Source organism: Miscanthus floridulus, chromosome 7, assembly GCF_019320115.1.
Source record: "Miscanthus floridulus cultivar M001 chromosome 7, ASM1932011v1, whole genome shotgun sequence".
In the NCBI taxonomy this organism is placed as follows: Eukaryota; Viridiplantae; Streptophyta; class Magnoliopsida; order Poales; family Poaceae; genus Miscanthus; species Miscanthus floridulus.
In genome coordinates, this window is record NC_089586.1 from 83,011,377 (window position 1) to 83,082,135 (window position 70,759).

Sequence of the window (70,759 nt, forward strand, 5' to 3'; positions counted from 1 at the left end):
CAAAGCCCCTGACCCAAAGGCTGGGCAAGGCGGAGCCCCCGACCCAGAGGTCGGGTGAAGTGGAGAGGTTGGACGACGGTGGGAGCCTGCGCCAACTCTCCCTCCGTCATAATGATGAAGTCTAGTTTCCCGAAGTGCACATGCACACCCGAGACCCAACTGACGCTGTGACTAGCCATCTAAGACCTGATATGGATGTCAAGACGCGCAAAAAGCCCCTACCTTCTGCGCCAACTATCGATGTTTTGAGTTACAACTAGTAAATTTCTAGTATTACGCGTCTGGCTCGGATGGTGTGCTTAGAGGACACGAGGTTTATACTGGTTCGGGCAGAAAGTCCCTACGTCCAGTTCGTCGCTGCTGGTCGTGTTACTAGTACTAAAAGTTTATAGTAGGGGTTACAAATAAGCGAGAGAGGGACATGTCCTAAGTCTCTGATGTGCGTGTGCTCCTAAGGCGTGTTAGGGCGTGTGTTTTGATGTCTATAGCCATGTAGAGTGGTGAACCACCATCCTCCCTCCTAGGGCATCCTACTTCCCCTTTTATAGACGAAGGAGAAGAGCAGGTTACACAGAGAGAAAGAGGGAGAAGAGCCAAGGAGAGGAAGGCTTCCTGGACCGCCGGGCCTTTCTGCTCCTTTATGCGGGTTCCACCGACACTGTAGATGGTCGCATGGATGGTTCCATGCTGGGCGCTTGTTCATCGCTGATGCCATGCCCTGGCATTGTCAGCAGGTCATGATAGCCCATTTCGTCTCGGTGGGCGACGCGGCGAACCAGCGTGCTGGTCAGTGGCCATACATGGAGTAGGCATCATAGTGACCATGCGTCTATCACAGTTGGTGATGTGAGTTCCCTAGAGTGATATGTCATCGGCATGGGTCATGTTGAGATGTGCCCGCTCCCTACACGATGATAGAAGTTTGACCTTAGGTTGTACTTTCTGGCCTATAATGGTTGGCGGTGGTACATGCTTCCGTCAAGAGCCGCGCCTGAGGGGTCAGGCGAGACAAAGCCCCTAATCGAAAGGCTGGGCAAGGCGGAGCCCCCGACCCAGAGGTCGGGCGAGGCAGAGCCCACCCCCAGAGGTCGGGCGAGGCGGAGCCTGCGCACCTAGGCATCGGTTGGAGCTATAGTCGCACTCTTAACTACTCGGATGAATCAATGTTGATGACCATTAGCTCCTCCTCCTCGGGTACCCTAGTATTGGTCCCCGACACCACTAAGGCTTGCCTATGTTCACATTGTTGAGGTTGCCACAAAGGCTTTGGGTCTCTTTCAATCCTTTCCTCGTTACAAGTCAAGAGAATAAACTCTTGAGATGAGGGGTGATTTCACTAGCTGTTTGGGGTGATTACAAACCTCCCGAGGCTGCCACACAAGTTGGCAAGCTCCACGGGCGACGCTCTAGCTGGCTAGGAGCAAAGCTCCAAGAGTAATAAACACAACCGCCGACCAAAACGTGAACCAAGTGCTCTAGGAGATGAAGAACAGTTGGGGCTGCTCTCTTATGTAGTTTGGAGGCTCAAACTCGCTTAGATTTGGAAGGGAATCAAAGGGAGAACCTTGAGGAGCTCCAATGGTGCGTGAGGGAGAGAGAGAGCTGCTCTAGTCGCACCTGGGAAGGGAATGGTCGGGCTAAAAAATAGGTGACCATTGTGGGAGAGAAGAGAAGGTATAAATACCCCCTGCTCCCAACGGTCAGTTAAGTCGCGGTAGTGCCACGGCTCTAGTGCGGCAGTGCCACACTGCCTCTCTTTAGGTGCGGCAGTGCCGCACCAGGCAAGACAGTAAGGGTAAGAGTGAAGTGTTGGCTATCTTGGCTGAGTAACTAAGGATGTATGTGTAAGTTTGAGCACTTGGTGGCACATGTTAGCTTAAGCATTGTGTCCCTCTTTATAGTATGACTTTTCCTATACTCAAATTCAAAATATCAAAGAATTTAAACACCTTTGAGTTGGTCACCGCATCCTTTTTATAATAGGGGGCTCCACCATCGAATGTATTGTACTCATTCCCATTATGCCTTAAGCATGTGACTTGAACCATTTTAACCACTTGAGTCTTCAATGTCTTCATATGCCATTTCTTCTCAATATCACTTCATAAGGGGTTGCAATCATCTTTATCTCATCTATTCAAGCAAACACACCTTGAGCATGTGACTTGAACCATTTTAACAACTTGAGTTCACCTCAATGGCTTCAAGTCACTTTCACTAATGATTTGATCCTCAACACAATATGACTCCTCATAGCTTGATTAGTTCCTCGACTCAATGCAAGTACTCTCTTCTTCACCTTAGCCATGGTACATCGGTCCTCAAGCCATCGCTTGCCCTTCACCTTCGCTTAGTCCCTTGAAGCCCTTTTCTTGCTATCTTCACCTTATCAAGTCATACTCAAGTCACATCATATTAAGTATCCATTGAAAAACCATTTCTTCAATAGTATGGTCATTTCTTGAATATCTTCTAGATATGAATGTTGAGATCAATCAAGCTTTAGTTTGATTCACATAAAGACATATATGAATCAACATCAATATGGTCAAGCCAATTCACGATTCCTTATATCCTCTTCATTTTGGCTTGACACTCCTAATACTCACTTCAATATCTATCTTCATACTTCTAGCTTGATCAAAGCAATGCAAAGTGATTTTCCAAATCTGTATCCATACAAGCAAACCAACATAGAGACCAACTTATATCCAATATGAGTTGTGTCCTTTGTCATTTAAACCTTTGCTTGGTATTTCTTCACTTATACATTCTTGACTCATTCTTCAATCCTTGATCAAAGCTAATCCACTATCAAACTCTTCTTGTTCATGCAAAGTAATCCATTATTGAGACCAATCCAAAATCATCAACTCATGTCTCTTTTAACATTTGCCAAATATGCTTGCTTTCTCATGATACTATGATATTCCTCAACATAGAAGCCATTTCATTAACTTCATTTGCATTGTTATCTTTCTCTTGAACTATATTGTTTCTGTGATCTTCCAATACAACAATACATAATTTTGGCCTTGATTTGAACATTATGTGGAATATCATCAAGTTTGCCTTCTTGTTGAACCTATATACATTTCTCATTCCACAATCCACAAGTGTATGCAATAAACTCAATTTCCTGTTCAACACTTAGCAAACTTGTTAAACCTTTAATGGTGTTGTCATTCAATTCACCAAAACCCACTAAAAGGCTAGATGCACTTACACCTTGTCACATTGCGTCATGCTCCAGGCAATGACCCAGCGTTGGGAGTGGTCGACACAGCCTCACTGGAGCGAGGAAACAGAACTCCGGTAGGATCTGGCACCCTGATGCTCTATCCATGTGTCACGCTTTGGATACCTAACAGATTTGGGGGTATATTCTAGGTGTCGGCTCGGAGTGAAGCCTAGCTCAAGCAAGGACAAAGCTTATGCTGCAGGGCTTGTTCGGTTGTCGTCCCCGAAGGCCGGGACCGCTTAAATGATCGAGTCTCCCAAGAGTGGGTGACCCAAACAGGGACTTAGCCTCTTTGGTCATTTTTCATGCGCTAAGATCTCACAAAGTGGGCCTTCTGAAGCCCGTGAAGCTATTCGTTAATAGACAAGAGTGTACATGCGAGCGTACACGACAATTGTAGCTCTCGAGCCCCTGGCTAATTAGGATAATCGGTCAGGGGGTTAATCAGACTATCATGCTTCTTTAATTCAGAGAACTAATCTACCCCTATGTTTTGATACTCAATAGAAATCTTATCCCTCTCAATACATGACGTAGCTTCTCGGCCTCTACAGTAATGCAACTTCTTACCATCATTGAAAGATTCACCATTGAAATGAAATCTAATAGCCAAGAAATCCAGTGGATCCCTTACCCTCTATTTGTACCTACCCTACAATGACCCAAGAAGGATGCAAGCTAAGCTATAGAACATGGTTCAATTCAAGACCTAAGTCAATTAACCTAACCACACATCGTATTTGTACTTCAACAAATCGGAGGAGTAGGAACCCTAACTTGGGTTCGATCCGTTCTCAGCGTGTAATGGTTCCTCTCACGCTCCTCTTATAAGCCGCACTCCTTTCTCTCGACATTTGAAGCCTCCTCCGTCGCGACGGCGATGGTGGCGACGTGAATGGTAGAGCAGCTTGGGTTCGTAGGAATGGGAGGGAGGAAGAGACGGTGCATCGATGGCGTGGCGGGGATTTAACACCCTGCCCGTGTGCCGTTCTAACAAATGGGCCCGTGCCATGAGGTGGCCAAGTTTGGTGTATAGGATGAAATCAGGATGGTTTGGAGTTTGGACTCAGGGAAGGGAGTACGCGCGTCCATTTTCAATACCATAATGAGCACGGTTGCCTTATTTTCGAGTCTTTTGCAAAAACCTTGGACTGTGGCGATAGTTTAAAAAGTTTTTTTTTCTTTTCTTTTGGGAAACCGATAGTTCAGAAAGTTATAGTTAAGGGGGAAACGTAGGAATTTTACAGGAATCACACCGAAATTTTACAGAAATCAGTTTAATTTTACGAAAAAAACGTAGGAAGGAGAAAAAAATCCCGCATTCCAAGGAGGCCCTGGAACGGACTTTTCCCCTTCTTTTTCTCCACTGACCTTATCGTCGCCGCTGTGCTGCCTCGTCGCCCGACAACGATGGCCGCCGCGCCTCCGCCCGCTGCGCCGCCGTCCTACATGTCCGCCGCTCTCATCACCTTCCCCTCCTCTCAACCCTATCCTTCCCTCCCCGCGCCGCCCAAGCCCCCAACCCCGAGGCCCCCTCAACTCCTCCTCGTCCCCCGCGTCGCCGCATACCCCGCCGCATCCGCGGCCACCCCGCGCCGCAGCGCCTCCTCCACCTCCGCCACCGAACGCCTCCGCGTTCTCGTACGCCGCGGCGAACTCGACGATGCCCTCCGCCTCGTCGACTCCCTCGCGGGGCTAGACCCGCCCTCGCCGGCCGCGGCGGGGCCCTGCGCCGCGCTCATCAAGAAGCTCTGCGCGTCGGGCCGCACCGCGGACGCGCGCCGCGTGCTGGGCGCGTGCGGGCGCGACGTCGTGGCCTACAACACCATGGTGGCGGGCTACTGCGGGGCTGGGCAGCTCGACGCCGCTCGCAGGCTCGTGGCGGACATGCCCGTGGAGCCCGACGCCTACACCTACAATACGCTCATCCGAGGCCTCTGTGGCCGCGGCCGGACCAGCAACGCCCTCGCGGTGCTCGACGATATGCTCCGCCGCGGCTGCTTGCCCGACGTCGTCACCTACACCATTCTGCTCGAGGCCACCTGCAAGAGGAGTGGGTACAAGCAGGCCATGAAGCTCCTCGACGAGATGCGGGACAAGGAGTGCGCCCCGGACATCATCACCTATAATGTCGTCCTCAATGGTATCTGCCAGGAAGGCCGGGTTGACGACGCAATGGAGTTCTTGGAGAACTTACCGTCCTATGGGTGCGAGCCGAACACGGTTAGTTACAACATTGTGCTGAAGGGCTTGTTCACTGCAGAACGGTGGGAAGATGCCGAGAAGCTCATGGAAGAGATGGCCCACAAGGGTTGCCCTCCAAATGTGGTAACATTTAATATGCTCATTAGTTTTTTGTGTCGTAGAGGATTGGTTGAGCCCGCAATGGAAGTTCTTGAGCAGATCCCCAAGTACGGATGCACGCCTAATTCATTGAGTTATAACCCACTTCTTCATGCCTTCTGCAAACAAAAGAAGATGGATAAAGCAATGGCATTTGTAGAACTAATGGTGTCCAGGGGTTGTTACCCAGACATCGTTTCATACAACACTCTGCTTACTGCACTCTGCCGCAATGGGGAAGTTGATGTTGCTATTGACTTGCTTCATCAACTCAAGGACAAAGGCTGTAGCCCGGTCTTGATTAGTTATAACACGGTCATAGATGGCCTTACTAAGGCTGGCAAAACAAAGGAAGCATTAGAACTGTTGGATGAGATGATCAGCAAAGGGCTCCAACCAGATATCATTACTTATACAACAATAGCTTCTGGTCTTTGTAGAGAAGACAGAATTGAGGAGGCGATTAGAACATTTTCTAAAGTGCAAGATATGGGTATAAGGCCCACTGTGGTGCTGTACAATGCTATTCTTCTTGGGCTCTGCAAAAGGCGTGAAACACATAATGCTATCGACCTGTTTGCTTACATGATATCGAATGGCTGCATGCCGAACGAATCGACTTACACTATGCTTGTTGAAGGCTTGGCTTATGAAGGCTTGGTAAAGGAGGCAAGAGAATTGCTTGGTCAATTGTGCTCTAGAGGAGTTGTGAATAAGAAATTTATGAAGAAAGGAGCCGTTAAGATGCTAGATGGACCTACATAAACTTAGTGTACTTAGCAAAGTTTTGGTTTAAGCTTAAGCAAGACTTGAAGTTATCAGAGTGCGCTCCTTTGGACTATTTCTACTTTGTAATAGGTCCCAACAATTATATGGTGAAAAAGAGCCAATAATCTCTTGGTGAAAAAGAGCGACATAATCTCTTGATTTGATTCAATTTCATTCCTGTAGGCTGTAGCTGTGGCTGTGACTTCTGTTAGATTGATCTCCTAACCAATAAGCCCAACGGCTTATTGGGCCTTGGTCACGCGCCCTGATCGGGGGCGCCCAATCCTACATGGTTGGTGGGCCCCCGTCGCACTGCGCTATATAAAGAGGTGGGGGTCGGCGGCTCAAAGCACGAGGTTCGTCGTGAGCCGCAAACCCACCGACAAAACCCTAGACCGATCTAAGAGGGCGCGTAGCCAGCGACGGGAAGCTCCGCTGACCCTCACCGTCGTCACTGCTATGCCCCGTCTGCACTGCATCGACGTCCGTGCAACCTCTACTCCACCCGTCGCTGCCCGTGTGCTGCCTCCATCACCGAACCAGCGATGGCCAGCACAACCGCGACTTCGTCTGAAGGCTCAGGTTCATCACCAGCACCTCTCTACCCTATCTCCCTCTCGGTGTAGTGTTCTAGGTCTAAATGTGCATGTGCTTCACGGATCTAAGTGTTTCATCCGTCTAGATCTACCCTAGTCGTTCCACGGTTTACAACAATGGTACCAGAGCCTTTTCTAGCGGTAGATTTGGATCGGAGAAAAGAAATTAAAAGTTACCCGAGTAGAAAGTTGATTGGATCCGTGCGGATCTAAGCAGAAAAGGGTCGGCCGACGTTCGGTTGAACCCTAAACTCGATCCGTCGGATCTGAGAAAAGATATGGTTCGGATGAACCCTAACCCTAATGAGGTTAAAGAAGAACCCGAAGGCGATTTGGGAAAAAAGAAAAACGGTGTCGTCCCCAAACCTAACCCTAACCCAGGAAAAGAACCGATTTCAAATCGGAAAAGCAAACCCTAACCCTAATCGGAAAATCGGGCCAAAATCCGAATCAAAGAAACCGAACGGGGAAAGAAGGGGAAGAGGGTGGCTCGGCTCACCTCGCCGTCGAGCACGCCGGCGCGCGCAGGGAAAAGAAAGGCCAGCCGAGGGGGCACGGCTCGCCAGGATCCGGCCACAGGGGCGCCGCGGCCAGGCCGCTCGACAGCGGCGCGCTCACCCGCTGGGGAGCGCGCACGCCGGCGAGGGGGCCGGCGACGGCGTCGGGACCTCGCTGCTTCACCGTGGTCGCTCGGTGACGAACTGAGAAGAGAAGAGGTGAGCAGTGAGGAGAAGAGAGAGAGCGTGCGAGTGAAAATGAAGCTAGGGCTGAGGGAGGCGCGGTCGGCCGGGGTTTTTGATGCCCCGAGCTGCGCGCTCCACCGTCGATCGGAGATCAACGGCCAGGAGGGCTCGGGCTTCTTTTGGCCCAGGCGGGCGCTGCTGCTCGGCCGAAATCCCGGCCCAGGCCCAAGTTGCGGCCTGGGCGCGGGGGAGAGAGCGCCACGTGGCCTGGGCGCGGGGGTGCGCTGGCGCGCGCGGCTGGGCCGCGGGGTGCTAGGCCGGGTGCGCTGACGGGCGCGCGCGTGAACAGGCCATGGGCCGTTTTCGCTGGGCTGCGCAAACTGATTGATGGATCGGGCCGAAATGGCCAAATAAATAGTAAAGTCACAGTTTTTGTTTTTCTTATTTTTCATAAAACAGTTTGATCAATTTGAATTGAATTTTTATGATAATTTTCTGTACAAAATTTATCCAATGATATTTTTTGTTCAGTAAATAGTAAATTTGCTTCTAGAAAATAGGAAAAAGATTATTAAATGTTAAAGTTTCCGCTGCGTATTTAAAGATGTAATTTTCATTATTAAATTCGAACCAACGGGAGAATTTAATTTTGAAAATGGATATGTTTTAAATTGATTATAATATTGTTGTTATTCTGACCAACGTTGATTAATGGTAATATTATAATGGTTTTGTCATACATTAATTTTATTTCTGTCCAACGGTGATGTAGAATTAGTGTAGAAAATAATTGTATGTTTTAATTTTGACCAACGTTAAACTAAGGCATGCAATTATTGTTGTTATTTCTGTTCTCACACTATTTGAATTGTGTTTTCAGGAGGATACAACTTAATGAGTTATATCAAAGAGATCCCCACTCTAAAAAGTGATAACTATATTGAGTGAAAAAAAAAGATAGACCTGGCCTTTATCCTCGTTGAGGTGGACTGGGTTGTCACCACACCGTGTCCCAAAGAACCTGAGGCACCGGTGAGGGAGACAGATGAGACTGATGCTGCATGGCAGAACAGAGAGCAGGATTTTACTCCCGTAAAGATGTCCTATGACCTTGAGCATAGGAAATGGGTCACTGCCAATAAGAAGTGTTTGGCAGTGATAAAGAACACGATTGAGCCTGCTATTGTGGGCTCAATTCCAGACTGTGACACGGTCACAGAGTACCTAGATAGAATAAAGAGTCAGTTCACTGGCTCTTCAAAGACATATGCAACCCAGCTGATCAAGCAGCTGGTTACAGAAAGGTACTCTAGTGGCGGCAGTGGCATTAGACAACACATACTGAGAATGAGCAATCTGGCATCTAAGCTCAAACCAATGGATTTGGCACTCAAGGATGAGTTTCTTATTCATTTGATTTTTGCTTCCTTGCCCAAACAATTTGACACCTTTGTTGTTAATTACAACATACAGCCTGAAAAATGGGATTTGGAAAAGCTCATAGCCATGTGTGTGCAGGAGGAGGAAAGAATAAAAGTTTCACAAGGTGGTTCTGTTAACTACCTAAAAGATAAGAAAAAGAACTATAATAACAGCTCTTCCTCCAAGTCATCTGGAAAAGGTTCCATGCAACAGTCTCAGAACCAGCAATTCCCAGTGGCTAAAGACTAGTGTCTCCACTGCAAGAAGACGGGACATTATAAAAAGAATTGTCCTGATTTCTTAAAGATGATTATGAAGAATAAAGGTGAGAACATTATTACGTTCGTAAATGAATCCTTGTATGTAAAGTTTTCAAAATCTACTTGGTGGATTGATTCAGGTGCAACTATTCATGTTGCTAATTCATTACAGGGATTCCGTTCGATGAGAACTTTGCAAAGAAGCGAAAGTTTCATTAAAGTCATAAATGGAGTACAAGCAGATGTTGAGGCCGTTGGAGATCTTCCTCTAGAGCTTCCAGATGGCTTCATACTTTTTCTTAGAGATGTTCTTTATATACCTTCTTTGCAAAGAAACCTTATTAGTGTATCAAAGTTGGACCATGATGGTTATGATTGCCATTTTGGAAATAACAAATGTCGGATATTGTTTAATAATAAATGTGTTGGTCTTGTCTTCCGACAAGACGAGCTTTATTTGTTATCACTTCGTAAAAATGTGAATTCCGTATGTGATGTGAATGAAAATGTATCCTTATCGAACAATGAAAACAGAAAACGAAAGAGAGCTCACGATACGTTGTCGAAATTATGGCACTGTCGTTTAGGCCATATTTCGAGGGGGAGAATAGAAAGACTAGTTAAGAATGATATTCTTCCTCCATTAGAGCTCTCAGAGTTAGAACAATATAGAGATTGCATAAAAGGAAAGTATGTAAAGAAAATTAAGAAAGATGCCAAACGAAGCGCAGAAATTCTACAGATTATTCACACAGACATATGTGATCCTTTTCCTGTAAAAAGTGTGGATGTTTATGATTCATTCATAACATTCATAGACGATTACTCTCGGTTTGGCTACATTTATCCAATTAAAAAAAGAACAGAAGCATTGGATAAATTTAAAATATTTAAAGTAGAAGTTGAAAATCGGCATGATTTAAAGATTAAGATAGTCAGGTCTGACCGTGGAGGAGAGTACTACGGTCGGCATGCCCCATATGGACAAGTTCCTGGACCTTTTGCAAGGTTCTTACAGGAGAATGGTATAGTCGCCCAGTATTCAACACCGGGCGAACCTCAGCAGAATGGAGTAGCTAAAAGGCGTAACCGTACCCTGATGGATATGGTGCGTAGTATGATAAGTTACTCCACTTTACCCACGAGTCTATGGATGGAGGCGTTAAAAACCGCCATTCATATTCTCAATAGAGTACCAAGTAAGTCGGTGTCCAAAACACTGTATGAGTTGTGGACAGGAAGAGTATCCTCACTTAACCACTTGCGTGTGTGGGGGAGCCCTGCTGAGGCTAAAGTTTTTAACCCAAATATTGGGAAGCTAGATTCCAAAACAGTGAGTTGCCATTTCATTGGCTACCCAGAAAAGTCAAAAGGTTTTCGTTTCTACTGTCCTAACAGACATACAAAGTTTGTAGAAATGAGACACGCTGTCTTCCTAGAGGATGAAATGATTAGGGGGAGCATGGTAGCTCAAGAAATTGACCTTGAAGAGAAGCGGGTGTATGCACCCACTCCGATCATTCATGAGCCATTTTTCTCACTACCTGCTGTTGCTGCACCAACAGTACAAGACACTGTGGTGCCAGCACCTGTTGTTATCCCGCCTATGGCAACAATGAATGATGATGAGAAACCTATGCCTCAGGATCCTATAGAACCTATTGCCACACATGAGGGGGAGCAGCAACAGCCTCAAACAGAAAATGTGCCAATTGAGGAGGCCCCTAGAAGGTCTCAAAGAGTTAGAAAATCAGCTATTCCTGCTGATTATGAAGTGTACAACACTAAAGAATTTCAAATGGAGGATGATCCCACCTCATTTGAAGAAGCCATGAAAAGTGATCATTCGTCAAAGTGGCTTGAGGCCATGGAAGATGAGATGAGATCAATGAATGCAAATAAAGTTTGGGATTTGGAGATAATTCCTAAAGGAGCCAAAACAGTAGGCTGTAAATGGGTCTACAAAACAAAACTTGACTCTCAAGGGAATATAGAGAGATATAAAGCCCGACTTGTGGCAAAAGGCTTTACACAAAGAGAAGGGATTGATTACAATGAGACCTTTTCTCCAGTCTCATGTAAGGATTCCTTCAGAATCATAATGGCATTAGTGGCACATTACGATTTGGAATTACATCAGATGGATGTAAAGACGGCATTTCTCAACGGAGACTTAGAGGAAAATGTTTATATGGCACAACCGAAAGGTTTTGTCATGGAAGGAAAAGAACGTTTGGGATGCCGCCTAAAGAAATCTATTTATGGATTAAAACAAGCTTCAAGACAGTGGTACTTGAAGTTTGATCAGACAATAAAGAATTTTGGGTTTAAAGATAATGTTGAGGACAATTGTGTCTACGCAAAGTTTAAGAATGGGAAGTTTATCTTTCTTGTCCTGTATGTGGATGATATCTTACTTGCTAGTAGTGATGTCAGTCTACTACTGAAGACAAAGAAGTTTTTGTCCTCAAAGTTTGATATGAAAGATCTTGGTGAAGCTTCGTTCATTCTAGGGATCGAGATTCACCGAGATAGAAGTAAAGGGGTATTAGGACTGTCACAAAAGGCATACATAGAAAAAGTCTTAAAGAAATTCAGTATGTACAAATGTAGTCCCTCACCTGCTCCTATAGTCAAGGGCGATAGATATGGGGATTTTCAATGCCCTAGGAACCAATATGAGATTGATCAAATGAAAGTGGTTCCATATGCTTCAGCTGTCGGAAGCTTGCAATATGCTCAAGTGTGTACGCGCCCTGACTTAGCATTTGTTACCGGGTTACTTGGCAGATTCCAGAGCAATCCTGGAATAGAACACTGGAGATTGGTAAAGAAAGTCTTGCGTTATTTGCAAGGAACAAAAGACCTCATGATGACGTATAGAAGATCTGATTCACTCCATATAGTGGGATATTCAGATTCTGATTATGCGGGAGATAATAGAAAATCCACGTCTGGATATGTGTTTACTCTCGCAGGAGGAGCTATTTCATGGAAAAGCTCAAAGCAAACCGTCACTACATCGTCCACAATGTATGCCGAGTTTGTAGCGTGTTATGAGGCAACGGGGCAGGTGAACTGGCTAAAGAAGTTCATACCCAGTTTGAAGGTGGTTGACGACATCAATAGACCACTGAAGTTATACTGTGATAATAATCCAGCAGTACAGTATGCTCACAACAATAGGTCAAGTGGTGCTGCCAAACACATTGACATAAAGTATTATGTTGTGAAGGATAAAGTCCGGGATCAAATGATAAGTCTTGAGCATATAAGTACCGAAAAGATGCTCGTGGATCCGCTTACAAAAGGCTTACCACCCAACGTGTTCAGAGAACATGTAGCCGGCATGGGTTTAAGGGAAAGCCTATGATTCCTGGACTATAAAGGGCCCAAAAGTTAAAGTAACTATTTCAGATCAGAGACGTGCATTGTAGCTGTTAAATCTATTGGCGATTGACCGTGACGATGAGACATGCTCTATGCATCATCTGTGAAGAAATGAGTAAGGATAAAAGGATTGAAGTTTTAAAGTTTAAAGATAAAAGTAATAGTGAGATCAAGGGGGAGAATGTTAGATTGATCTCCTAACCAATAAGCCCAACGGCTTATTGGGCCTTGGTCACGCGCCCTGATCGGGGGCGCCCAACCCTACATGGTTGGTGGGCCCCCGTCGCACTGCGTTATATAAAGAGGTGGGGGCCGGCGGCTCAAAGCACGAGGTTCGCCGTGAGCCGCAAACCCACCGACAAAACCCTAGACCGATCTAAGAGGGCGCGCAGCCAGCGACGGGAAGCTTCGCTGACCCTCACCGTCGTCACTGCTACGTCCCGTCTGCACTGCATCGACGTCCGTGCAACCTCTACTCCACCCGTCGCTGCCCGTGTGCTACCTCCATCACCGAACCAGCGATGGCCAGCACAACCGCGACTTCGTCTGAAGGCTCAGGTTCATCACCAGCACCTCTCTACCCTATCTCCCTCTCGGTGTAGTGTTCTAGGTCTAAATGTGCATGTGCTTCACGGATCTAAGTGTTTCATCCGTCTAGATCTACCCTAGTCATTCCACGGTTTACAAGCTGGAAACTCGCACTCATCTCCATGACCACACTTAGAATCAAGGTGTGTGCCATGCAATGCTTGTCAAGTGTTTTATTTAGGAGGAAAAACAGCTAAAATATCAAGTTGTAAGAGTGACAAAAGGAAATTTACATATATATTATTCGCAACACCAGTCGTTAGAACTTAATTAGCAAGCTTTTGTTCAGTATCACTTTATGTGAATTAAAAAGAATTTGGAGGTTATGTCTACTTTTCTAGCTGGAGACAGCATGTGTACTTTCTAAAACTGCACATGTGTTATATCACAAGACAAACAAACAAAAAAGCACACGAATTCAGAGTACCGGATTAACATTTTACAAAATTCCCCTATATGTGTCCTGCAGTACCAGCAGATTAGTGGTTTTTTACAAAAGCATAGGCGCTGGATCGATGGAGCAAGGATGCGTGGTTCCTTAAACATACATCTACGATCAGAAACAGAGGGAAACCGTGTTCAGGAGTCAGAGATGCGCAGGCTAATTCTGTCTGTCATCTGGTTGATCAGGATTGTGGCGCTGCTGCTGGAGCGGCTGGTTTTGGCGCGTTTAGAAGAGGCGTGATCGCCTTCACCACGATGGTCATGTTTGGTCGGAAGTCGGATTCATACTGAACGCACAACGCTGCAACTGCTGCCAACTGAAAATTCAGAAAATGCCAGTAAGTCCCTGTAGCATATCCGGCAAACAGCTGAAAAGTTCTTGGAAACATATATATGACCCAAGCGCTAGAACTTTTTCTTGTTTTGTTTACCTTTGCAACAGCCTTTGGAGGGTAGTCACTGTTGAGCTTGGGATCAACACACTGCTTCACTTTATCTTCACTCAACCTTGGAGCGGCCTACTCACACGATTGTATAGACATTGACAGTCAGGAGACTATTGGCATTTGCATACTATGATGAGTTTCAGAAAGGAAACAAATTAAACAAACCACATTATAATTACCCAAGTAACAAGACTTTGTTGGCCTTTCGGCATGGTGTGATCGACCGGCTTCCTTCCGGTCAGCAACTCTAGAAGAATCACGCCGAAGCTGTAGACATCGCTCTTTTGGTTGATCTGGCCTGTCATAGCGTATCTGAGAAAATGATCCAAATACCAACCTGGGTAAGAACGACCAATAACTAAGAAGGCTACTGCTACAAAAGAAAAACTTGCACAATTTGCCATGCCAGATCTATCGTCGTTCTTCATGGATCTTACTCTGGGGCATGGTATCCAAAAGTCCCTAGCACGCGAGTGGAGTGCAACCGCGCGGCGGTGTCGGTCCCCTGGTTGGTCAGGTTGAAATCAGCGATCTTGGAGCTGAAATCGTCGAATATGAGGACGTTGCTGGACCGGATGTCTCGATGAACGATCGACGGCTGCACCTTCTCATGCAGGTACTCTAGCCCTCTCGCGGCTCCGTAAGCTATCTTCACTCGCTGAGCCCAGTTGAGGACGGGGCCGGGCTCCGCACCCTGAACTCCTTTCTTCCCTGCACAAACAAAACAATGCCAGAATCAATGGATCGTTCCCTGAACAATGTCAGATCACCGTCGGCCGAAGAAGAGATGCATGGATCGTCAGAGCTACGAACCGTGTAGTGTGTTATGCAAAGAACCCATGGTGGCAAACTGATAGGCTAGCATGCGGTTGCCGTCCTCCAAGCAGTACCCCAGGAGCTCCAGGAAATACTCGTTCTTGAGCTTGGAGACCATCGCTATCTGTACGATGGAGATGGAGATGGAGACGAGGGCGCCCGGCAATGCACGGAAACGTCACGATCAACGTTAAGAAAGGAGGAAATGGAAGATGACGAAAGGCAGGCAGGCATGCACCGCGCGTCCGCACCTGCGCGGCGAAGTCGGTGTCGGAGTCCTGCGAGGCGCTGGTGTCGAGCTTCTTGATGACGGCGGAGCGGCCGTCGCTGAGCGTGGCGTTGTAGACGCGGCCATAGGAGCCCTCGCCGATGAGGGCGCGGTCGCTGAAGTTGTTGGTGATCTTCTTGAGCTCGTCGAAGGGGATGGCGGGCACGTCGATGCTGACGGGCTTGGCGGGGCCGCCGACCCTGGGCGCGCCCGGTCCTCTCGGCCCGCCTCTATTGCCTGCATGCGCCATGCATGGATTGAGATGAGAAGGCGGTGGTGGTCAGACGACATCGACGGTGATGATGCCCTGAAGCTGTACCGGGGGCGTTGGCATTGGGTGGCGGAACCGCCTGGTTGGCCGGCGGGCCGTAGCTGTCCTCCTCGGCGCCACCGCAGCAAGACATCTTTAATTTGTCGGTTCCTCTCCTCCTTCTCCTCCTCCTCGCCGGACTGGATGGCGGCGGCGACGGTCGATGCGCGGCCGGGTTGATTTGGGGTCGGTCAGCAGATCATGCCGCACGACCTGGAGTATTCCGCATTAAGCATCACAGAATGGATGGTCACATTCTCTTCATATTAGAGGCACGACGGAGCTAGAGAGAAGAGACAATGCAAGAAATCGATCGGCGACAATAAGGAACCAGAAATGCGGACAATGCATGATGATGTGTGGGAAGAAATTAAAGCTTAGCTCGATCGTTACCTACCTCCCCAAAAGCAAGCTCCGACGGCACCTACGACTACGAGAGAAGAGGCGGAGAGCGCGCGAGAACAGCAGCAACGGCGTGGTGGCCGGCCGCGGGGAGGGAGGGAGGAGGACGATAGATTAGCGGTGGGAGCTCCTTTTTCCGAGGGAAAGGGGGCGTCCCACCCGTTTTAACTGCTCGGCCCCACCTGGCAGGCGCGCGATTCAACTCGTTTTGTTGTGCGCCACGCCCCTACCCGCGCGAGTCTATTCTTAGCGAGGGAAAGAGAGTGCACGCTTCTTCCGATCCGCGTGCACTTTGATCTTTGTGATGGAATCTCTCTACCGAACACTCGAGTGTTTGGAGCTCTTTCTACACTTAAATTTCTTTTTGAGTTAAATACACCAGAGATCCATTAACTTGTGAGGAGATTTCAGTTAGGCACATCAACTTTCAAAGTGGTTTTTTGGGTCCATAAACTTTTAAAATAGTTCACTGCAAGTCCATACTTATTTATTTAACCTTAAATTCAAAGCACATTTATAGAAAACCCCCTACCTTTCTTTATCTTCTATGCGCTCACCCATCAGTCATCGTACGTAAGAACTTGATTTGCAGTAGTTAGTTGCGGCAGGCTGAAATCTGAATCTCGGTGTGGGAACTCTTTCTGATCTCGATGGCATGCAGGGCATGATCATCCTGATGCTGACGGCCGGCATGCTGTCGTTCGCGTCCCGCGAGATCAACAGCTTGTTCATCGTGGTGGGCGCGGGCGGGATCAACGGCAGCAGTGCACGGGCACGATGGGGGGACAGTTCGCGGTGCTGGCGCTGTCGTTCTTGTTCATCGTGGTGGGTGCGGGCGGCATCCGGCCGTGCAGCCTGCCGTTCGGCGCCGACCAGTTCGACCCGCGCACGGAGTCCGGCCGCCGCGGGATCAACAGCTTCTTCAACCGGTACTACATCACCCTGACCATCGTCCTCCGCATCATGCTGGTGTGGGCCACCTGCATCGTCTACTACGTGGCGTTCGCGCAGACCAACACCTACGTCTGCTTTGAGGTGCCGCCGGCGTCGTTCACCATCTTCCCCATGCTGGCGCTCGCCGTGTGGATCCCGCTCTACGACCGCCTTGTGGTGTCATGGCTGCGCAAGCTCATCGGCGTCGAGGGCGGCGTCACGCTGCTCCAGCGCATGGGCATGGGCATGGTGCTCTCCGTCGTGGCCATGCGGTGCCAATGCCTACAGCCTCACCGACGGCCCCCGCGTTCGCCGAACCACTGTCGAAGTTGCCCTCGCCGGTACGCCTGTGACCATGGCCCGTTCCTTCCACCGTTACCTTCACACAAGACTTGAACATCCTGGTGCTCCATCTTCTCCGTTTTCGTCAGGGACCCGTAGCCGCCATCCTTCGTCGCCCTATTCTTCGTGGACGTGAGCTCGACCCGGACTGCCACGGCCGCTCCTCGACACAGCGGCGACCCCTACACAGCCTCGACCCTGCCTGCACCGTGTGGTCGTCCGCCAGCTAGCCGCCAGTGAGCACCCAGCCTCAAAGCCCCACCTTTTGTGTGTTGCCTGTCCTGGTCATCGACACCGGCTGCTCTTGGGTGCTCGTGTCGGTCACATGCCCCGCCTTGGCACCTGTGCGCCCGTAGTCGCGCAGCACGCTGCCACACACGCATGCATCGCGGACTCGCCGCCCGTCTCCTTCGAGCTTTCGGCCGCCCAGCTCCTTCGAGCTTTCGGACTCGCCACACGCGCATGCACGCTGCCGTGGCCTTCGCTAACCTGTCCGGCCCGCTGCCGCTGGAGCTCGGCGAGCTCGCGCGGCTCGAGAAGCTGTTCCTATTGAAGAACCGGCTCGCCGGTGCCATACCGCCGCGGTGGTCCCGCCTCCACGCGCTGCAGGCTCTAGACCTGTCAGCGCACCACGACAATGTGGACTTCCGCTGTGGTGGTGGCCTTCGCGGGGATGGCGGTGCTCACCGTCACCGCACGCTGGCTGCAGCGGCGGTAGCGCAGGTGGCGCACGTGCACGCCCCAATGTCATTGTCGGGCCGGTGTACCGCACGAAGATGCCGAGCGGCGAGGTGATCACGGTGAAGAAGCTGTGGCGCCAGCCATCAGCGCACAAGGAGTGAGGAGGAGGAACTCCGGCGGCGGAGCCACCACTGGCGGAAGGAGCCATCAGCTGACGCGGATGGCAACAGCAATGGAAACAGGAGCATGCTCGCCGAGGTGGAGGTGCTGGGCCACCTCCGGCACCGCAACATCATCTGGCTGCTGGGGTGGTGCATCGACGGCGAGCACCTCCATGGCGTCGAGGCAGGTCGGTGCGGGGAGACGCGCGAGCCGGGTGTGGAGCGACCGCGGCCGGACCTCCACAGCGCGGGCACCGCGGCCGCGCACTGGCGCGTCACGGCGAGGAGGAAGAGTGGCGGCTGGAGGAGGGCGCTGGGAAGCGAGCTACCAGTTGGGCCCGCATGGCCATAGCAGCGGCTCGCCAGCGCGCCCGCAGCAGCGATGACGGGCGCCACAGAGCCGTCCGCGTACGTGACGTGGTGCGGGAAGGGGTTTTCTACAAATGTACTTTGAATTTAAGGTTAAATAAATAGGTATGGACCTGCAGTGAACCATTTTAAAAGTTTATGAACCCAAAAAGCTACTTTGAAAGTTGATGGACCCAACTAAAACCTCCTTACAAGTTAATGGGTCTCTGGAGCATTTAACTCTTTCTTTTTTTACTACAGCCCGACATGCCGCCCGCTCACTAACACCGTTATAATTTTTTTTGTGAGTATACACCGTTATAATTTATAGTGAAGAAAGTTCATAGCCGGTCTTTAAACTTGTGCATTGTTGTAAGGTCGAGATGGCGGACTAAAGGGGGGTGAATAGTCCTTTCTAAAATTAATGGCGTCGACTAACCGAAATAAGTGCGGAATTAAAATTATCGGTCTAGCCAAAACTACACCCATCTATCTATGTTCTCTAGCACCTTTCAAAGATACTAATTAAGCAACAAAGGGGCCGAGCTAGCTAGATCTCACCTAACCAATTCTAGAAGCAAGGTCACACAAACCTATGCCACTAGTACTTTAAGCAATAAGGGAGCTCCTACACAAGCTAGTAAGCAAAAGCACAAAGCCACCTAAGCTCACTAGCAATACTCAATAACAAGGCAACCAATGCTAAATTAGAGAGCGCAAATACTTAGCTACACAAACTAAGCAATGTGACTAACAAAGTTACACAAACCAAATTAACCATGCAAGGGAGCCACTTCTATGCTACACAAGCAAGAAGGTAACTACTGAGCTACACAAGCTTAACTAAATACAAGAGCAACTACACAAGCACAATGTATATAAAAGTAATTACAAGCTTGTGTAACGAGGATGCAAACCAACGGGAAGAACAAGGTTGACACGGTGATTTTTCTCCCGAGGTTCACGTGTTTGCCAACACGCTAGTCCCCGTTGTGTCGACCGCTCACTTAGTGGTTCAGCAGCTAATTGGCATCACCCGTCAAGCCCGCACGTCGGACACCGCAAGAACCTACCCCAAAAGTGATGGTAGCTCAATGACACGCTTTACTAAAGTTGCTTTTCACAGCTCCCACGGGGCGAGCACAATGCCCCTCATAAAGCTCTTCTCCGGAGCACCGCACAAGCTTCTTATGGGCTTCGACGGAGACCACCACCAAGCCATCTAGGAGGTGGCAACCTCTAAGAGTAACAAGCACCATCGGCTTGCAACTCGATCACCTAGTGCCACTCGATGCAACCTCACGATGCAATTGCAATAGAATCGCTCTCTCACACAATCGGATGATCACTATCAAGCATATGTGAGATGGAGGACTCCCAAGCACTCTCAAGCATGGACACAAAGTCTCCTAAGGTGCTCAGCACCAGCCATGGCCGAGACCACCTTCTATTTATAGCCCCACATGCTAAACTAGCCATTACCCTTTCACTGGGTAAAACTCGGGATGACCGGACGCTCCGATCGTATCGACTGGACGCAGGACCTCAGCGTCCGGTCAACGGATGCTCGCCACATGTTGCCTCCATTCAACCTCAATCACTTGATCTCAATGGTCAAGTGATGACCGGACGCAGCAACCCCAGCGTCCGGTCGTTTCCAGTAAGGTACTAGTCACGACCGGACGTGTCTGGTCGGTCACGATCGGACGTAGCGTTAGCGTCTGGTCCTTCTCCAACTTTTCTGTGTCACCTACGTCACCGTACGTCAGCCTGATTGGACGCACCTTGCCAGCGTCCGATCACTTCTAGCGCCAGCGTCCGGTCGAAGACCGACACCTACACGCTCTCTGCCGCCACTGACTGGACGTAGGACCCCAGCGTCCGGTCACCACGTGACCAACATCCGGTGCACTCTATGAGACCCTATCTTTTCTGTATAGGGCACCGGTGGCACCGTCGGACTGTCCCACTCTACGGACGGACACTCCGCCGGTGGAGTTCGAACCCATGCCTTCGTTCCTTCGCCAAGTTGATCCACATCAACTCCAACTTCATCTCTTTTGTAAATGTGCCAACACCACCAAGTGTACACCACCATGTGTATGTGTGTTAGCATTTTCACAAACCTTTTCCAAAGGATTAGCTACTCAACTTGCCACGCCACTCAATCCTAGCAACGATGCAAAGTTAAATCACTCGAGTGGCACTTAGATGACCGATATGTAAACAAGTTTGCTCCTCTTGATAGTATGGCCATCTATCCTAAACCCAGTCATCAACTTCTCTACACACCTATGACCGGTGGAATAAAATGCCCTAGGTTATACCTTTGCCTTGCGCATTCCATTCCATCTCCTCCAATGTCGATGCAACACATGCACCAACATGATCAACAATGATATGATCCACTTCATATCATCACGTGATCATATTGGTTCATCGATCTTGACTTCACTTACTTTTCACCGTTGCCTTCGTCCATCGACGCCAAGTCTTGCTCAAATTTCACCGCCAAGCGGTCCATCGCTCTAAAGCCTCCGACTTGCCCTTCACGCTTGCAACCGGTCCATCAAGCCAAGTCTTGTCTCGATCTTCTCCACCTTGATCACATGACTCAATGTCATGTGTCATGTGCAATGAGCTCCTTCATCATCACATGTGTGAGCTTTGCAACATCTTCAAGTCATTTTCACCTTCATGGTATATGTTGCTCACACATATGTACCTGTAGACTAATCACCTGTGTATCTCACATAAACACAATTAGTCCACCTAGGTTGTCACTCTATTACCAAAACCACACAAAGACCTTTCAATCTCCCCCTTTTTGGTAATTGATGACAACTCTACAAAGATATGGAAATTAAGCTCTTTTAGATTCATGTTGCTTGCCCAAGCAATTTTACCATGTGAAAATGATTTTGGACAAGTACCACAAACCGAGATGGTAGTATTAGCTCCCCCTACATATGTACTAGAGTGTTTGATTTGAAGCTCGTACATATGCATAGATTAAAATTGTAGGAGAGTAATTACTACTAAATGATGCTAAGGTGTATAGAATAAACTTTTAAAGCGTGTACCAATCGGAGTTGTACCTTTAAGTTCATCCTTAGCACCATGGTTAGCTAGATATCACTTGGAAATAAAAGCACTAGATACCTTGTGAAATCAACATTAAAAGCAAGGTACTAGCATTACTTGAAAATCATACTAAGTGTCTGGCTATCATCCTATGCATGCTAGTTATCAAATCATCATTCAAGTTCGACAACTAGCATACACCACACAAGCATGCATATTGAATTTGAAAGCTTATGCAATGCAAGCAAGCACATGAATATACACATATCAAATGCAATCAATCAAAGTTCATGAGCTTGCTCCCCCTACTTGTGTGATTCTCTTGTTCAAGAATTTTGATCCATCTCTTTTCTTTAATGTTGCTCTCTCTTTGTCCATGTCCATGTCCAACATCTACTTCTTTAAGCTTTTAAGTCTTATCTCTCCTCCTTGTACAATCTCAATCTCAAAGCTTTCATATCTTTGTACAATCTCTCCCCCTTTGTCATCAATTTCCATAAAAGGTGTGCTTCTTATCGATGCAAATGTATGCATTTGGGGTAGATGGTTGAGGCTTGAATCTTGCATTTTTTATGGATATCACTTGATTGTTGGAATGGCACCATTTGTAAATACCACTTGTATCTTGTGTAGGGCTTCTTGAGATACCACACATAAGATTTTTTGATCTTGTATCATGTGTATCTCACATAAACACACTTAGTCTACCTAGGTTGTCACTCAATTACCAAAACCACACAAGGACCTTTTAATTGTGTATTATGCTGATCCTTGTATTCACAAATTGCATTATTTTGGTGCTTAATCTCTGTTTTGGTCTCACTGGTCACCAAAACGGGTCTAAGCCTACATGATAGCTCCATCTATCCTCTTTCACCTCTCTCTCATGGCCATGGCTAGCCCACGCATCGCCCTTGCCACTGTCACCGTCTTCGGTATTCACGCTAGCGATTGTTAAGGTTCCGCGCGTGCCGCTCGATTGTCGCCCCGCACCCAGTGCCGTCACACAAGTTTGGGTTCAAAGCAATTAAAATTCATTTTGAATCCTAGCTAGTACGGAGTACTTACTTAGTTTCAGCTCTCTTTATGCTAATTCAATTTGGTTTGTAGAAATCTTCAAATAATTAAATATTTTCAGTGAAATTTGTATTTGCCCTTGCATTAGCTAGCGCTTGTTATATAGGAGTATATATGTTGTATGTACCCAGCCTCAGTTTCCCTTTGTTCTGGTATATATACACTTTGACGAGGAGCGACGTCAGCAGCGACGCCACTGATCTCCTCAGCAAGCCACGGAGCCGCCGGCTGCCGGCTTTTGACCGCCCAAATGAGATGGTGCCCAGTGCCCAAATCACCTCCGATCCGTCGTGCTCAGCTTTGCAGCGGACTCTTATATAAACGCGCGCTCGGTGTGGAGTCACGAAGCAGCACACTGCACACAGCAAGAACTGACGGAGGAAGAACGCAGACGACAAGCTTGTGCGATCGATGATCAATGGCGGTGACAAAGATCTACGTCGTGTGCGTGGACAACCTAATCATAAGCACATTGCAATGCTGTACTAAATATACGTACGATTGTACGAGTACTCACTGGCAATGTTTCTACTATTCATCATGCTCTTGCTGCTGCTGCTGACTTTGATCAGGTCCTCGACGTACGGCCACGTGGCGAGGCAGGCGGAGGAGATCAAGAAGGGCGCCGACTCCGTCGACGGCGTCGAGGCAACCATCTGGCAGGTGGGGGGAGACGCTGCCGGAGGAGGTGCTGGCGAAGATGCACGCGCCAGCCAAGAGCGACAAGCACCCAGTGATATCGGGCAAGCAGCTGGCCGGCCAACTCCGACGGCATCCCTGTTCGGCTTCCCGTCGCGGTTCAGCATGATGGCGGCGCAGATGAAGGCGCTCTTCGACTCCACGGGCGGGCTCTGACAGACGCAGGCGCTCGCGGGCAAGCCCGCGGGGTTCTTCTTCTCGCTGGGCACCCAAGGCGGCGGGCGGGCAGGAGGAGACGGCGCTCACGGCCGTGTCGCAGCTCACGCACCACGCCATGGTGTTCGTGCCAAGGTTTTAAATCTCCGGCTAAACCTCTTAGCTGCTGACCTCCTCGGCAGCTAAACGTAGCTATAGCCGGAGATAGCTGCAGCTAAGCCATTTAGCTGTTTTTGTAAAAAATAGGAAAAAAACACACAAGACATTGGCATAACTTGATAACCATCACTAATTCATTCATAACCAGTTCACAGGAGAGATCCCAGGTAACAAATATTGATATCTTGTTCACATATAGTAAGATCTACAACATACAAGCAAAAAATAGAGAGGAGAATGGTGAGCGCTGACCGCTGAGCAGAGAAGAAGCTTGGCAGATCCGTGACACCGCAGCCGAAGGGCATGGCCGCCGCCCGCTGGTCACCTCTGCAACGCCGCAACCGAAGAGAAGATCTCGAAGGTGCCTCCAGCGCTACTCGAAGCTACCACCGCCGGTGGTGGCCACCTCCGCTCGAAGCCACCGCCGGAAGCCGTGGCCGTTAGAAGCCGCTGTTGAAGTTCCTCCAAGGAGCCGTTGCAGGCCACCTCCGCTCGAAGCAGCTGCCGCCACCGACTGCGGCGGAAGCCCCTCGCAGGCCGCCGCTTGGGGGAGAGGAGGAGGAGGACGCCGCGCCACCATCTCCGGAAGAAGCAGCCGCAGGGGACTAGAGAGACGATCTGAGTTGGAGATATGAGAAGATGCTAGGGTTACGTTGTTTTCCTGGGCTGGATTGATGGGCAAGGCAATGGGTCGGCGGTTGCACATGTTTTAGTGGGCCGCACAGTCAACTTCCTGGCCCGACAACATTTTAGCGGCAGCTAAATACGTCTCATTTAGCGGCAATCTCCGGCTATCTCCAGCTATTAGCGTTTCAGTTTTCTTAGCGCGAAAAGTGATATATCTTAGCTGCGACCTTGCCCAACTTTGGTTCGTGCCCGTCGGGTCCACGTTCGGCGCCGGCATGTTCGACATGGACGAGGTCAGCTGCTGCAGCCCGTACGGGTCCGGCACGTTCGCCGGCGCCGACGGGAGGAGCAGGCTGCCCAGCGACGCCGAGCTCCAGATGGCCGTGCACCAGGGCAGCTACTTTGCCGCCTTCGCCAAGCAGCTCAAGGCCGGAGCGGCCGAGCGGGCGTCGTCGCCTGAGCCTGCTGGAGTAGTGCTCTCTCTGTTTTCTGTCCTCTGCCGTGCCCATCCGTCGGTGCAACTGGAGTAGTGCTCTAGTACTATGGCATGCAGTGCTGCTAGCTGCTCTTGTTTGCGGAAATAAAATAAATATACTCAGCTTTTATGCGGTGTATCGATCAGTCATCAGTGTCGTGATTGATGTGAAATCGGAAACGTGTAGCTTTCACTTGGATAAATTTTGAATTCCCAGCGAACTTCTCAGAACGTTGCTCACTCAAAAAGGTCAAATGATGAGGAGTACATAACTAATACCCTCCATCCTAAACTATAAATCATTCAAACTTTCTTAAAGACAAAGCATCTCAAATTTGACCAACTTTATATAATAAAATAATAACATTTCTATACCAACCAAGTATAATTAAATTCTTCATTAATTATATTTTCATAGTATATCTATTTGATGTCATAAATCTTTGTTATTTTATTCACAGTTTTAGTCAAACTTAAGATACTTTGACTCTTAAAAAAGTTAGAATAACTTATAATTTGAAATGGAGGGAGTACTTCATATCTAAGTATCCAACGCCACAATACTTGACTGTTGGCAAGGAGCCCTCCACAAAAATGGTTGCGCGGGCTAGCAAGCACAAAAATGGAGCATGTGAAGGTACCGGTAACGTAGAGAACTGATGTAGATTTCGCAAACGACGCAAAGCACAGTGAAGAATAAGCACTGAGTAACAAATGGGCCAGATAAATGTATGTGCATGTCTGCATAAAGGATAGAGGTAAGCAGCGAGTGGACAGTAGGAGATTTTGTAAAGCGTTATAATATTATTGAAGTTAACAAAGATGCCAGAAGCAGGGAAAGCATTGACAGGAACAACTGACAATCTGTGAGAGCTGTTGGGTACGAAAACAAACTATTTCAGTTACACAATTGTAGGCTACACATATAAGATGGGAAAAATACCAACAATTGTTCCAACTATTTCCTATGTTTCCATGAGTATTTATTCGAAAAGCTAGGACAGCCTTTCGTCTGTACCGTCTTTGAGCAGAAGTTTTTAATCGTGACCAATCTGTTATTAAAGAGAGAACAGAAATGATCAATCTGGCGGCATAGTTTGGGTGAGTGCAAATGGACGAATAGATAACGGAACTGAGGATATGAAAGGTGGGCTACAACATGGAATGCTTATGCATGTCATTGTTTTTTTAATGGCCTGCTATGGTACAGCAAACCTTCATTGTGCATGTAGGTAACCAATGTGGTACTCGTTTATACTTATATATTAACAAACATGGAATCTTTGTGTGTTTCACCAAGTACACCCATCACAGCAGAGTTAAGTTTGTCGTATCTCAAATCTAAAGAATTGGTAATGCCTTTAAAAGCTAGGTTGGCAGATGAGTATCTAAACGGTGACGCTATAGGCAGAAAAATTCGCCGCACCACCAATGCACCAAGAGTTTGCATTGGAGGGGAAAAGTAATGAATGAATCACCTGGAGGCAATATAAGCCGGCGCGTAATAGGTCGATGCAATGGGAGGCGCGATTCTGAAATAGAGCATCGTAAATGAGAAGGTGGCAAGGCTGAGATATCACTTGCTGACAGTTCACCGCTGCTGGTGCCTACATCACAAAACCAGTTAAATAAAGAATTAAATGTATGATGCATTATGCATGGAAAAGTAATAATTTTGGGAGCAAACATGTAGTCATCTACATAGTAATAATGCAGATACAACTAAGATGTGACCATTGACATAATTTTGTCTTGAACAGTGGGGTACATAAACTCACTAAAGGGCGTACCCAGTGCAGAGAGCTCCCGCTCTGTGCGGGGTCTGGAGAAAGGTGTTAGTGGTAAGCCTTACCCTCGCCTGTGCAATGCGAGGAGGCCGCGACTTAAACCCGGGACCTTCCGGTCGGACTCTACCGCTTGCACCAGGCCTGCCCTTCACAGAAACTCACTACTTTAGAAAATAATAGAAGGAAAAGAACACCATGATTCTAGAATTCCCAACCTGATCAAAACATATGGAACACATTCTAAGGACAGGAACACATTCTAAGAACAAATACATGTATAGTGGTTCCTGATTTGTTTGGTAGTCCATTGATGAAACAAAAACTGAGAAATGCATCGAAACATTGTTAAGTACGGCTATACGTCTTTTCGTATTAAGGTTTCCCCGAATAGTGCCTGCTTGTTAACACAGACATGGATCGGGTTGAGTAAACCTAGGGAAATTAAAAATCGCTTAACTCTAATCTGTATGGAAAAAAGGTGGACCCATGAACATGACGAAGCATGTGAACTGTGATTAGCGTGGAATAACCCAAGTTGGAAGCAATTGCAATAGTACATCGATTGAACCATCATGAATCATTACCACTCAGTTTATTGAGCTTCTCAATGGATCCATTCGGCAGAGCATCCTGTTATGTATTCCCAAATTAATTTGGCGGCCTGAAAAATGAAATACATACCATGCAAATCAATGAGGAAACCACGAAAAATATGTAAGGGCTATTGCACACTGAGACACTGAAAGTTTGGCTGCGCAGGTAACGTACAGTAAGCACCCAATGATTGGAAGAAGTAACATATGCATGCCTTAGATCATTCTGCCTATGATAGATAACCGCTGAAGACCTATCTGTAATAAATATAAGAAATAAATATAGATAAAATTTTTCTGCCTATCTCTACTATAATTGAAAACTTGAGACTCATTACGGAGGCTTCAACGCTCCCGTCCGTATAAAAGGAAACAAATGCCGTCCGTATCGACGAAAAAAAGAAAACAAAAATTCCCTTCCGCGCGAGCACGCCCGACGCCCGCCCGTCCGTCATCGACGAAAAAAAGGAAGCCCGACGCCCGCCCGTCCGTCACGGCAACCAGCAACGGCGATTCCGCGGCTGGGCCCGTGCTAGCAGTCCACGACGGAGCACGACGGAGGACGACCAGGATCCTGATCACGGCTACCAACAACAGCGACTCTGCGACGTACGATCAGCGGCGGCGACACGTCCCTCCATCGTGATCCACATCGAGTGCCGTCCACAATGTCGACTCCGAAAGCTCCACGGAGATCATGCGCGTGGCCAGTGCCCCTACCTCCACGGACAAAGCCTGATACCTCACGCACTTGAAGGTTTGCCTTGCTTTCCTTTTTTTTATTTCCGTCCACGATGGAGGACGACCGGATCCTGATCACGGCAACCAGCAATGGCGATTCCGCGACGTATGATCAGCGGCGGCGACACGTCCCTCCATCGTCATCTACATCGAATGCCGTCCGCGACGTCGACTCTGAAAGCTCCACGGAGATCATGCGTGTGGCCAGTGCCCCCACCTCCACGGACAAAGCCTGAGACCTCATGCACTTGAAGGTTTGCCTTGCCTTCCTTTTTTTATTTCCGTCCACGACGGAGGACAGCCGGGATCCTGATCACGGCAACTAGCAACGGCGATTCCGCGACGTACGATCAGCGGCGGCGACACGTCCCTCCATCGTGATCTACATCGAGTGCCGTCCGCGACGTCGACTCCGAAAGCTCCACGGAGATCATGCGCGTGGCCAGTGCCCCCACCTCCACGGACAAAGCCTGAGACCTCACGCACTTGAAGGTTTGCCTTGCTTTCCTTTTTTTATTTCCGTCCACGATGGAGGACGACCGGGATCCTGATCACGGCAACCAGCAATGGCGATTCTGCGACGTACGATCAGCGGCGGCGACACGTCCCTCCATCGTCATCTACATCGAGTGCCGTCCGCGACGTCGACTCCGAAAGCTCCATGGAGATCATGCGCGTGGCCAATGCCCCCACCTCCATGGACAAAGCCTGAGACCTCACGCACTTGAAGGTTTGCCTTGCCTTCCTTTTTTTTATTTCCGTCCACGACGGAGGACGACCGGGATCCTGATCACGGCAACTAGCAACGGCGATTCCGCGACATATGATCAGCGGCGGCGACACGTCCCTCCATCGTGATCTACATCGAGTGCCGTCCGCGACGTCGACTCCAAAAGCTCCACAGAGATCATGCGCGTGGCCAGTGCCCCCACCTCCACGGACAAAGCCTGAGACATCACGCACTTGAAGGTTTGCCTTGCCTTCCTTTTTTTTATTTCCATGAAGGCTAGGGTTTATTTGAATGCCTGCATGCCTGGGCTTAGGTTTGCCTTGCCTTTCTTCAAATCTAGAGCCAGTGACAATGAATTGATTAATGCTTTGCGTAAACTTTGGCACTACATAGTTTCAAAGCTTAAAACTTGATGCACCTGTGAAGCCAAGCCATTGTGAAAACATGATTCTGTTTCATGGGTGTACACTGGGAAGCTAAAGCTATAGCTCCAATATGTTTATCTACACTATCATGTCATCTCATGACTATTGTGTTTGTTTGGTGTGACTGAGCCTCCCAAATCTAATGAATCATAACATCGAATGATTGCTATACCTATATGTGACATTTTATCCTTAACATTGTAGCTTCTGGTTGACAACACCTAATCCTGCTTGTCACTAGAGGTTGTACCTAATCCTGCTTGTCTCCAGGTTCTGGATGCTCGGTGGTGATTGGTTTCGCTGCTAAAACAACCTGGAGATCACCTGTACTACACGCCTGGGTACACCATCGTAGCTACCACGCTTAAGAGTTCAAGGTAATTCTGTGTCCATGTTAATGTTAATTTAAGCGGAGATAATAATAATTGTGTACATAGGGAAGAGGCAATGTCTACGCCGGGAGATCCACGCGACGGTCAGAGCAAAATGTCTACGCCGAGAGATACGCGCGGAGCGCAAAGCCAAATGATTACGCCGACATATACACGCGAACCACTAAGTGATATCACCAACGTCAGCCAAATGATTACGCCGACATATACACGCGAACCACTAGGTGATATCACCAATGTCATAGGTATGCTTAAAATATTTTCGTATGCAAACCTTTTCATATTTTTCACTATTTACTGGAAGGACGTTTTCATATTTTTAGATGAGGAATCGCGGAGGAGGGAGCAAAGGAATATGCAGCAACGGAAACGTCGAGCTGATATGTCCATGGAACAAAGGGACGAGATCAATCGGAAACAACGTGAGTACCGAGAACGGAAGAAACATGCAACCCAGAATAGTAGCACTTCCGCTGCTTTGCGTGAGACGGTGCCATTAACTTCAGCATCGTCCATAGGTATTTAATCTCTTTCTATTTTTGGACACTTATTATTACACCATAACCCGTTTTGATTAAGTAGAGGTCAACCATTTTGTGCCACCCAATCATAGGACTTGACGAAACTGCCGACCCACAGAATGAAAACACGCCAAATATATTTTCCAACGGAGATATGGAAACAAATAGTAGAGATGTTGGCGTAGGCACGACGAACACAAGAGTCAGTACGCTGTCTGTGGACATAAGCGACAATGACCTAGGTATAAGTGATGGTTATTTTGTAAAGGAAACACACTTTTTATGTCTACACACCCCATCTATATATATTGACTTTAACATGTGCCTTTGTCTCCAGAGATGAGACCTACGGACAGTGCCGATGCTAGGAGGGAAGCAAGGAATGCACGTGCACGCAAACGAAGAGCTGAAATGACCGATCAACAAAGGGAGGAAGCTAATAGGAAACAACGTGAATACCGAGCACGGAGGAAAGCTGCAATGCAAAATAATAGCCCTACCTCTGTTGTGTCCCAAACATTGCCGGCGTCTTCACCAGCTGGTGAGATATAATAACTGTTCAAATTGTGCATTTTCTCAACCAACTGATACATCATTAATTGTTGTTCTTGCTATGTTCATGTTATCGAGTTCCAAAAAAGGGGTCTGCCACATGAGCATTTCTTGTTGATCATGAAATCAGGGAGTAAGTGGATACACCAGGTGAATTTGGTTTCCAATATTAAATTAATTTATGCTTTGCTCATCTGGATACAGAAGATACTAAAAAAGATATAGAGACTGAAGCAACAACCGAACCTGTTGGGAATTATCAGATATCTGCAGAGGAGGAATTGCAATCAGCCTCTAACCAAAAAGTGGATACACCATGTGAAATAGATGGATACACATAATATTTCATCAGCGCAGACTATATTAGTCAGCTTAGACTATCTTTCATTATTAATCATATTCCAAAATCATAAATTTGGTTTCCAAAATTAAAATAATTTATGATTTGCTCTGCTGGATACAGAAGAAACTAAAAAAGATATAGAGACTGAGGCAAGAACCGAACCTGTTGGCAATTATCAGATAGTTAAAGAGGAGGAATTGCGATCAGCCTCTAACCAAGAAATGGATACACCAGGTGAAATAGATGGATACAGACTATTTCAACGCTCTTTAGGCCACAGTTATCCACAGTTACAATAATCATTGTTTAATTATTCTTTGCTCATCTAGATACAGAAGACATTAAAAAGTTTATAGAGAGTGATGCAAGAATCGAGGCCTCTACCCAACAAATGCAAAACAAAGACGATGCTGATATAATTACTCTCGCTCATAATTGTGAAGATGATGTTTTGGAGACTAAAACCATAGTGGACACTGATGAGTCCAAAGAGCCCACGGATTGGCTACACAGAAATGATAATTATGTTCCAGGAAGTAGAGGGCCATGTATGATCCACACTGATCCATTACCTACTTCTGGTGAGTAAGATTAGCACAACAACCTCATGCAATTTTTTAATAAAATATATATAAGGCATTTATTTATAGCTATGTTACTGTACTTATTTTAAAAATATTTGTAGAAGTACACCTACCAGAGCGGGGCTATACTGATGAAAATGTCCAAACCAAAGACAGATACAAGAAGCGGAAGCGTGCACACGAGGATGACGTACGTAACAATCTCTCAAGCAACTCAAATATCCTCTCATATTTTCTACCCGTATGGCCCATTGCATACTAAATGTAAAAGAACAACGTATAAAACTGATATTATATATTGCATATGCAGATCATTATAAAGGATGGAAATGAAGTACAGTACAAAGATAATGATGTACAAACGCCACGGCTAGAAGCCAATAAAAATCGAATACATGTTCTCAGTGAGATGATGGTGTTGCCTCAGTATAATAAGCCAAAGAAAGCAAACAATGTACAAGTCATGCCTCAAGGTGATCCACCATCAATTTAAACCTATATGTCTTTAAATTTGGGAATTAATTAATTATTAATAAAAAATAATACCTCTCTAGATTATGCGTGTACGCAACAAGATGTTGAGGTAATTGAATATATGAAAGGAAAAAGTAAAAAGCATCTGCTTGTCAGAATCGATGATTGTTGGGGAGCAAGAGATGACATGGATTGTCTTTTTCTTGGGAATGAGCAAGTCAATGGCGTGGTAAGCATGTTTAACACTTGCTTCAGCATTAACTAATGTCCATGGGAAATATCTGCCAATCTTGAAATGACAAAATAAAAACTTGTAGGTCATGAGTCTTTATATCCAATTGATGCGGCACGAAGAACACCTACTACATGAGTCTTTATGTGTACTACTGTACAAAATTAATTTATTTTGTTTAGCACTTATATTCTCTATGTTTGTTTTTAGATTCTACTACCATATTATCAAAGCGGACTGTACATTTTATTCATAATGGACATGGAAAACAAAACCGTGCACATTATGGACCCCCTTCAAGATGGTCCATGTTTCAAGGGTTATGATCAAACAATGGCTTATATACCTACGTTCCACACAATGGCTAGAATGTTCAGTCTCGCCATGGGGCTATCAAATTCTAAGTGGAACGGCAATATTTATGACTGGAAGAAAGAATACCCTACATGTGTAACAAAGGTTACACATAATAAATACTGGTAACCAGTTGTAATATATTTCACCTGTTATATCACAAAAAAATTTATTTCATTTATTTACATCAAATAAACAACTGATCTTGTCCAGGAAACTGGGAGGCTTTCTTGTATACAATTTCATAAAGTTCTGGGACGACAAAAGATTGCCACCGATCAACAATGTAAGCATATATAGTCTCTAGCTATATATTGTACACTACATAGAAAACAGTAACTTATTGTTAATCTATATACCATGCATAGCTCTCAACTTCACTGAGGATGGAATTCTTGGCAGACGTTTTGGCGAGTCGTGCAAACGAATGTTCCGACAACATCCCTGAATATCTTCAAGAGATGATTAAGGAGTTAGGCAAAATATAACTTAGATGGTCATAATATTAGAAAATTATACGTAGACTCTAGTACAATTGTTTTTACATTAGACTATGCAAAAATAATTTTATTGTTTTAAGAGACATTCTCAAGAAAAATCCGTAGCGTTAGCACGGGCATTATACTAGTGATAGATGACCACAAAGACATAGTTGTAAATAAATAGTAATAATAGGCAAAAATTTAAAGTATTGTGTTCTATTCTTGTCCAGAACATATAAAGAATTGTGTTCATTAGGATCAGGAACTAACAGGGGACAAAGGTAACAGATGAGCCAAAAAAAACCTACAACATGAATGAGTCTTTATCCATCAGCTTATCATTCAGAGGGAGGAAAAGAGAGAAGGGGGTCACATGGTCGCCTCCGCTGCTGAGGCGTGGGTGACGTCTCCGGCCCTTTTGGTGAGGACGCAATCATCCTGCATCAATAAAGATGGACAACGAAGGGTGAGGAAACTGGCAAAGGAAAGGAGAAAAAAAATAGAGAGAGAACGGACATCATCCTTTGGCATGTGCGATGGCGGAGGCGTCGGTGACAGCGACCTGGCGACGCAGACACGGAGGTGCGAGCAAGGGCGAGACGGTAGTACCTGGATCTGGTCGCGCCGGAGGCCTCACGCGTGCCGATGCCTGGCTACGACGCTAGGGTTTGCTCGGGCTGCTCCATTTTGCCCGCGCCGAGGCTGCCGTGGCAGCGTGCCAAAGTGTCGGGCCAGTAGAGCCGAGAAGAGGGAGGGGTGGAGCGCGCCGGCGCTGCGAAAGGCAGACTGCGTCGTGAATCAGAGCCGGCGAGGGCAGACCAGCGGCCTCCACCCCTCATCTGGATCGCCTGGACACCGTACATGGATGATTTGATGGGTTGTGGAAGCGGAGCAGGGAGGAGGTTGGGGTGGGGAGAGGGGCCAGCGGCGGCGGTGGCGGCGGCGTGGCCAGCGGTCATCTCCTTGCGATGCCAACAGAGGAAGCGGCGAAGTGAACGGTGGTGTCTCGGGGCTGATCGAAGAGCTCACCCCGGTGCAGCCATGGCGGCGCTTGGGAGGGCGCGGCAATGGCGCTGTGGGCACGGATCGACAACAAGAAGCAGCGGGGCGGTCTCGTGGTGTCGCTGCGGTGCCAATGGTGGAGCGTATGGAACTGGAGGTGGTCTGTGGTGGGAGGTCGGGGAGCTCGAGCTAGGCCCGGCAATGGTGACGCGGTGGCTTGGCGCTCGGGATGGAGAGAGAACTGGAGAGAGAGAGATTCGGAGAAGAGGAGGAAGAAGATGACATGTGGGGCCCGTGTGTCAGTGACAAGGGAGATGAAGTATACATCTTCGTATACGTCTGCAGCTGGGCCCAGGCTGTGTCCATACGTATTCAGTGGCATTTTTGTGGAAAACGAAGAATTGTAATGACATGTTTCCAAATAGGTGAATAGTAATGACGTTCTTCAGAAACGAAGAAATTATAATGGCATAGATCCAATTAACCCTTTTTCCTCATCAGTGGGGAGAAGAGTGCAGGAGACGAGGGGAGGTTATAGAGGACCGAGGGAGGCGTCGGATGGGAGGGAGGTGGGATCGTGCGGCCAAAAGAGCGTCCACATGGCTGAATGAGGGATCAGTAAATGGTGTTGAGGAAAAAGGGTAACGGTAGATATCTGTGCCTTTATTCAGACGGCAACCGCGACCTAAAATACAAGATCCATTTATTTTTTGATAGCGCTACAGGCAAATGGTTCAATATCTATTTTTAGTCTTCTCCAACAATGAGACCCAAAAGATAACCCTTTCTGCAAATAGGTCTCCACGAGAGAGGATACTCAGATTTGGGTTATACCTCTTCTGGCACCTAAAATGAATATTTCATATAACTACTCTGTTAAAGGCTATAGATATTATGTTGGAGACCTATTTTGAGTTTAAATTTTGTAATGGATCTTCCATTGAAGATAACCTTACAGAGATTGTTTAGTGCAGCTCTTAGACACTCTAGTTCCTTCTACCTGTTACTGTATTGCAAGTGTAACATGCCAAAATGATTCCGTGATGCGCCGAGAAAATGAACGAGCCTAAGAAATTACTGATTTGGGACTCTAACAGCTCCTCCACATTATTGTGAAAACAAAGCCATTCAGAGCCCTTCGGACGGGCCTTCATAGAAATAAGTTTGTACATATGATTTTTGTCGGGTATCGATATTAGGAATACCTAAAGTAAGAGAGTTAGTGCCCACGCTAACTTCCTCGGACAGAGCAAGACGTATTAACATATCTCGTCCGACCCCTTGGGTATGGGCTCCATATCACCCAACCCCAAGGACGTAGTTTTCGTCTCGCCCGACCCTGAGGCTGCGGGGGTCTTGCCCAAGGCCGCGGGCTCTGTCTTGCCTGACCCTTGAATGCGTGCTTTGTCTCATCCGATCCCTAAGGGTCGCGGGCTCCATCTCACCCGACCCCAAGGCCGCGAGGAACTCCCCTAAGGCCGCGGGCTCCGTCTCGCCTGACCCCAAGGCCACAGGCTACGTCTCACCCAACCCCAAGGACACATTTTTCGTCTCGCCCGACCCCGAGGCTGTGGGAGTCTCGCCCAAGGCCACGGGCTCCATCTCACCCGATCCCGAGGTTGTGGGCTCCGTCTTGCCCGACCCTTGAGTGCATGCTTCGTCTCGTCTGCCTCCAAGGGTTGCGGGCTCTGTCTCGCTCGACCCCGAAGGGTCGCAGGCTTCGTCTCACCCAATAGGGACCCATATCACCGTCAACAACTCCAGGTCTAAGCGTATGGGCCTAGGTCAAAATTCTGACACCAGGGAAGAGACGGACATGACTCGTTGTAACCTGAGGCCATGACAGGCCATACCTGATGATTCACATCAAGAACAGCATCGGACGTATTGGTGCTGTTCTGCCTAACCCTCGTACGAACGTTGACAGGCGTGTCAGTTCATGACGATGTCCGCCAGGATGGGATGGAACGCCATGACTGGCAGATGATGCCTGCGCATGGCGCTAGTGATGGACAGGGCCACGACGTGGAGCCCTCCCTGTTGACATCTATAGGATCGCACAGGACCCACATGAAGGAGAAGAAGGACCCGGTGATCCTGGTAGCCTTCCTCTCTCTAGTTCTTTTCCTTATACTCCGCTATAACCCACGCTTTCTCTTGGCCTATAAAAGGGAAAACAGGGCGCCCCATGAAGGGAATGGGGATCAAGATCTACACAAGACCCGAATCACGAGATAGAAAACACAAGAGCACGACACAGGAACATGGTTGAGCAGTGATTGAGCTCTGAGCACCCGTTCACTTCTTTCACTAGAGACTTAGGATCCTCTCCCTCTCTCGCCTATTTGTAACCCCTACTACAAACTTTCAGTGCTAGTAACACGAGCAGCAGTGATGAACTGTATGTAGGTACTTTTTGCCCAAACCAGTATAAACCTCATGTCCTCTAAGCACACCATTCGAGCTAGACGCGCAAATACAAATTTACTCATTGGTGGTCTGAAAACACCGACAGTTGACGCGCTAGGTAGGGGCTTTTTGCGCATCTCGACGTGCACATTAGGCCTCGGATGGCTAGTCATTATGTTAGCTGGGTCCCAAGCGTGCACGTGTGCTTCGGGAACTTGAACTTTATCATTACAACGGAGGGAGAGTTGGCACAGGCTCCTGCCGCCGTCCAACCTCTCCACTTCCCTAGCCTTGACGCGATCGCGGAGGCGCTTGAGGAGCTGCAGCTGCACACACCGGAGGCCTGCACCCCTGGGAGCTACTAGCTCCTTGGCTTTGATTACGGGAGGCTAGAGCGCTAGCTCGACGCCTTCTTGGGTTCCCAACCGTCCTAGGAGGACCTGTGCCACCTCACCTTCTCGTTCACCAACATCATGATGCAGCTTGCCGAAGGGGAGCCACTCTCTCCAGAATACCTCATATGAAGTGCCCCGACAGCACTCCCGTCTGGTCTCCACAACGCCGTAGAGACCGTTGGCCACCTTGTGGCGCAACGCATGCCTCCATCCCCCTGCAAACGATGAGTTCATGGGGATGACCGAATATGTCGTGGAATCTTTCTACGACCTCCTCACGGAAGAATCGGGGTTGCTCTCTGACTCTAACTCTAGCAGGGGAAGCCATCACCCTTCTCATGAATGTTTCATGGCAGGTACCCCCGAAGGATACATCGAAAGCATCCACGAGGGAGAGGCTACCCTAGTGAACGACCTCGATAATGAGGTCGAGGGGGATGCAAGGGCCCGACCTCGCCTATGGGTAGAGCAGCTAAAGGCCTGGCACCAAGAGATCGAGGAAGCATGACTCTAGCTCGAGCAAGAACACGCAGAGCTTGAGCGAGAGATCAAACGCCACGGAGATGGTGGGTGTGCGCATGCCGTGGCCCATGACGTGAACCGAAGGATCATCGAGGATGACGAAGCCCTTCCACACTTCACCTAGGCAAGCCAGAGCATGGAGTGGGGGATCCTCGATGTAGGGATCACGTTCGTGCTCGAGGCCTTGGACCATGCCACGGGCGCATTATGCGACGTTGTTGTTCCCTCCGATTAGCTATTGCTTGGTCCTACTTTTTACCCTTTTCTTCCTCTATATACTTTTTGTATCCTAACCATCATCTCCCTGCAGTCCCTTATAGCTCACAGCCGGCAGAAATCTCTGTTCCTTTGTCAATAGAAGGAAGCCTAGGACCGCCTCGTCGAGGACGCATGGCTACATGGGGAGGTGATAGCTCAGCTCGTTGCTGCCCAACAAAGGGAGGTTGAGCTGACTCCCCTCACTGAGGAGGCAGCCAATCTTCGGTCGTGGGTGGCCGAGGCCCGTCGGGATGCTAACGAGGCTGAGAAGGTGTTTGAGGCCCTATCGGCGAGGTCATGGAAGGATGACGAAGAAGCCGCCAGGGTCGGGAAGGAGTAGAATGAGTTGCTCTAGAAGGATGCTAAAACTCGCTAGCGGATCCTTGACCTTCTAGGCAAGGTTGAGAAAGAAAGGGATCTGAAGCTAGAGGCCAAGGAGACGCTCGCGGCCCTAGAGAAAAGGGCAAGCCTAGATGTTGCGGCTGTCGCTCGGCTGCGCAAGGAGTAGGATGCGCTGATCCAAACTGCTCGGTTCATAAGCTGGGACGTAAGGCCCATGAACCACCAAGGGGCTCCTCGACATCGCCACTAGCTACGGCTCGGGCGAGGAGGTGGTTGGGGCAATTTTCAACTGCCCTAAGGGCAAGGCAAAGCGGGATGAGGTAGCCAGCGAAGGTGCCTCCAACCGGCCCAATAAGAAGAACAAGCAGCGGCACGAGGGCTCGCTCGTGGCCACTACCGACCGCAAGAGGGGTCGGAAGCCCACCGAGGGTACTGCATACCACTTCGAGAAGCTGCTCGAAGAGCCATGCCTAAACCATGCTTTCCCCATCAAGCACCTATATAAGGACTATGTCCTCATGAAGCGGTTCTTGTCCGAAGACTCTAACAAGGGGGAGCATAGGAAGGAGCTCAAGCCGACTGTTGACAATGTCGAGGGATGGATGACAAATTTTTTATGGTGGATGGCTGCCTAATGATCTTTGGAGGGTCGATGGCCTATGACTCCAAGTGCTACTAGAAGCTTGTGCGCTATGAGATCTATACGGCTGAGCCGGCCGCGCCTTCCTTCCTTCGATGGTCAGAGTCCTCCATAACCTTTGATCAGACCGACCACTCAGAAAGTGTCCCATAGTTGAGAAGATACCCGCTCATGGTCAACCCAATCATCGGCATGAAGCGGCTCACCTAGGTGCTGATGGATGGAGGCATCGGCCTCAACATTATGTACGCTGAAACGTTTGATGCCATGGGTATCGATTGATCATGCTTCTGGCCGATCGGGGCACCTTTCCACGACATCATGCTTAGAAAGCAAGCTATGCCACTTGGGCAGATCGATCTAACTGTCACCTTCGGGAATCTGACCAATTATAGGATGGAGACCCTTACCTTCGAGGTAGTCGGGTTCCATGGGACTACCACTCCATCCTAGGACGTCCATGCTACACGAAGTTCATGGTCGTCCCCAACTACACCTATCTAAAGTTGAAGATGCTGAGTCCATGTGGGGTCATCACGATCGGCACCTCCTTCCAGTGCGTCTACGAGTGCGAGGTCGAGTGCTACGAACATGTCGTGGCAATTGTCGCCTCCAAAGAGCTTGCGGCCATCAGGGAGGAGGTCATCGAAGAAGCACCCAACCCTAAATGGTTGGCCAGATCTTTCAAGCCTGTAGAGGATGCCAAGGAGGTCCTCATAGACCCTAGTGGCTCTGAGGGTAAAGTGGTCCGCTTTGGCACCATGCTTTCCTCCAAATAGGAAAGCACACTCGCTGACTTCCTCTGCACCAACAGAGACATCTTTGCATGGAGACCCTCGGACATGCCAGGCATTCTGAGAGAAGTCACCGAGCATGCCTTCAAGATCAGGCCAGGCTCCAAGCTAGTGAAACAATGCCTGTGTTGCTTCGACAAGGAGAAACATAGGGCCATCAGCGAGGAGATTGCAAAGCTTTTGGTGGCAAGGTTCATCAAGGAAGTATACCACCCCAAGTGGTTAGCCAATCCCATTCTTGTATGAAAAAAGAGTTGGAAATGGAGAATGTTTGTTGGCTACATGGGTCTCAACAAAGCGTGTCCAAAGGATCTGTTTCCTTTGCCACTCATAGACCAAGTAGTCAACTCAACCTCAAGGTGCGAAACACTTTGCTTCCTTGATGCATACTCTGGGTACCATCAAATCATGATGAAAGAGTCTAACTAGCTCATGACATCTTTTATCACCCTATTCGGATCGTTCTACTACGTCACAATGCCATTTGGCCTGAAGAACACTAGGGCTATGTACCAACACTGCATGCTCAAGTGTTTTAGGGATCTCATTGGGTAGACCATCGAGGCCTACATTGATGACATCGCGGTCAAATCCAAACTGACTGACCAGGTCATAGCCAACCTAGAGTTGATCTTCGCGAAACTCTAAGCAAACGGTATCAAACTCAACCCCGAGAAGTGCATTTTCAGGGTCCCAAGGGGTATGCTGCTAGGTTTTATCGTCTCTAAGTGCAGCATCGAAACCAACCCTGAGAAGATCTTGGCCATCATGAGGATGGGCCCGATTCAGAACATAAAGGGGGTACAGCGAGTTATAGGGTGCCTCGCCACGCTCAATCGCTTTATCTCACGCCTCGGCGAATGAGGTCTCCCCCTCTATCGGCTTCTAAAGAAGGGTGACTACTTTGAATGGACACCCGAGGCCTAGGAGGCACTTGACAAGGTCAAGCAACTCCTGACGAAGGCCCCGATCCTAGTCACCCCAACCGATGGGGAACTGCTTCTGCTCTACATTATGGCCACCACACAAGTGGTCAGCGCTGCCCTGGTGGTAGAGCAAGAAGAAGAGGGACACACCCTTAAATTGTAGCATCCCATGTACTTCATTAGCGAGGTCTTGTCCGATTCCAAGACTCGCTACCCCTAAATCCAGAAACTCCTGTATGCCATCCTTATCGCCAAGAGAAAGTTGCGTCACTACTTCGAGTCACATCCGGTGATGGTCGTGATGTCCTTTCCTCTCGGCAAGGTCATCCAAAACTAGGATGCCATAGGAAGAATCACAAAGTGGGCACTTGAGCTAAGGGGTCAAGGCATTTCATATGCCCCTTAGATGGCCATCAAGTCCCAAGTGCTGGCTAATTTCGTTGCAGAATGGACCAAGATCCAAATGCCACCAGCAGTCGTCGACCAAGAGTACTAGACGATGTACTTCGATGGATCGCTGATGAAGAAATGCGCTGGCGTGGGGCTGGTCTTTGTTTCGCCCATCGAGGTATGCATGAGGTACATGGTTCGTATTCATCTCCTCTCCTCCAACAATGTGGCCAAGTATGAGGCACTCTTAATGGTCTGCATATCACCATCGAGTTGAGTATCCGATGGCTTGACATTCGGAGCGACTCCAACTGGTCATTGACCAAGTTATGAAGGAATCAAGTTACCACAATGCCAAGATGGCTACATATTATTGAGAAGTAATGGAGATGGGGATCCCAATCTTTCATCGGGTGATGGTAACTATTGTCGTGGCAGAGAATGACACACTGATCTGGCTTCAGATCAAAAGATCGAACCCTGCAATCTTAGCACCACAGCTCCTATGGTTATCAACCAAGTCACGGACTAGGTTGACCTTGCCAAGAAGGCTAATCCTTGCCTGTGCAACGAAGAACACAAGCAAGAACAAGAAAGAACGCAACCAAATTGCACATGAATGATTATCTCATGAAGTTGGGGTCTCACAAACCGATGAACGGCGAAACTGTTCTTGACAGAATAATCTAAGCAAAACCCCAAACCCTAATGGAGGGGTGACAGCTGTTTATGAAGACTCTAGGGTTGTGCAAGACCCCTGGATGCGCTCCTAATGGGCCCAAACTTGATACATGGTCCAACGGACCAAAAGATGGTGTCGCAACACCCTGGTAGATTTTGGATGCTGACTTGTTTCGACGATTCCTATTGATTTCGAATAGCTTTTGACATGAAACCACTTGTATTGGCTTCCATATCAAATTATATTTCCATCCATATGTGGATCATTGAAAATGGAGTCCGGATGCGTCTTGGGTGACCAGTTTAAGGTAGACTGGTCCTGGAGGCCGAGGCAGACTCGAATTCTTGTTGGACTAGGCCTCCGGCTTGTGTTGGATGTCCTTGCTGGTCATCATCACCTCCACCACTTCCTCTAATTCCTTCATGACCCTCTCCAATGTTCCTAAGCAAGATAACATCATTAGGTAGTAGTCTATTCTCAAAAGTATGAAAAGTATCGCTTAAGAACGAGCTCACCTCTAAATTGAGTTGTCGCTTTCGAGCCCGGGTCATTGGACCTTGCATGATAGTTGGAGGATCAGTGGGTACCTCTGAAGAAGTGATGTCCTCATCATCATCCCCCTCTTGAATTGGAGTCGTCCTCGACTCAAGCTCATCTTCTTCTCCCAAATAAGGTTTCAAATCTGCAATGTTAAAGGTGGGACTAACCCCAAACTCGGGTGGCAATTCAAGTTTGTAGACATTATCATTTATTTTCTCAATGATCTTATAAGGACCAGCTGCTTTTGGCATTAATTTAGACTTATACAGCTCAGGAAATCTATCTTTTCTCAAATGTAACCAAACCAAATCACCCGGTTCAAGTTTAATCTCTTTTCTACCTTTACTACCAGCAATCTATACTTTTCATTCATTCTTTCAATATTTGCTTTAGTTGTTTCGTGCAACTTACAAATAAAATCAGCACACTCTCTAGCATTACTATGTATTCTCTCAGTGGTAGGTAAAGGCAAAAGATCAATAGGAGCACGTGGGTTAAAACCATACACTACCTGAAAAGGACTTACCTTGGTGGTGGAATGTTCCGCCCTGTTATATGCAAACTCCACATGCGGCAAACACTCTTCCCACATCTTCAAATTGCGCTTCAAAATGGCTCTCAACATGGTGGACAATGTTCGATTCACAACCTCAGTTTGCCCATCAGTTTGGGGATGACATGTTGTGGAAAATAGTAGCTTGGTCCCCAATTTATTCCACAACATGCGCCAAAAATGACTCAAGAATTTTGCATCACAATCTGAAACAATAGTAGAAGGCATACCATGCAAGCGAATGATTTCTTGAAAGAAAAGGTCAACAATATGAATAGCATCGTCACTCTTATGAAGGAGTGATGTCATCATCATCCTCTAAATTGAGTTGATGCATTTGAGCCTGGGTCATTGGACCTTGCATGACGGTTGGAGGATCAGCGGGTATATCCGAAGGAGTGATGTCCTCATCATCCTCCCCCTCTTGAAATGGAGTTGTCCTCGACTCAAGCTCATCTTCTTCTCCCAAATAAGGTTTCAAATCTGCAATGTTAAAGGTGGGACTAACCCCAAACTCGGGTGGCAACTCAAGTTTGTAGGCATTATCATTTATTTTCTCAATGATCTTATAAGGACCAGCTGCTCTTGGCATTAATTTAGACTTACGCAGCTCAGGAAATCTATCTTTTCTCAAATGTAACCACACCAAATCACCCAGTTCAAGTTTAATCTTTTTTCTACCTTTACTACCAGTAATTCTATACTTTTCATTCATTCTTTTAATATTTGCTTTAGTTGTTTCATGCAACTTACGAATAAAATCAGCACGCTCTCTAGCATCACTATGTATTCTCTCAGTGGTAGGTAAAGGTAAAAGATCAATAGGAGCACAGGGGTTAAAACCATACACTACCTGAAAAGGACTTACCTTGGTGGTGGAATGTTCCGCCCTGTTATATGCAAACTCCACATGCGGCAAACACTCTTTCCACATCTTCAAATTGCGCTTCAAAATTGCTCTCAACATGGTGGACAATGTTCGATTCACAACCTCAGCTTGCCCATCAATTTGGGGATGACATGTTATAGAAAACAATAGCTTAGTCCCCAATTTATTCCACAACGTGTGCCAAAAATGACTCAAGAATTTTACGTCGTGATCTGAAACAATAGTAGAAGGCATACCATGCAAGCGAACGATTTCTTGAAAGAAAAGGTTAGCAATATGAACAGCATCGTCGCTCTTATGACAAGGAATAAAATGTGCCATCTTAGAAAAACGATCAACCACCACAACTATCCCTCCCCCTCTTAGTCCTTGGCAAACCCAACATAAAATCCATAGATATATCAGCCCAAGGAGTAGAAGGAACAGGAAGAGGCATATACAAACCATGTGGATTCAACAGTGACTTAGCTTTTTGACAAGTGGCACACCGAGCCACGTACCGCTCTACATCTCGCCTCATCATTGGCCAAAAGAAGTGTGTGGACAGCACCTCCTCTGTCTTCTTGGCACCAAAATGTCCCATCAATCCGCCTCCATGTGCCTCATGCAACAACAAAAGACGAATGGAACCAACTGGAATGCATAGGTGGTTAGCTCTAAACAAAAACCCATCGCTGATCATAAACTTATTCCATGTGCGTCCCTCTCTACAATTAAGCAACACATCCTTAAAATCAGGATCAAGTGTATATTGTTCTTTAATGGATTGAAGACCATAAATCCGACAATCAAGTTGGGACAGCAATGTATATCTTCTAGACAAAGCATCAGCAATCACATTATCCTTCCCTTTCTTGTGTTTGATAATATAAGGAAAAGATTCAATAAATTCAACCCATTTAGCATGCCTACGATTTAGATTATTTTGAGAGCGAAGATACTTAAGCGATTCATGATCAAAATAAATAATAAATTCTTTAAGCCACAAATAATGATGCCACGTCTCTAAAGAACGAACAAGTGCATATAATTCTTTATCATACGTGGAATAATTAAGAACATGACCATGCAATTTTTCACTAAAGTAAGCAATTGGTTTACCATCTTACATCAAAACACCACCAATGCCAACTTCACTAGCATCACATTCTAGCTCAAAAGTCTTACCAAAATTTGGAAGTTGCAGCAATGGTGCGTGTGTAAGCTTGTCCTTCAAAGTGTTAAAGGACTCCTCTTGTGCCTCTCCCCAATGAAACACCACTCCTTTCTTCGTCAACTCAAGCAATGGGGCAGCAATGGTGCTAAAATCTTTGATAAAGCGGCGGTAGAATCCTGCAAGACCAAGAAAACTCCTCACCTGTGTCATGGTTTGGGGAACCGGCTAGCTCTTTATGGCTTCAATTTTCATCTTGTCCACCTCAATTCCCTATGGAGTTACAACATAGCCAAGAAAAGAAACTCGATCCGTGCAAAAGATGCACTTCTCAAGGTTACCAAATAGACATGCATCACGTAAAGCATTAAAAACAGCACGTAAGTGATCCATATGTTCATCAAAAGACTTGCTGTAAATCAATATATCATCAAAATAAACTACCACAAAATGTCCAATAAAAGCTCTTAAAACCTCATTCATTAAGCTCATGAAAGTGCTAGGTGCATTTGTCAAACCAAAAGGCATTACTAACCACTCATACAACCCGAATTTGGTTTTAAACGCAGTTTTCCATTCATCTCCAAGTTTCATTCTAATTTGGTGGTAGCCACTTCGCAAGTCAATCTTAGTGAAAATTATAGAACCACACAACTCATCTAGCATGTCGTCTAGCCTAGGAATAGGATGACGATACCAAATAGTAATATTATTGATGGCTCTACAATCAACACACATACGCCAAGTTCCATCTTTCTTAGGAACCAAAAGTATAGGAACGGCACAAGGACTAAGGCTTTCACATACATACCCGTGGTCCAATAGGTCTTGGACTTGCCACTGAATTTCCTTAGTCTCCTCGGGATTGGTTCGATAGGCAGCATAGTTGGGCAAGATTGCTCCCAGAATCAAATCGATTTGATGCTCTATCCCTCTCATAGGTGGTAGCCCTAGGGGTATCTCAGCTGGAAAAATGTCCTTATACTCCTGCAAAAGGTTAGTGATAGCAGGAGGTACCGAGCTAACAATATCATCAAGCGAAAACATAGCTTGTTTGCATAGCAAATATCATCATCAGAAATTTCAGCAAAGTCACATTTTGTTGCAAGCATAACACCACCCTTTAATTTAATCCCCTCATCCTTAGAAATAGATGTAGACTTATCCTTTTTAGGTGGGAAAATAGAATTAGCAACTTGCTGATTTTTAGATTAAACATCATTCAAACTAGCAGCGCGTTCTCTATCAGCTTGTACAATTTGAGCAGGGGTCAAAGGTACCAAAGTAATTTTCTTTCCTTTATGCACAAAAGTGTATTTACTACTTCTACCATGGTGTGTAGCATCATTATCATGTTCCCAAGGATGACCTAATAAGAGTGAACAAGCTTGCATAGGTACCACATCACAATCAACAGTATCAGCATAAGAACCAATGGAAAATGAAACTCTGCAAGTTTGTGTTACCTTTGCTTTACCAGAATCATTTAGCCACTGAATATGGTATGGACGTGGGTGTGGGCGTGTGGTCAAGCTAAGCTTCTTGACCAAATCAGAACTCACCAAATTGTTGCAGCTACCTCCATCAATAATGACACATGCTCGACAGTCGCTGATGACGAAGAAACTCTGGAATAAGTTATGGCATTGTAGCTTCTCAGGTTGCTGGACTTGTGACCTGAGCACCCGTTGTACAATGATGCTCCTATAGGACGCCGTGGCCTTGTCACCAAGGACTTCACCATCCTCCTCATCTGCATCTTGGTCTTCTTCATCCTCAATGTCAGAGGTGCTGATGTAACCATCTTTTGTAGCAATATATGCCCACTGACTTGGGCAGTCCTTCTGCATATGGCCAATGCCATGGCAGAGGTGGCACTAAATACCCAAAGTGCATCCCGTCGATGCAACGGATGAGGAACTCTTGGTAGGCACCTGCAAAGAATTTTTACCTGAATCTGAAGGCCGTGTGGGAGGTGCCTTAGGTGTAGCAGAAACTCTAGAGGTTGCTGGTCGCTTACTTGCTAGGGGAGGCACCCAAAAAGTGGTTGGCTTGGTCAGCCCCAAAGATGGTGTTGAGCATGGCGTGTATGTGCTGGTGCTAACCTTGCTCTTGCCCTGCTGTTCACGCCCCTGCAATTCCTTTTCTGCAAGCATGGCAAACTGAAACAACTGGTTGACAGTGTTAAATTCTTTATAATCAACAATGTCCTGAATCTCACGCCTCAAACCCAAATAAAAATGACAAATGGCATCTTCGTTTCCCTCCACAACACTACAGCGCATCAATCCCTTTTGGAGCTCACCATAATAATCCTGTATAGATTTATCTCCTTGTTCTAAATGCATCAATTTCTTACGCAAGTCTCTATGATAAGGAGGAACAAAACGATCACGCATAGCTACCTTAAGTTCTTCCCACGTACCAGGTAAAGCATTCTATGCAGCTAGCCCATTCTACCAAATAGTGGCAAAATCCTTAAACTCGCTAGTAGCTTGTCTAACTCTATGCTGCTCAGGTATAAGGTGGGCACTAAACTTTTGTTCTACCGTCATCTCCCAATCAAGATATACCTTAGCATCATAATGACCCGAAAAAGATGGTATTGTGAACTTAATTTTAGCATAAGGATCATCGGGCACACGGTGATTATTACCTTGATGGTGGTGGTGGTGGACACCACCCATACCTATCGTGTTGCGGCAAAGACGTTGTCGTAATCTCTCTTGTCGGAAAGCTGCTCGACCTATGTTCCCATTGGCATCATACATCGTGTCTTGACCATCAATATTGTTGCCGGAGACATCGTTGTTGCCCACCACAAAGGTTTCCAACTCAGTAACCTTGTCGGTTAGCGTGGAAATTCGCTTGTCCAATCTCTCCATGCTATTGCCAATGCTAAGTTTAATGAGTGCGTCAGTGACGGCCTTCCTGATGGCCTCATTCATCCTTTTTTGGGCATCCTCTACAACAGCTTATAGTTGCTCTTGACTGACACACTCGTTGAAACCCTTAGGATTGTTATCTCCAGTCTGTTCACCTCCTATCATTGAAAACACAAAAATAGGAACAAACAGGTGAAAGTTATCCCTACCAAATGACTACATGGTTGTAGTGGTGTCACTTTTCACAGCAAGTGAAAGCGTCTTACCAAGCTCTTACAAAGTTCTTACCAACACAAATAGTGGATGATACAACCGGTGGCTGGTTCGTGATACCTGTGAGGCAGTGGTACCAAGATTGCAAGGCCCGTTGTCTGTACTGATCTAAAGAGTTTGTGGAGCATGGAAGGCACACAAAGAGTAATATGTATATCTGGCACACAAGTCAGTAACAGAAAGTAATGCTGAATTATAGTCCAAAATACTTGTTCTTGTTGCTGATCTAAAATGTTCCAAGTACTAGGTGTGTGATAAAAGTATGGTGGATAGCAAGGTGATAGGTTTATGAAAAACAAGTATGGTGGATGGAAACAGCAACACAAACAAGGAACCAGACAACACACGCTAACACAGCTCACTTTGGTCTTCTTTATATGCTCCTCTAGATATTGTTCCTCTTTTGCCCCTCTCTTTTTTTCTATTTTTTGGGCTGTCGTTGTTTTTTGGGAAATTTTGACTTTTTTATTTTATTTTTTTGATATTTTTCCTTTACTTAGGAGCACAAAAGAAGTAACCACAGAAAATATGAGCTCAAACAAGTAAAAGACATGGCCTGTGCAATTTTCAGAAAACTTGCTCAAAATCGACAAAAACCTTGTGACCACGAAAAGATGATCTTGTGACCACTTTTTGACCAATCTAAAATTTTTGAACCCTAGCATAGTAGGGGATGGATGGATTTGAAATTTTTTTCTGATCGATTTTGATATATGGAACGTCGAAATCGGAGTTCGTATGCGAAAAATAGACCAGTTTTAAGAATTGGCTCCGAATTAGAGGACAACGGGAACAATGTGCGCAAAATTTGTCACAACAGTAAAGATTTGATGGAAACGATGGGGGAAACACACAAACTAGACTCTAACACAACCTAACCAGCAACAAGACCTTGACCAGGACACAAACTCAACACGACGGACTCTGAAACCGAAATATGCAAAGGTTATGGCGCGGAAGGTTCTAGGACAGGAAAAATGAGTATGGCACTGGACTATGGAACGAATGCGAAACACTCAAACTAGGGAATAAATGTGAACCTAACGGTATACCTTAGCTCTGATACCACTTAATGGAGATGGGGATCCCGATCTTCCGTTAGGTGATGGTAACTATCGTCGTGGCGGAGAATGACACACCGATCCGGCTTCAGATCGAAAGATCGAACCCTGCAATCTTAGCCCCACAGCTCCTCTGGTTATCAACCAAGTTATGGACCAGGTTGACCTCACCAAGAAGGCTAATCCTTGCCTGTGTAATGAAGAACACAAGTAAGAACAAGAAAGAACGCAACCAAATTGCAGATGAATGATTATCTCATGAAGTTGGGGTCTCACAAACCGATGAACGGTGAAACTGTTCTTGACAGAATAATCTAAGCAAAACTCTAAACCCTAATGGAGGGGTGGCAGCTGTTTATGAAGACTCTAGAGTCGTGCAAGACCCCTGGACGCGCCCCTAATGGGCCCAAACTCGATACATGGTCCAACGGACCAAAAGAAGGTGTCACAGCACCCTGGCAGATTCTGAATGCTGACTTGTTTCAATGATTACTGTTGATTTCGAATAGATTTTGACATGAAACCACTTGGATTGGCTTCCTTATAAAATTATCTTTCCATCCATATGTGGATCATCAAAAACGGAGTCCGGATGCGTCCTAGGTGACCAGTTTAAGGAAGACTGGTCCTAGAGGCCGAGGCAGACTCAAATTCTTATTGGACTGAGCCTCCGGCTTGTGTTGGACGTCCTTGCTGGTCATCATCACCTCCACCACTTCCTCTAAGTCCTTCATGACCCTCTCCAATGTTCCTAAGCAAGATAACATCATTAGGTAGTAGTCTATTCTCAAAAGTATGAAAAGTATCGCTAAAGAACGAGCTCACCTCTAAATTAAGTTGTCGCTTTCGAGCCCAGGTCATTGGACCTTGCATGATGGTTGAAGGATCAGCGGGTACCTCTGAAGAAGTGATGTCCTCATCAAGAAGTGCACTAGCTGGAGGACAAGTTCAATGGTCTCGAGCTCAATCACATCCTGAGGCATCTCAACGAGGTGGCCAACACGCTAGCGAAAACAGCGTCCGACCGAGAGCCAGTGCCGACGGGTATCTTCACCAGCAATCAATATAAGCCCTTAGTCTACTACAAGGATCCAGAACAGACCAGTGATAGGCCACCTGCCCTAGGCTCAGGGGCTACCTAGCTGGTGGCTCTATCTAACCCTAAAGTCATGGAGCTTGACGAGGATCTAGCGATAGAGCCTGACTCTCTGACCGACTAGAGGATGCCTTACCTCGACTACCTCCTCCATGAGGTGTTGTCGACAGACAAATGGAGGCTCAGTGGCTCACGCATCATGCCAAGTCATTTGTCATTATTGAGGGCGAGCTCTATAGGCGAAGCCACACTAGGATCCTGCAGCGTTGCATCCCCATTGAACAAGGAAAGCAGTTGATGAGAAATATCCACGGTGGGGTGAAAGGTCCTAATGGCTAGAGAGGGGGTGAATAGCCTATTAAAAATTTCTACAACAACACTTAACAAATAGGTTAGACAATTATGAGGTGAAGTAAGTGTTGTGCTAGCCTACTAAAAAGCAAGCCACCTACCACAATTCTAGTTTATATAGTTTCTATCCACACAATAGCTATGATACTACACTAAGTTAGTGTGCTCTCAAAAGCTAACTAAAGAGCCACACTAACCAAACTAACAAGCTCTCACAACTAGCTACACTAAAGAGCTTGACAACTAGTTTGCGGTAATGTAAAGAGAGTGAGCAAGAAAGTTATACCACCATGTCGAGGAGGGAGCCAATCAATCATGTGCCCGAGGTGCTCTTTCTTTCAACCTTGTATCCCGCATAATCCAAGTCGGAGTAACCAACTAGTTCAAACTTTGCTCCTTTAGGATACCACAAACCAACATTATGTGTATGCTTCAAGTACCTCAATATTCTCTTTGTAGCCTTCAAATGACTTTCTCTTGGAGAGGCTTTAAATCTTGCACACATGCATACACTAAACATGACATCCGGCCTTGATGTGGTCACATAGAGTAGGCTTCCAATCATAGACCGATACAATTTTTGATCCACCATATTACCACTTGCATCACTATCCAAGTTGCCATTTGTTCCCATTGGTGTGCTAATGGCTTTGCTATCACTTATGCCAAACTTCTTGATCATATCCTTGATATACTTGCCTTGACTCACAAATGTACCATTCTTTATTTGCTTGATTTGAAGACCAAGGAAGTAACTTAACTCTCCAATCATGGACATCTCAAACTCATTAGCCATCATCTTTCCAAATTCTTCACAAAAGTCTTGATTGGTTGATCTAAATATGATGTCATCAACATAGATTTGCAACACAAATAAATCTTTCCCAATCTTCTTGATGAAAAGAGTGGTGTCAACCTTGCCCATTATGAACCCTTTAGTGAGTAGAAAGTCCCTCAATCTCTCATACCATGCTCTAGGTGCTTGCTTCAATTCATATAATGCCTTCTTCAACTTGTACACATGGTCGGGCTTCTTGTCATCTTCAAAACTGGGAGGTTGCTTAACATATACTTCTTCATTGACGTAACCATTGAGAAATGCACTCTTGACATCCATTTGACAAAGTTTGATGTTGTGGGCACAAGCATAGGCTAGCAAGATTCTAATTGCTTCCAATCTAGCAACTGGGGCATATATTTCTCTAAAGTCAAGACCTTCAACTTGTGTATAGCCTTGTGCTACTAATCTTGCTTTGTTCCTTACTACTATTCCATCTTGATCTTGTTTGTTTCAAAAGACCCATTTGGTTCTAATCACATTGTGTCCCTTTGGTCTCTCTACTAATTCCCATACTTGATTTCTTGTGAAGTTATTCAATTCTTTATGCATAGCATTTACCCAATCAACATCCTTCAATGCTTCATCTATCTTCTTTGGTTCAATGGATAACACAAATGAGAAATGCTCACAAAATGAAGCCAATCTTGATCTTGTTTGGACACCTCTAGAAATATCACCAATTATAGTGTCCAATGGATGATCACTTGCAATATTTGTTGGTTGGAGCAATGGAACTTGATTGCTTGCACTTGCTTGATCATTGGGTTGAGATGATGTACTAGCTACTTGATTTTGTTCATTGTCATGAGAACCACTTGTACTAGCTTGATTTGTATCATCTTGCACATTTGAGTTAGAGAGCACTTGCACTTGATCATCTTTATCATCATTTGCTTGCCTAGGCCTCAATTCACCAACATCCATGTTCTTCATGGCATTTGAAAGTTGAATGCCTCTAACATCTTCCAAATTCTCATTCTCTTCTTGTGAACCCTTGGTTTCATCAAATTCAACATCATGAACTTCCTCAAGAGTACCACTATCCAAATTCTAAACTCTATATGCTTTGCTTGTAGTGGAGTAACCAAGTAGGAATCCTTCATCACATTTCTTGTCAAACTTGCCCAATCTAGTGCCTTTCTTCAAGATATAGCATTTGCAAGCAAAGACCCGAAAATATGCAATGATGGGCTTTCTACCATTCAAGAGCTTGTATGGTGTCTTTTCTTTCAATGGGTGACAATAGAGGCGGTTGCTACAATAGCAAGCCGTGTTGATAGCTTTGGCCTAAAAAGATTGACTCACATTGTACTCACTAAGCATAGACCTTGCCATATCAATGAGTGTTCTATTTTTTCTCTCAACAAGGCCATTTGATTGTGGAGTGTACTTGGCCAAGAATTGATGTCTAATTCCAAATTCATCACACGACTCATCAATTCTAGTGTTCTTGAACTCACTACCATTATCACTTCTAACTCTCTTGATGGTTGTTTTAAACTCATTGTGAATGCCCTTGACAAAAGATTTAAATGTTGCAAACACATCACTTTTATCCACTAGAAAGAATATCCATGTGTATCTAGTATAATCATCCACTATCACAAAGCCATATTTGTTACCACCGATGCTAGTGTATTGTGTTGGCCCAAACAAATCCATGTGCAATAACTCAAATGCTTTACTAGTGCTCATCATGCTTTTCTTAGGATGGGTGTTTCCAACTTGTTTGCCGGCTTGACAAGAGCTATAAAGCATATCCTTCTCAAACACAACATCTTTCAAGCCTCTAACCAAGTCATGCTTAACCAATCTATTCAATTGTTTCATTCCAACATGACCAAGCCTTCTATGCCATAACCAACCCATGCTAGACTTAGTGAACAAGCATGTAGATAATTTAGCTTCACTAGCATTGAAATCAACCAAATATAGATTCTCATATCTAAAGACTTTGAAGATCAAATTAGAGCCATCTACACTTATGATTTCTACATCATCTACCCCAAATATGCATTTGAATCTAAGATCACATAATTGAGCCACAGATAGCAAATTGAAGTTCAAACTCTCTACTAGCAACACATTGGATATGCTCATGTCATTGGATATTGCAATCTTACCAAGCCCTTTGACCTTGTCTTTAACATTGTCACCAAATGTGATACTATCATAACCATCATTACCATTGGTGTTGATTGAGTTGAACATTCTTGCATCACGGGTCATTTGTTGAGTGCACCCACTATCAAGAACCCAATGCCTTCCTTCAGCTTTGTAATTTACCTACAAAAGAAGATCAATTCTTTTTAGGTACCCAAACTTACTTGGGTCCTTAAAGGTTAGTTACTAAGCTCTTTGGTACCCAAATGGCTTTCTTCTTTGAGCCCATCCATGATTTACCAATGAACTTAGCCTTCACACCATTTGTACCCTTGGTAAGCACATAGAAAGAATCAAGCTTAATGGAGGATACATTAGCATTTTTGCTCTTATTTTTGCATTCATGCTCTTTATGACCAACTTGCTTGCAACTAGTGCAAAACCGACCATTGTTCTTCACAAAACTAGTCTTGTGAGAAGCAAAGGCTGCCTTGCCTTTCTTGGGGGTATAGCCCAATCCCTCTTTGTAGAGAGAAGCTCTTTGGCTACCCAAGCACATAAGCAAGCGGTCCTCACCACCATAGGCCTTAGCCAAGGTGTGAGTGAGCTTATCGACCTCCTTCTTGAGGTTCTCATTCTCAACCATTAGTGAGGCATCACAAGTGAAACCATCACTACTAGATGAGGTGGAAGTAGAAGAACTACAAGAAGGGTTAGTGGAAGGAATAATGATAGGCATATATAATGATTCATCAATTATATCACAAGTTAATCCTATATTGCAAGTCTCATCATGCTTCTTTTTATTTTGCTCATCAAGCAAAGAGGAATGAGCCTTTTCAAGCTTTTTGTGAGCCTTGCCAAGCTTCTCATGGGCTTCCTCTAGCCTCTCATGAGATGCATTGAGCTCATCAAAGGCTTGCCTAAGGGGTTTTAGTTCCTTACGCAAGCTTTTGCATTCCCTTCTCTTGATGTCAAAGTGTTCCTTAGCATCTTCTAGCATATCAAATAGTTCATCCTTAGTAGGTTCATCATCATCACTATCACTATCATTTTCATTTTCATTTTTGTTATCACGTTCTTCATCACTTCCATAATCACAAATTTGTACCTTACTGGCCTTAGCCATGAAGCATGATGGAGTGTCAAAGAGAGAAGGCTTCTCATTGATTGCAATGCTTGCAAGTGCCTTCTTCTTGGTGGTCTTGTCATCATCACTTGATAAAGCATCACTGTCCCAAGTGACCACATATGAACCACCCTTCTTCTTCTTGAAGGTCATCTTGTCCTTCTTCTCTTTCTTTTCCTTCTTGTCCTTCTTCTTGTTCTTGTTGTCGTCGTCACTGTCGCTATTGTATGGACATTGAGCAACAAGATGATCTTTGCTTCTACACTTGAAGCACCTTCTTGACTCTTCTTTGTTCTTGGATGAAGACTTCTTTCTTCTAGCACGGTAGCCCTTCTTCATCATGAACTTGCCACATTTCTTTACAAAGAGAGCCATCTTCTCATCATCATCATCATCCCATGAGCCATCATCTTCACTTGATGTATCTTGCTTTGCCTTGCCCTTGGATGATGTGGCCTTGAATGCCATGCTCTTCTTCTCATCCTTCTTCTCATCTTTCTTTTCCTTCTTTTCTTCCTTCTCATCATCATCCCTATATGTATCATTGGTCATTATATTTCCCAACACTTGGTTTGGTGTCATGGTGTCCAAACCACTTCTCACTAGAATAGTGACCAATGTGCCAAATCTTGAAGGTAAGCATCTCAAAAACTTGTGGGAGAAGTCCTTGTCCTTCACCTCTTCTCCAAGTGCTTTGAGATCATTGACAAGCACTTGAAGCCTATGGAACATCTCCAGCACACTCTCATCCTCCTTCATCTTGAAGCTTGCAAACTTCTCTTTGAGAATGTATGCCTTTGCACCCTTCATGGCTTAAGTGCCCTCAAATGATTCTGCCAACTTCTTCCAAGCCTCATGAGCCATCTCAATATTCTTGATTTGCTCAAATGTTCTCTCATCAATTGCATCATGAATGGCACTTAGAGCAATGTCATTGTTTTGGAGAAGCACTTCTTCGGCCGTGGTGGGATTCTCTGGATCATTAATCTCAATTTTGGTTTCTACCACCTTCCACACTTTTCTATTGATTGACTTGATATGTGTGGTCATCTTTGATTTCCAATACAGATAATTTGTGCCATCAAATTGGGGTGGCTTCTTGGTGTTGTTGATTTGAGCCATTTTTACACCGAAGGTTGTTAAGCCTCAAAGAACGGTGACCTCGGCTCTGATACCACTTGAAAGGTCCTAATGGCTAGAGAGGGGGTGAATAGCTTATTAAAATTTTCTACAATAACACTTAACAAACCGGTTAGATAATTATGAGGCGAAGCAAGTGTTGCGCTAGCCTACTAAAAAGCAAGCCACCTACCACAATTCTAGTTTATATAGTTTCTATCTACACAATAGCTATGATACTACACTAAGTTAGTGTGCTCTCAAAAGCTAACTAAAGAGCCACACTAACCAAACTAACAAGCTCTCACAACTAGCTACACTAAAGAGCTTGACAACTAGTTTGCGGTAATGTAAAGAGAGTGAGCAAGAAAGTTATACTGCCATATCGAGGAGGGAGCCAATCAATCATAAGAATGAATAACAATGAAGACCAATCACCTCAGAATCAAATGATGACACAATGATTTTTTACTGAGGTTCACTTGCTTGCCAGCAAGCTAGTCCTCATTGTGGCAATTCACTCACTTGGAGGTTCATGCACTAATTGGCATCACACGCCAAACCCTCAATAGGGTGCCGCACAACTAACACAAGATGAGGATCACACAAGCCACGAGCAATTCACTAGAGTACCTTTTGGCTCTCCGCTAGGGAAAGGTCAAGAACCCCTCACAATCACCATGATCGGAGCTAGAGACAATCACCACCCTCCGCTTGACGATCCTCGCTGCTCCAAGCCATTTAGATGGCAGCAACCACCAAGAGTAACAAGTGAATCCCACAGCGAAGCACGAACACCAAGTGCCTCTAGATGCAAACACACAAGCAATGCACTTGGATTCTCTCCCAATCTCACAAAGATGATGAATCAATGATGGAGATGAGTGGGAGGGCTTTGGCTAAGCTCATAAGGTTGCTATGTCAATGCAAATGACCAAGAGAGTGAGCTTGAGCCAGCCATGGGGCTTAAATAGAAGCCCCCATGAAATAGAGCCGTTGTACCCCTTCACTGGGCACAACACGGGGTGCTTGGACACTCTAGTCATATCGACCGGACGTAGGACCCCAGCGTCCGGTCGAGCGATGCATGCCACATGTCCTCTCTTTTCAAATACTGAGTGTCCGATCCCAACGGTCAAGTGATGACCGGACATGCTGCTGCGAAGTGATCGGACACTGGACCTCAGCGTCCGATTGTTTCCGGTAAGCATCCAGAAACGAGAAATCACGATCAGACGCATCTGGTCATGCTCGACCGGACTCACCCAGCGTCCAATCACTCGGCATCTCCTCTATGCACTGCCACATCAGCAGGACTAGATGCAACCCTCTAGCGTCCGGTCACTAAGTGACCCAGCATCCGGTCAGAGACTGACGCCAGCGTCTTTGCAGCTTCTACTAACTGGACACGCTGGTCCAACCGAGGCCAGCGTTCGGTCACTTACAGTGACCTCCGTCTTTTCTATATAGGGCGCCGGTGGCCCCATCGGACTATCCACACTCTACGGGCAGACACTCCGCAGGTGAAGTTCCTAACCCTTGCTCAAATGTGCCAACCACCAAGTGTATCACTTTGTGCACATGTGTGTTAGCATATTTTCACAAACATTTTTAAGGGTGTTAGCACTCCACTAGATCCTAAATGCATATGCAATGAGTTAGAGCATCTAGTGGCACTTTGATAACCGCATTTCGATATGAGTTTCACCCCTCTTAATAGTACGGCTATCGATCCAAAATGTGATCACACTTACTAAGTGTCTCGATCACCAAAACAAAATGGCTCCTACCATTTATATCTTTGCCTTGAGCCTTTTGTTTTTCTCTTTCTTCTTTTCAAGTCCAAGCACTTGATCATCACCATGGCATCACCATCATCATGTCATAATCTTCATTTGCTTCACCACTTGGAATGTGCTACCTATCTCATGATCACTTGATAAACTAGGTTAGCACTTATGGTTTTATCAATTCACCAAAACCAAACTAGAGCTTTCATGGGGTCTACGGGCACCATGCCGCACCTAGGACCCTAGTCAGAAATGCATTCTGACAAGGCTTCTACTGGCCGACCATAGTAGCCGACGTTGAACATATTGTGCGCACCTATGAAGGGGGTCAATACTATGCACGACAGACCCACCTACCGGCCCTAGCACTCCAAACAATCCCCATTATGTGGCCGTTCATGGTCTGGGGGCTCGATCTAGTTGGACCTCTCAAGAGGGCCCTCGGGTGCTATACACACTTGCTTATCACCGTAGACAAGTTTACAAAGTGGAATGAGGCTCGACCAATCTCTACGATCAAGTCTGAGCAAGCCGTGTTGTTCTCCCTTGACATCATCCATCACTTTGGAGTCCCAAACTCCATTATCATACACAATGGCACGCAGTTCACTGGGAAAAAGTTCCTCCGATTCTGTGATGAATACCACATCTACGTCGATTGGGCCACCATGGTGCACCCCCGCACGAATGGGCAGGTTGAGGGCACGAACGACATGGTCCTACAAGGCCTCATGCCTAGGATCTTCAATCGGTTGAACAAGTTTGGTAGACGATGGGTCATGGAGCTTCCCACGATGCTCTAGAGCCTGAGGATGACCCCAAGTCGGGCCATTGGCTACATGCCATTCTTTATGGTCTATGGTTTCGAGGCTATCCTCCCAACCGACCTCGATTATGGAGCGCTGAGGGTCAGGGCATATGATGAATAGGGAGCCGAGGTGTCCCTCAAGGATTCCATGGACTAGCTACATGAAGCATGCGATGTTGTCCTCCTCTACTCGTCCAAGTACCAGCAAGCGTTGTGTCAGTACCATAGTCATTGAGTGTGGGGTCGGGCCTTCAATGTTAGGGACCCGGTGCTCCGCCTCATCTAGAGCAACAAGAACCATCACAAGCTCTCTCTGCCATGGGAGGGACCGTATGTCATCATGGAGGTGCTCCAACCAGGCACCTATAAGCTCAAAACCATTAATGATGAAGTCTTTGTCAACGCCTAGAACATCGAATAGCTATGTCTCTTTTACCCTTAATCTATGCATGCTTTCTCTTATCAGTTTTGCTATTGACTCCTCGATCTTTAGTGACACCCGACCCTAGCAATGGTAAGGGTTCAAGCCTCACTCAGGGGTTGATAAGAGCATATCTATCTGGTAGACATTCTCTATGCTCGACCCTTTCTCACGTTAAGATCTAGAAACAAGGGTTGTAGAAACAAACATTGAGTAAAACTGGTAAGACCATAAGAAACCTACGCCCTAGCGGCTACGGCATTTTTGCTCACTAGCGTGATCAGAGTTTTTTGCCCGCACCCTGAGCTTTTTAGCCTTAACTATGGAGAGAGTTAGAACACATTAAAGAGTATATCTACCCAACAAACATTCTCTATGCCTGACCCTTTCTCACGTTAAGATCTAGAAGTAAGGGTTGTAGAAACGAACGTTGAGTAAAAATGGTCGGACTGTAAGAAACCTATGCCCCAATGGCTACAACATTTTTGCTCACCAGTGTGATCAGAGTTTTTCACCTGCACCTCGAGCTTTACAGCCTTAATGACGGAAAGGGTCAGAACGCAATAACATTTTTATACAAAAAGAGGAGAAGAGCTAAAAATTTGTTTGGCCATAACGAAATTTAAAAGCTTGTCCACTTATTACAAGTTCGCTGCCTAGCTTATCTACCTAGCTAATTTCTTGGTGGGATGATCTCATCCTCTATCTCGGTAGGTAAGTCCTATGCTAGAGAGGCCACCTCCTTCTTGATGTCGTCCATCTCGGCGTTGGTGTAGACAGGCATGAGAACCATCACAGGTATGGAGGGATGCGGAGCTAAAAATGCTCCTACGGCCCATTCAGGCCTAGGTGTTCGAAGGGTGGCCCTCTGATGGGTTCATAGCCACTCCGAGGCACCCTTAGAGTGAGGGGTGGAAAGGGATAGGCCCACTAGTGGCCAGTACCTGGGCGCACGAGTGCCGTGAGCATCCCAGCCCATGTTCGAGTCTTGGTGGGTTCCTAGTCCATAGTTTTTCCTCAAAGAAAGGCAACGAGCCCTTGGGACCAGTTGAACGGACCCAAGAACTATATGGATTGGCCACTAAGAATCGGGAGTCGATCACCAACTAACCCATGCTAAACCCCCATGAACGGGAAGCTGGGGCCCTACTCAGACTAGCCCATTAACAACTTACCGAGCACCATGTTTCGTCCATCGAGGAAAAATGTGGCATGGCTCAGCCCCTCCGTTTTATTGAAAAAATGCTTGAGAGCTGACCCCTCGACCGGACCCCTACAACACGTGGGGGCTCAAGGGAAGTTGGACTTGCAAGGAGAACAAATACGCGGTCATAGGACGATGGCTCGGATCCTAGGGAGGAGGATGTCTCCTAGATCTTTACTAAAACCTGACCCTAGCAATGTCAAGGGGTAGGGCCACACTCGAGGGTTGATAAGGGTATATATATCCATTCTAAAATAGTTGCCATGCTCGACCCTTTCTAATGTTAAAAACCTATAGGCAAGGTTTGCAGAAATGAACGCTGAGTAATACTGGTCGGACTGCAAGAAACCTACGACCTAGTGGCTACGGCACTCTTGCTTACCAGCGTGACTAGAGTTTTTTGCCCACACCTCGAGCTCTATAGTCTTAACAAAAGGAAGGGTCAGAACACATTAACCCTTTTTACACATAAAAAGAGAGAAAGAACAAATTTGTTCAATCAAACAAAAGAACAAGCTTGTTTAAACGAAACAAAAGGGTTGGAACTTATCCACTTATTACAAATGCACCGCTTAACCTATCTGACTAAACTAACCCCTTGGGGGATGATTTCATCTTCAATCTTAGTAGAAAGGTCATGCGCTAGGGGGGCTACCTCCTTCTCGATGTCGTCCAGCTCAGCATCGGTATAGACGGGCGCAAAGCCTTGGCTCATCATCACCAGATCGATGTTCTTGTAATGAGAATGGGCAATAGCGAATGATCGATGAACGCCAAAGCAAAGCGTGCCCCTTGCCATATCACATGCCCGATCTATGATCTAGGTGGCGTGAACCATGAGTGAGCTTGTCTCCTCCTTCAGGGCCAGCTCGAGCTCATCGTAGACCAGCTAGACAGAGACGCACATGTTGTCGTGTTCGTCGCTCTCCTTCTGGAGGGTGTCCTTCACCTCGTTGAGCTCCTTCTCCATGCCACGGCTCTTCACCACCTCTACCCCGAGCTTATCATCGAGACCTACCTAAGTCACATACCAACCATGTCAAAAGGCTTACCATGGATTCTAGGGAAAAAGACAACAAGGGAAACTAGAGACTTACCGTTCACGTCCACCCAAAGCCTACGCAGCTCATCATGTTGCCAGGTCACCTTGGTCTCTAGGGTCGGACCTCTTCTTGGCGCTGATCGGCCTCTATAGTGAGCCCAGTGGACATGCCCTCAGCTACAACCTTCAGGTCCCTCTCCCCCTAAAGCTCATCCTCGAGGTGGTCGATCCACTGTTGAGTGTCGGCGCACTCCTGGCGAGTTAGGTCAATCCCATGTGGAGCTCCTCTATGGCCTGGAGCAAATCATCCCACTCCTTCCATAGCTGCTCAGCCTCCATGGCATCTGTGTGCACCCTCTCTATTAGGACTACAAGCTTCTTCTCAGCCTCGCGGGCGTCGTTGCGAGCATCCTTCTCCCTAACTTGAAGGTCAACCACCTCCTAGGCGGTAGGGGCAAGCTCAGCCACCTCCTGATAGGCGCAACAAGCTGTGCGACCAGCCCCTCACTCCACCATGTCTCCTCGACAAGGAACTAGGACTTCTCTTGGCTGTGGGCCATAAGGATCTATGAAGAAGAAAAGACTTAGTGGTGTGGAAAGAGAACATGAGGGTCAGAAGCACAGTCATATCATACGGGGCCAACTGGGGCGACAATATCGTGCATTGATCTCAGCATGGTGGTCAGAGCATGAACCGCGTCCCCAACCTCTGTGTGTACACTTCCCCATTCCCTCTCCTCTGCTACATCATCGAGGGCAGCCACCTGGACCAAAGACCAGGACGTCCCCACACCGACCTCAAGTGGTGCTGACCTCTCTTGTGGTGGCAGCTCCTCTAGAGTAGCTCCTCTAGCGATAGAGGGTGTAGGTGATGCGGACATGGAGGCCTACCCTGTTGCCACATCCATGAAGGATGCTTCAGGTGTGCCCCTTTTGTCCACCCTGCCATACACAAATGATGGCTCCGGCCGTGTCGCCTCTGCCTATGATGTTGAGGACACGACCGGCCACGTCGTGCCCACCATGGGTGCCCCGAACGTGCCCTCCTTCGCCTACTCTCCCATGGATGTAGCCATCAGTTGCGCCTCCCTAGTTGACGTCATGGCTACCCCAACGCCACTCACGCTCACCACTAGCATGGCGCCATCTAGCTCCTGGTGCATTTGCCAAAGGAGGATCTTTTTTGGAGCGAGCCACAAGAGAGCCCCACGTCCTTTGACGCTGCAAGGGACATGGCAGTTAGTTCATGACAAAAATTCGTTAGGACAAAAGGATGAAAAACTATTGACTCACCCTGACACCATCATGTGAGGACGTTTTATGGCTGGCTTGCTCGACCCTAGGTACTCCTCGTCGTTACATTGCTGCTTCGAGCCCTCCCTCAGCTCGAAGGGCAAGGACAAATCAGAATGGCTGCCTCCCACCAACCCCAGAGGCACCGCCAAGGGCTTGGATGGAGTAGTGCTATCTGTTTTTGCTAGCTCTGGGGCCATCATTGAAGTCCTAGACAAGGCAAGGCAGCCCGATTCCACCGGTTCTGAGGCCGCCGTCGAAGGTTCGGATAGGGCAGGGTGGTTTGGTTTCGTCGGATCTAGGGGTGCGTCCTCTCCCTCCTGCCCCATGGCATGTCATAGGAAGGGCCCCACCTATGACAAAGGTAGGTCCTCATCCCCAGTGGCTAGATCATCCCATGAGATGGGCAACCTAGAGCCATCATCCTCCTCCTCCTCCTCTTCTTCTTCCTCCTCTTCTTCTGATGAACCTTGACGCCGCTTCCCTCGCTACAGCTTCGCTCGCTGCTTCAACCATCATTTCTTCTCCTCATCATCCTTCTTCTTCCTTTGTTCATCCACGACATGGTTCACCACCCTCATGGCCGCGTGCTCTAGCAACGGCGTGACAGAGTCCTAGAAGACTAGCACCATCGGCAGCTCGATGAAGCCCGCACTCGGCCGCATCACAAGATGCCCTAGGATTAGGAACACAGCATTGACCTCCCCCATGGCCTCCTTGATGTGCTGTGTGACCTCGCTATCGTAGAGCAGCCCCTAGGCAAGCGTCATCTCGATGAGCTACATGCCGGGCATCATCCCATACAGCGGGAGGATGTGCGCCATCAGCGATGCCACCCTCCTCGTGTGATACCTCCTGATGATGCTAGCCCTATGGAGTGAGGGGTTCATAGCTGCTCTAGGGCACCCTTAGAGTGAGGGGTGGAAAGGGATGGGCCCACTAGCGGCCAGTACCTGGGTGCATGAGCGCTGCGGGCATCCCGACCCATGTTCGAGTCTTAGTGAGTTTCCAGTCCATGGTTTTCCCTCGAAGAAAGGCAATGAACCCTTGGGACCGGCCGAATGGACCTAAGAACTATATGGATTGGCCGCTAAGAGTCTAGAGTCAGTCACCAGCTGACCCATGCTAGACCCCCATGGATGGAAAGCTAGGGCCCCACTCGGACTAGCTAGTTAACAGCTCACCGAGCACCATGTTTCATCCATCGAGGAAAAACGTGGCACGGCTCAGCCCCTCCATTTTATCTAAAAATGCTTGAGGGATGATGATCACAAAGATGAGCTGACCCTTGATTGGACCTTGCTATGTGTGGGGCCTCGAGGGAAGTTGGACTCACAAGGAGACCGAACGCGTGGTCATAGGACGACGACGGACCGATCGGATCCTAGAGGACCAGAATCAAGAAAAATCTTTCTGACCTCCCGAATCCTAAGGTTACACTGCCCTACCAGGACATGCCGTGGGCTACAAAATGAAGGCTAAGGCCCTCAGAGTCCTCCCATCCAGAAAAGCCTCCAAAGGATTATTCTACTCCTCCATAGGCTCGGGGGCAACTATCGGGTATCGATATTAGGGATACCCAAAGCAAGGAAGTTAGTGCCCAAGCTGAGTTCCCCGGATGGCTCGAGATGTATTAAAAGGTCTTGCCCGACCCCAAGGTCATGGGCTCTGTCTCGCCCGACCTCGATACCGTGGGCTCCGTCTCGCCCGACCCCTTGGGTGCGGGCTCTGTCTTGCCCGACCCCAAGGACATTGGTTCCATCTCACCCAAAGTCGTGGGCTCCATCTCACCCAACCCTAAGGATGTGGGTTTTGTCTCATTCGACGATGACCCATACCACCGCCAACCACTCTAGGTCCAAGCGTATGTGCCTAGGTCAAAACTCTGACGCCAGGGAAGAGGCTGGCATGCCTCGATGTAACCCTTGGCCACGATGGGCCATACCTGGGGATTCACATCAAGAATAGTGTCAGACGTGCTGGTGTTGTTCTGTCTAATCCTCGTACGAACGCTGATAGGCGCGTCAGTTCACCACGACGTCCGCCGGGACGGAGTGGAACACCATGACCAGCAGATGACGCCTGCGCATGGCGCTAGTGAGGAATAGGGCCACGACATGGAGCCGTCCCTGTTAACTTCTACATGATCAGCGTGACCCGGATGAAGGAGAAGGACCCGACAACCCTGGAAGCCTTCTTCTCTCTCGTTCTTCTCCTTTTCCTCCTCTGTAACCCGTGCTTTCCCTTCGCCTATAAAAGGGGAAGTAGGGCGCCCCATGAAGGGAGAGATCTTGACACAAGAGCACGACATGAGCACACGACTGAGTGGCAAGCGAGTTCTCAGCACCCATTCACTCCTTTCATCAGAGACTTGGGATCATCTCCCTCTCTCGCCTGTTTGTAACCCCTACTACAAACCAAGCGCCGGTAACATGAGCAACAATGAACTAGACGTAGGCACGTTTCACCTGAACCAGTGTAAACCCTTGTTTCCTCCGAGCACGTCATCTGAACTAGACACGCAAATACAAATTACTCATCGATGGTCCGAAAACAATGACACGAAGCAATATGAAGTTTCAACATAGGCCCTGCTCGCTTGTCTTATGAGCCGTATTTTTTTAGTGAATGAACAATGTTTTTATCTCACAATAAATTAGCCAACAATATTTTTCAGCCAGGCTTTTCAGCCAAGCGAACAGGGCAATAGTCTATATAGTTTGTTTATTATATCATCATCATGTGGGCTTGGATTATGTGTTGACCTAGGACACATGCATACAGCTCTTGTGATCAAACTTGGTTATGGTGGTCGTCTCTGGCTAATCCTCATCCTAGATTGGCAGTAATGGTTTGGCCAAGAGCACATGTTGATTGTCATCCCAAGAACACTATCATGCAGATGCAAAGACCCATTTGAAACAGAGATTCTATGTGAAATATATCATGAACGGTTTTGTTCAAAACGACGGTAAAAACACCATGAGCAAAAATAATTTCTGTACCGGTGAATCCCACGTCAACCTATAGCCTCAAGCCTATGACTATGAGATGATCGAGGAGCCAAGATAAGTTGTAGGGAACTATGATCTCGAGGGACGCCTCCTTTTAGTTTTGGCATCGATTGATGTTGAAATAGATAGGTTAATTAGCTTGGGTCAAAAATCAAAGACCATATATAAGTTTTAGGGAACTATGATCTTGAGGGACGCCTCCTTTTAGTTTTGGCGTCGATTGATGTTGAAATAGATAGGTTAATTAGCTTGGGTCAAAAATCAAAGACCATATACATAACTGCTAACGCCCTGTTTGTTTGGCTTATAAGCCGTACTTTTTTAGCCAACAAATATTATTTTTCTCACACAACAAATCAGTCAACAGTACTTTCAGCCATGGCTTATTAGTCAAACGAACATGGCATAAGTCTTATGAATTTTCTAGTAATCAATTTTAGCTAACAGAACTCTTGAAAGACCAAAGAACTCAGTAGAATTGAATCGTTTATATTAGTCGTCAATCAATCAAACAATCAATGAAAACGCCAAAAGAGCCGAGACTCACGATGGCATGTGTTTCAAGCATGTTTCCTTTTCTCTTTTTTTAAATAGTTATTTTGGTCCCTGAATTATTGTTTGATGCTCAATTTCATCCCTGAACTTTCAAAATGACCATTTTAGTCATCAAACTCTACTTTTATGTTCAATTTCATCCTAGAACTATGAAGACGATCGTTTCAGTCCTCAAACTTTTGCATTTTAGGCTCAATTTCATCCATAAACTTTTAAAGATGAAATTGAGCCCAAAATGCAAAGTTTAAGGATTGAAACGATCGTCTTCATAGTTATAGGATGAAATTGAGTCTAAAAGTAAAGTTCGAGTACTAAAATAGTCATTTTAAAAGTTTAGAGTTGAAATTGAGCTCGAGAAATAGTTTAGGGACTAAAATGACTATTCTGCCATTTTTAATGCCTTTGGAGCGTGTTTGCATGCCTAGAGACAAAATCTGTTTGTCAGGCACTTTATCTTAGGCCATTAGTTTTGGTCGTCTGACGATTAAAATTGCTGCCACAGCCTACGCCAGAGCCCTCCCCTCGGTGACTGACCTCGTTATGGCCCTGTTCGGCTTGCAGAAACTTGGCTGAATTGGCTGAAAAACACTATTCTGCTGAATTGTTGTGAGAGAAAAACATTGTTCTAGCTAAAAAAACAAGCTGGATTATTGTGAGAGAAAAACACTATTTTGCTTGAGGTTGATTCATTAGCGCTGCAACAGGCTCTCCACTCGTCTTGCATGGACTTGGCTCCCTGTGGTATGGTGACTAGAGATGTTCGCGAATTACTTAGCGATTGTTTTGTGTGTAGTGACATCTTGTTAGTTCCAAGAACTTGTAATTTGGCAGCTCATAGTTTGGCTAGCCTTGGTTTGAGTTGGGACCCGGATGTGTCCTGTATTTGGACTAATCCCCTCCTAGAGTTTGTAAAAAGTTTCATGGCTTGTGATGTTGTCGTGCACACAGTCTCAATATCAGGGCCCTAGAGCCAAAGTTTGAATAAAAAAAAGATCGCTGCCTATGCCACAAGCTGTCCAGGCTTGGACCACAGATTCTAGAGAAAAGACAACAAGGGAAACCAGAGACTTACCGTTCACGTCCGCCCGAAGCCTACGCAACTCATCGTGCTGCCAGGTCACCTTGGTCTCTAGGCCCGGACCTCTTCTTGGCATGGACCGACCTCTGCGGTGAGCCTAGTGGACATGCCCTCATCTACAACCTTTAGGTCCCTCTCCCCCTAAAGCTCATCCTCGAGGTGGTCGATCCGCTGCTGAGCGTCGACGTGCTCCTTGCGAGCCAGGTCAATCCCCGTGCAGAGCTCCTCTACAACCTGGAGCAAATTGTCCCACTCCTTCCATAGTTGCTCAACCTCCACGGCATCCATGCGCACCCTCTCTATTAGGGCTGTGAGCTTCTTCTCAGCCTCACGGGCGTCGTCACAAGCGTCCTTCTCCCTGACTCAGAGGTCAACCACCTCCTAGGCGATAGGGGCAAGCTCAGCCACCTCCTAATGGGCGGCAGCGAGCTATGCGGCAAGCCCCTTACTCCACCGCATCTCCTCGACAAGGAACTGGGACTTCTCCCGGCTGTGGGCCGTAAGGATCTACAAAGAAGACAAGACTTAGAGGCGCGGAAAGAGAACATGAGGGTCAAAAGCACAGTCAAATCTTACCTGGCCAATCGGGGCGACAATATCATGCATCGAGCTCAACATGGTGGTCAGAGCGCGAACCACATCCCCAACCTCTGTGTGGACACTCCCCCATTCCCTCTCCTCTGCTGCTTCATCAAGGGCAGCCACCCGGACCAAAGATTGGAACATCCCTGCGCTGACCACAAGCGGCGCCGACCTCTCTTGCGGTGGTAGCTCCTCCAGAGCAGCTCCTCTAGTGATAGAGGGGGTAGGTGACGCGGACACGGAGGCCTACCCTATTGCTGCATCTATGAAGGATGCCTCAGGTGCGCCCCCTTCCGTCCACCCCACCGTAGACATGGCCACCTGCACGGACAATGGCTCCAGCTGTGTCGCCTCCACCTACGATGTTGAGGACACGACCAGCCACGCCGCGCTCGCCATGGGTGCCCCGGACGTGCCTTTCTCCGTCTGCTCTCCCATGGACATAGCCATCGGTTGCACCTCCCCGATTGACGTTGTGGCCGCCCCAACGCCACTCACGCTCACCACTAGCGCAGCGCCAACTGGCTCCTGGCATGTTTGCTAAAGAAGGATCTTTTTTGGAGTGAGCCACAGAAGAGCCCCACGTCCTTCGATGCTGCAAGGGACATGGCGGTCAGTTCACGACAAAAAATCATTAGGACAAAAGGATGAAAAACTCTTGACTCACCCTGACACCATCATGTGAGGATGTTTTGGGGCTAGCTTGCTCGACCCTAGGTGCTCCTCGTCGGCATGTTGCCGCTTCGAGCCCTCCCTCGGCTTGAAGGGCTCGGACAAATCAGAATGGCCGCCTCCCCCTGACCCCGGAGGCACCGCCAAGGGCTCGGACGGAGCAGTGTGACCTATTTTTGCTAGCTCTGGGGCCACCATTGAAGTCCCAGACAAGGCGAGGCAGCCCAATTTCGCCGGTTCCAAGGCCGCCATCGAAGGTCCGGACGGGGCGGGGCGGTTTGGTTCCGTCGGATCTAGGGGCGCGTCCTCTCCCTCCTGCCCCATGGCATGTCATAAGAAGGGCCCCACCTATGGTGAAGGTGGGTCATCATCCCTGGTGGCCAGATCATCCCATTGTATGGGCAACCCAGAGCCATCATCCTCCTCCTCCTCTTCTTCTTCCTCCTCTCATTCCGACAAACCTTGACGCCGCTTCCATCGCTACAGCTTCCCTCACTGCTTCAACCATCGTTTCTTCTCCTCATTGTCCTTCTTCTTCCTTTGTTCATCCATGACATGGTTTGCTGCCCTCATGGCCGCGTGCTCTGGCAATGGTGCGATAGAGTCCCGAAAGACTAGCCCCATCGGTAGCTCGTTGAAGTCCACATCCGGCCACATCACAGGATGCCCTAGGATCGAGAACATAGCATCGGCCTCCCCCATGGCCTCCTTGATGCATTGCCCCTGGGCAAGCATCATCCTGATGAGCTACACGCCGAGCGTCATCCTGTACAGTGGGAGGACGCGCGCCATCAGCAATGCCACCCTCCTCATGTGATACCTCCCGATGATGCTGGCCCCATGGAGGTCGTGGGTCTTTAGGAACATGATGGCCTCGAGGAGGTCACGCATCCTCTTCTTCTCCTTGACAGGTGCCCCGCCACGACCATGACGGTGGTACCATTTCAACGAGGCGCCTAGAGAAGACTGGCAAGGAAGCGGTAGGGTCGTTCTTTAGGTAGAACCAATGCGAGTGCCACCCCTTGTTGGATCTAGAGAGCTAGCAGGGCATGTACTCGGTCACCCGCTACCCCTAGAGCTGGATGCCCACACATCCCATCGACATCGAGGTCTCCTGGCCTCTCTCCTTCTTGATCAAGGAGATGGAAAAGAAATATCTCCATAGCTCAAAGTGGGGCTTGATCCCTAGGTACCCCTCACACATTGTGATGAAGGCCATGATGTGCTAGATCCCATTGGGGTTCAAGTGCTACAGCTCGATCTGATAGTGGTGCACCAGACCCTAGATGAATGGGTAGGGAGGAACCATGACTCCGTGCTCGTGGAAGGGCACGAAGGAGATGACATAGCCCTCGGGCGGCGCCGACGCATCCTCACAGCCAGGCATAAGCCACTCCACCGTATTGGTCCTCCCGTAGAGAAGACCACGCTTGACGAGGCCCTCCATGCGCACGTGGGTAACATCGGAGCGGTACCATGAATCCATGGAGGATGGAGGCGGCTATGGAGAAGCAAAGGCGGTGGTGGAGTAGCGGAAGCTACAAATCTAGGGCTCCGATGATGGATTAGCAAGCATGGTAGATCCAAACGATGGCGGTGGAGAAATAGAGAAGGTAAGGCTATGATTTTGGTGTGTAGAAATGTGAAGGGGGAGGCCGCTATTTATAGAACAAAGCAAGGCGAGAAGGTGAACCATCCGCCTAGGTTCACGCGCCCGTTGCGCTGTGTCACATCACCTCCCTCCGAAGATCATGCACATGTTATCTCTAGCCACGCCCTCAAAGGACATGCCAAATGACGGTTTGCTCGGTGGATGGCCAAGAATCGTCGCACGTAAGGAGGGATACATAGCTAAAAATGCTCCTATGGCCCATTTAGGACTAGGAGTTCACAGGCTAGCCCACCGATGGGTTCATAGCCGCTCTGGGGCACCCTTAGAGTGAGGGGTGGAAAGGGATGAGCCCACTTGCGGCCATTACTTAGGTGCACGAGCGCTGCAGGCATCCCGGCCCACGTTCGAGTCTTAGTGAGTTTCTAGTCCATGGTTTTCCCTCGAAGAAAGGCAATGAGCCCTTAGGACCGGCCAAACAGACCCAAGAACTATATGGATTGGCCGCTAAGAGTCTGGAGTCGGTCACCAGCTGACCCATGTCGGACCCCCATGAATGGAAAGCTAGGGCCCCACTCGAACTAGCTCGTTAATAGCTCACCGAGCACCATGTTTCATCCATCGAGAAAAAACGTGGCACGGCTCAGCCCCTCCGTTTTATCTAAAAACGCTTGAGGGATGATGATCACAAAGATGAGCTGGCCCTTGACCGAACCCCTGCTATGCATGGGGGCTCAAGGGAAGTTGGACTCGCAAGGAGACCGAACGCGTGGTCGTAGGACGACAGAAGACTGATCGGATCCTAGGGGACCGAAATCAAGAAAAATCTTTCCGACCTCCCGAATCCTACGGTTACATGCCCCCAAGAAGACCGATCGCAACAAAAGGGAATCACCGTCCTACCAGGACATGTCGCGGGCTACAAAAAGAAGGCCAAGGCCCTCAGAGTCCTCCCGTCCGGAAAAGCCTCCAAAGGAGTATTCTACTCCTCCATAGGCTCGGGGGCAACTGCCGGGTATCGATATTAAAGATACCCAAAGCAAGGAAGTTAGCACCCACGCTGACTTTCCCGGATGGCTCGAGATGTATTAAAAGGTCTCGCCTGACCCCAAGGTCATGGGCTCTGTCTCGCCCGACCTCGAGACCGCGAGCTTCGTCTCGCCCGACGCCTTGGGTGCGGGCTCCATCTCGCTCGACCCCAAGGATGCGGGTTTCGTCTCGCCCAAAGTTGCGGGCTCTGTCTCGCCCAACCCCAAGGATGCGGGTTTTGTCTCGTCCAACGGTGACCTATACCGCCGCCAACCACTCTAGGTCCATGCGTATGGGCCTAGGTCAAAACTCTGACGCCAGGGAAGAGGCTGGCACGCCTTGATGTAACCCTTGGCCATGATGGGCCATACTTGGGGATT

General features: G+C 47.3%; 5 protein-coding genes, 3 long non-coding RNA genes and 1 pseudogene across 8 annotated transcripts; 7 read left to right on the forward strand and 2 right to left on the reverse strand.

Moving 5' to 3' along the window:
• Positions 1 to 4,615: 4,615 nt before the first annotated feature.
• LOC136463611 (pentatricopeptide repeat-containing protein At1g09900-like) lies at positions 4,616 to 6,526 on the forward strand. Its single transcript, XM_066462595.1, has one exon. The coding sequence runs from the start codon at positions 4,652 to 4,654 to the stop codon at positions 6,347 to 6,349; it is 1,698 nt and encodes a 565-aa protein (XP_066318692.1). The 5' UTR covers positions 4,616 to 4,651; the 3' UTR covers positions 6,350 to 6,526.
• Positions 6,527 to 6,632: 106 nt separating this feature from the next.
• Positions 6,633 to 9,710, forward strand: LOC136463612 (uncharacterized). Its single transcript, XR_010761045.1, has 3 exons — positions 6,633 to 6,934; positions 8,512 to 9,378; positions 9,486 to 9,710. It is a non-coding gene; the product is annotated as an uncharacterized lncRNA (long non-coding RNA).
• A 4,000-nt stretch (positions 9,711 to 13,710) lies between these two features.
• Positions 13,711 to 16,123, reverse strand: LOC136463613 (probable protein kinase At2g41970). Its single transcript, XM_066462596.1, has 8 exons — positions 15,973 to 16,123; positions 15,585 to 15,788; positions 15,249 to 15,502; positions 14,995 to 15,121; positions 14,619 to 14,892; positions 14,361 to 14,493; positions 14,167 to 14,253; positions 13,711 to 14,052 (listed from the first exon to the last, which is right to left on the reverse strand). The coding sequence occupies exons 2-8, from the start codon at positions 15,667 to 15,669 to the stop codon at positions 13,918 to 13,920; spliced, it is 1,095 nt and encodes a 364-aa protein (XP_066318693.1). The 5' UTR covers positions 15,670 to 15,788; positions 15,973 to 16,123; the 3' UTR covers positions 13,711 to 13,917.
• Positions 16,124 to 23,021: 6,898 nt separating this feature from the next.
• LOC136465755 (quinone-oxidoreductase QR2-like) lies at positions 23,022 to 24,774 on the forward strand (annotated as a pseudogene).
• A 773-nt stretch (positions 24,775 to 25,547) lies between these two features.
• On the reverse strand, positions 25,548 to 27,316 carry LOC136463614 (uncharacterized). The gene is made up of 4 exons (XR_010761046.1): positions 27,275 to 27,316; positions 27,091 to 27,167; positions 26,198 to 26,326; positions 25,548 to 25,771 (listed from the first exon to the last, which is right to left on the reverse strand). It is a non-coding gene; the product is annotated as an uncharacterized lncRNA (long non-coding RNA).
• A 2,126-nt stretch (positions 27,317 to 29,442) lies between these two features.
• Positions 29,443 to 30,801, forward strand: LOC136465756 (uncharacterized). The gene is made up of 5 exons (XM_066464366.1): positions 29,443 to 29,632; positions 29,711 to 29,905; positions 30,001 to 30,150; positions 30,246 to 30,449; positions 30,665 to 30,801. Exons 1-5 carry the CDS (start codon positions 29,443 to 29,445, stop codon positions 30,799 to 30,801), a joined length of 876 nt encoding a protein of 291 aa, XP_066320463.1.
• Positions 30,802 to 31,723: 922 nt separating this feature from the next.
• On the forward strand, positions 31,724 to 32,229 carry LOC136464940 (uncharacterized). The gene is made up of 3 exons (XR_010761303.1): positions 31,724 to 31,860; positions 31,942 to 32,090; positions 32,179 to 32,229. It is a non-coding gene; the product is annotated as an uncharacterized lncRNA (long non-coding RNA).
• An 8-nt stretch (positions 32,230 to 32,237) lies between these two features.
• LOC136465757 (uncharacterized) lies at positions 32,238 to 32,935 on the forward strand. The gene is made up of 4 exons (XM_066464367.1): positions 32,238 to 32,249; positions 32,304 to 32,572; positions 32,661 to 32,733; positions 32,816 to 32,935. The coding sequence occupies exons 1-4, from the start codon at positions 32,238 to 32,240 to the stop codon at positions 32,933 to 32,935; spliced, it is 474 nt and encodes a 157-aa protein (XP_066320464.1).
• Positions 32,936 to 38,973: 6,038 nt separating this feature from the next.
• On the forward strand, positions 38,974 to 39,276 carry LOC136465758 (uncharacterized). The gene has a single exon (XM_066464368.1). It carries the CDS (start codon positions 38,974 to 38,976, stop codon positions 39,274 to 39,276), a length of 303 nt encoding a protein of 100 aa, XP_066320465.1.
• Positions 39,277 to 70,759: the final 31,483 nt, after the last annotated feature.

Coding starts and splice junctions, on each gene's coding strand:
- LOC136463613 (XM_066462596.1), bottom strand. CDS start 15,669: ATGTCTTGCTGCGGTGGCGCCGAGGAGGACAGCTACGGCCCGCCGGCC. Junction 14,254..14,360: donor AACAAAGTCTTGTTACTTGG/GTAATTATAATG, acceptor TCGTGTGAGTAG/GCCGCTCCAAGGTTGAGTGA. Junction 14,053..14,166: donor CTCCAAAGGCTGTTGCAAAG/GTAAACAAAACA, acceptor CTGAATTTTCAG/TTGGCAGCAGTTGCAGCGTT.
- LOC136465758 (XM_066464368.1), top strand. CDS start 38,974: ATGGTCGTCCCCAACTACACCTATCTAAAGTTGAAGATGCTGAGTCCA.
- LOC136463611 (XM_066462595.1), top strand. CDS start 4,652: ATGGCCGCCGCGCCTCCGCCCGCTGCGCCGCCGTCCTACATGTCCGCC.
- LOC136465757 (XM_066464367.1), top strand. Junction 32,573..32,660: donor GTTACACATAATAAATACTG/GTAACCAGTTGT, acceptor GATCTTGTCCAG/GAAACTGGGAGGCTTTCTTG. Junction 32,734..32,815: donor GATTGCCACCGATCAACAAT/GTAAGCATATAT, acceptor TACCATGCATAG/CTCTCAACTTCACTGAGGAT.
- LOC136465756 (XM_066464366.1), top strand. CDS start 29,443: ATGTCTACGCCGGGAGATCCACGCGACGGTCAGAGCAAAATGTCTACG. Junction 29,906..30,000: donor AACTTCAGCATCGTCCATAG/GTATTTAATCTC, acceptor ACCCAATCATAG/GACTTGACGAAACTGCCGAC. Junction 30,450..30,664: donor GCCGGCGTCTTCACCAGCTG/GTGAGATATAAT, acceptor ATCTGGATACAG/AAGATACTAAAAAAGATATA.